The sequence below is a fragment of the Cibotium barometz genome, chromosome 2 (assembly GCF_041138505.1).
Source record: "Cibotium barometz isolate CiBa-2024 chromosome 2, ASM4113850v1, whole genome shotgun sequence".
Classification (NCBI taxonomy): domain Eukaryota; kingdom Viridiplantae; phylum Streptophyta; class Polypodiopsida; order Cyatheales; family Cibotiaceae; genus Cibotium; species Cibotium barometz.
This window is the reverse complement of record NC_141047.1, coordinates 779,533-851,621: the sequence shown is the minus strand read 5'-3', so window position 1 is coordinate 851,621 and position 72,089 is coordinate 779,533.

Sequence of the window (72,089 nt, the reverse complement as noted above, 5' to 3'; positions counted from 1 at the left end):
AATGGAGGTATCTCACTCGGTTGATATAGTCCCATACTGATTCACCACCTACTTGTTTTATGTTGTGTAATTGTTTGATTGGACTCCATCAAGTTCCTCATCTCCAATATCCTACTTTGAAAGCCTCAGGCATCAAAGGTAGTCTTATCTTTCATCTTCAATGATCGAAAGCACTTTCCTGCTTTTCCATCCAAGGTGAGGCCAAAGGAACTCACCCTAACTTGATCATCTACATGGCCAAATGCCTCACTAGTCTGGTTGAACATTTCCAGATGGGGTATGGTGTCTCCAGTCCCATCAAACTTAGTAATAAGCTTAGAAATATGGGTAGGTTTATTCCTTTCTTGCACCTATTAACACTCCAAAGCCTCATCCTCCACTTGCAAAACATCACCTGAGGTAACCCCTAGCACTCACTCCTCTTGCCTTGCAACATCAACCACCCTCAAACCATTATCTAAAACCATGTTGGAAATATTCACACACAACATGTGGCATGCCCATGAGGTCCTTGAGCTTTGAAATAGTGCGATCATCTAGGGTATAGCCAACAAGGCCCATACTGATGAATGGAAAATGCAAAGACAAAGACCACCCCCAAAACCTTAACCTCCACAACCCTTCAAGGGAGGCCAAAGGCACTCACCTTAACTTGATCATCTACATGGCCAAATGCCTCACAAATCTGGCTGAACATTTCCAGATGGGGTATGGGGTCTCGAATCCCATTAACTTAGTAATTAGTTTAGAAATATGGGTAGGTTTATTCCTTTCTTGCACCTATTAACATCCCAAGCCTCATCCTCCACTTGGCAAAATATCACTTGTTAGATTCCTCCCTCCGACTTTTGAGGTGTGCAGGTGTAAGAACCTCCCCTTCTGATCTTATAATTATTCCCCTCTCTGAAAGAAAAGAAAGATCCTGTTTTACCCTGTTTTAGTCTAGAGAGAGAAAATGTCTAGAGAGAGGTAATTCAAAATTGAGATATTTTTGGATATAAAAATCCTCCTAGTGTCTAAAATGGTTTCCCTTGAAACAAAAATTCAAAAAGAACTTTCTAGTGTGCAATTGGAATTAATTGAAAATAGGTAAAAAGGACGGCCTAAGGGTTCAGATTTTCAAAAAAATTTGGATTATGGTCCAATTAAGGTTCCTATGGACCAATAAGATTAATCCAAACGTAGGGAGGAAATAAATTGAAGAATAAAAGAAAATCTCCCAAAAATGAGTAAATACTCACATAAGATGAAGAGTTGACTAAGGACAAGGTTTATTAGTTAAAAAAGAAGAGATATTTAGAGGAAATAATGCATTTTTGACACCTCAGTGTGGGGATCTCCCCTCATGAAGGAGGTGCCTATTTCACATGTGTGGAGGAGTTTTAAACTCATAAATAATGAGATATTTTGATCTCTCCTCTCTCGTGTTTCAACTAGATCCAAAAAGTAAGCTAAACTGACCCAAAAATGATCCAAAATTGACCAAACTGATCTGGAAAATTTTAGAATTAGTTTGCTTGGTTAGAGACTCATTTTTTTCTATAAATAGAAGCCTCCCCCTTTGTAAAAGGTTAATAGTGTTTATGCATTGTTACTCTACTCCTACCTAGAGCGAATTACATTGAATTTTCTTAATAATTCAATTGTTTTTGGCTTAATCCTCTCCAAAGTAATTGGTGGCCACTCTTGATCCAAACAAGAGTAGAACCCTCAATCCCTTAAGCCAAAGGAAAGCTTACAAACTCTATGTAAGCTAAATTCTTCTTACTTTTAAATTTTAAATCTATGGTTTTCTTCATCTTCTTGTTTTTTATAGTTGATTAAATTAAATTTTGATGTTATGCCTTGGTGAAAAGGCCATCCCCTTCTCTTCCTTACAATTCAGCCTTTCTTTATCCTAGAATGATTAACAAACAAATTGATTAAACTTTTATTATTGTTTACTCTCTTGAAATTAAAAAATAAATTAAATTTTGATGCTATGCCTTGATGAAAAGGTCATCCCCTTCTCTTCCTTACAATTCAGCCTTTCTTTATCCTAGAATGATTAACAAACAAATTGAAAAATAAATTAAATTTTGATGCTATGCCTTGATGAAAAGATCATCCCCTTCTCTTCCTTACAATTCAGCCTTTCTTTATCCTAGAATGATTAACAAACAAATTGATTAAACTTTTCTTATTGTTTACTCTCTTGAAATTAAAAATTGTGTAGATTAGAGTCCTTTATATCTTATTGGGGTTAATTTAAATAGAAAATAGAATGTTAAAAATTGAGAAATGGTCAGCCATACAAAGAAGGTTATGGTAAAATTTTCTTGAATTTTGTGAAAAAGAAAGTTTATTTTTATGTTATTCTAAACGAGTAATTCCCACTGTTTGTGCATTCTAAAAGAAATATTCTAATTTACTCCATGTACATATTCACCTATGAATATGCATGGATATCATTGATATTAATTATAAAATTTAATTTCTATACATAGAAAGATGTACAATGGAAATTTTTAATGAAAATTTTTATTATAAAAGTGTTGTTTTCATTGAATTTAATTTCTATGCATAGAAAGATGCATAATGGAAATTTTTATTATAAAAGTGTTGTTTTCATTGAATTTAATTTCTATGCATAGAAAGTGCATAATGAAAATTTTAACTATGAAAGTGTTGTTTTCATTGAATTTAATGCATAGAATGATGCATAATGGAAATTTTTATTATAAAAGTGTTGTTTTCATTGAATTTAATTTCTATGCATAGAAAGATGCATAATGGAAATTTTATTATAAAAGTGTTGTTTTCATTGAATTTAATTTCTATGCATAGAAAGATGCATAATGGAAATTTTAATTATAAAAGTGTTGTTTTCATTGAATTTAATGCATAGAAAGATGCATAATGAAAATTTTTATTATAAAAGTGTTGTTTTCATTGAAATTAATTTCTATGCATAGAAAGATGCTTAATGGTAATTTTTATTATAAAAGTTTTTTTTCATTGAATTTAATGCATAGAAAGATGCATAATGAAAATTTTTATTATAAAAGTGTTGTTTTCATTGAATTTAATTTCTATGCATAGAAAGATGCATAATGGAAATTTTTATTATAAAAGTGTTGTTTTCATTGAATTTAATGCATAGAAAGATGCATAATGAAAATTTTTATTATAAAAGTGTTGTTTTCATTAAAATTGATTTTATGCATAGAAAGATGCATATAAGATTTATTTTTCTTTCAAAAGTGTTATTCTCATTAAAATTGATTTTATGCATAGAAAGATGCATAAAAGATTTATTTATCTTTCAAAAGTGTTATTCTCATTAAAATTGATTTTATGCATAAATGATTTATTTTTATTTCAAAAGTGTTATTCTCATTAAATTTGATTTTATGCATAGAAAGATGCATAAAGGATTTATTTCTATTTCAAAAGTGTTATTCTCATTAAAATTGATTTTATGCCTAGAAAGATGCATAAAGGATTTAATTTTATTTCAAAAGTGTTATTTTCCTTAAAATTGAATTTATGCATAAATAGATGCATAAAAGGATTTTTATAAAAGTGTTATTCCCACTGAAGTTGATTTTTATGCATAAATAGATGCGTAAAGAATCTTTATATCAAAAATTAGAATTCTCTTAAATTCTATGTTTAAATTCTATGAAGAGATGTGATGAGATGTGATGTGAATCAGATAGATGTGAATGGATGGATAGATGTGATGTGAATAGAGGTGATGAGATGTGAGGTGAATCAGATAGATGTGAATGGATGGATAGATGTGATGTGAATAGAGGTGATGAGATGTGAATGGATGGATAGATGTGATGTGAATAGATGTGATGAGATGTGATGTGAATCAGATAGATGTGAATGGATGAGATGTGATGTGAATGGATGGATGGATGTGATGTGAATAGAGGTGATGAGATGTGAGGTGAATAGATGTGATGAGATGTGATGTTAATGGATGGATGTGATGTGAATAGAGGTGATGAGATGTGAGGTGAATAGATGTAACGAGATGTGATGAGAATCAGATAAGTGTGAATGAATGGATGGGTGGTTGTGAATAGAGGTGATGAGATGTGAGGTGAATAGATGTGATGAGATGTGATGTGAATCAGATAGATGTGAATGGATGGATGGATGTGATGGATGAATGGATGGATGTGATGTGAATAGAGGTGAAGAGATGTGATGAGATATGATGTGAATCAGATAGATGTGAATGGATGGATGGATGTGATGTGAATAGAGGTGATGGATGTGATGTGAATAGAGGTGATGAGATGTGAGGTGAATAGATGAGATATGATGTGAATCAGATAGATGTGAATGGATGGATGTGATGTGAATAGAGGTGATGAGATGTGAGGTGAATAGATGTGATGAGATGTGATGTGAATGGATGGATGGATGTGATGTGAATAGAGGTAATGAGATGTGAGGTGGATAGATGTAACAAGATGTGATGAGAATTAGATAAGTGTGAATGAATGGATGGGTGGTTGTGATGTGAATAGAGGTGATGAGATGTGAGGTGAGTAGATGTGATAAGATGTGATGTGAATCAGATAGATGTGAATCGGATAGATGTGAATGAATGGATGAGATGTCATGTGAATTAGGATGTAAATGAATGATATGGGATATGAGTGGATGATATGTGATGAAAATGGATGTAAATGTATAAGTGAAGAATGGATGTGAATGTATATGTGAAAGAATTGATGTGGATATGTATGTGAAAGAATGGATGTGGATGTATATGTGAAAGAATGTGATGTGAATGTGTATGTGAAGAATGGATGTGAATGAGTATGTGAAAGAATGGATATAGATATGTATGTGAAAGAATGTGATGTGATGGAAAGCGATGTGATGTGTCATAAATATATGTGGATGTGAAGTGATGGATAAGTATAGATAGATGTGAGAAGTCGTACAGGTGAACGATTGGATGGATGTGGATGAATGAGATGAGATGTGTATGAATGAGATATGATGTGGATAGACGTGATGTGATATAATGGTGATGAGAATGAATGTGATGGATATGAATGAATGTGAATGTGATGGATATGAATGAGATGTGAATGTGATGGATATGAATGAGATGTGATGTGAGTGGATGTGATGTGGTCTGAATGGATGAGATATGAATGAATGAATGTGATGGATATGAATGAGATGTGATGTGAGTTCTGAATGGATGAGATGTGAGTGGATGAGATGTGAATGAATGTGATGTGATGAGATGTGGATATGGGTAGATGCGAGTGGATGAGATCTGATGCGGATAAATGAAAAAAGATGTGATGAAATGGAAAATGATGTGATGAGAATAGGAATACATATGAAATAAATGAAAATTGATGTGGAACAATGTGGAAAGACGAGAGCTTGTTATAGAAACTGTATTTATGACCTATTTTTAAATGATTGTTTTATGTCAAGAATGCTGGGGAAGCATTTTGACCATCTTGTGAATGAGGTCATGGAGACCTATTCTGATAAAGTTACAACAGCTGACGGAGAGTCAATGGAGGACGTCTCGCGTAGCAAGGTCGGCCGAGGTCTTGACCAGCCTCGGTTCGATTCAAATGGTAAGCTTTCGGTACGGTGGATGAGGGACCAAGGAAGCGGCCTATGAGTGAAGCGCTAGGTCACCTGCGAAGGATCCTAGAGGGTGCTGACTATACGGTGCTCGGGCTCTGGGTCGCCGACGATACCCATGCATGCATCGAGGAAGATAATGGAACAAGGAGTAAGAGTTGTTTTCTAAATTCGGGCATGGATCTGGTTGATTGACCTTATTGGTCCTCAACAGATGAGTCCATGGCTCTTTTATATGGATCCGTTGGTTGATCTTGATGATCTTCAATGGAGATTTGATTTTGATATGTGAATATATTGCCGATTACTATGAGCTAGGAACTATCGAAAAAGCCCCTGAGTGAACAAGTGGTGAGCGTTCTGGTTGCCAATGATGCCATAGGTACACCGATGAAGGAAAAATTAAAAATTAGGATTCAACCGGATATTTTGGAGGATTATGATCAATGACACTATGGTTTCATTAAATGATTGTTTTAAAGACAGTTGATTCTGTGAAAAAGACAATTTCATATTGGGTGTGTAAGTGGTGTGACTAATTTTAAGTTTACATGAATATCTGGCTAGGGGGCCTGGGAACTCATTTCCCTGGTACCTGGGATAAAACCTAACCAAATTCTTAATTGGATCCCATCACTACAGTGGTTGGGGCGGTTGGCTAACCCATGGGACTGATGGATCCCTAAAATTGAGACTCAATTCTATCATAGTACGATAGATGAAATAAATCCTGGATAAAAATTGGTCTATGGAAAAGAATCAATGGTTGTGCCTCTCAATAGGCTAGACTGATGGATCCCTAAAATTGAGACTCAATTCTATTATAGTACGATAGATGAAATAAATCCTGGATAAAAATTATTCTATGGAAAAGAATCAACGACTGTGCCTCTCAATGAGGAAAAAAGCATTGGTCTCTATGATCCAAGTGCAATCTTTTCCTTGATCTGACTATGGTGACTTACGGGGTCGGTCAGATCAGTTCAGTTAGTTAAGGCTTTGACCAGAGTAAATTTATCCTGGAGGAATCGCCCGTGCTTTCCAGGTGAGGGAAGTTTTTCCGAGCTCGGTTTTGGAAGAAATGATGGATTAGTCTCTTGTCCGGATATCCGTGGGCGAGGCCCTGAGTGAGGGACCCTTCCTCGCACAAGTAGTGCTACTTCCGCTACTAGCACCCTTGAATTTGTTACGTGGTGGGGACAGGGATCTCACATCACTTGAGGTAACCCCTAGTACTCACTCCTCTTGCCTTGCAACATCAACCACCCCTCAAACCATTATGGATATCTAAAAACTCATTTGGCAAAGACAAATACCACCCCCAAAACCTTAACCTCCACAACCCTTCAAGGGAGGTTAAAAATGAGGAGTGGTATCCAAGTACCGTGGCTAGCCAAGGAAAGTATGATGCCCAAGAAAAGACCTGGCATCTCATTTAGCCACTAGAAGCCTATTGATGAGTAGAGATCTACCATGTGTGTAAGATTCCTCACTCTAGATTTTAAGATGTAAAGGAGAAGCCTATTGATGAGCAGAGATCTACCAAGTGTGTAAGATTCCTCACTCTAAATTTTAAGATGTAAAGGTGTAAGATCCTCCCCTTCAGTCTCTGTAATCATCCCCTATTTCAGAATGCAAGAAAACATTATTTTTTCTTATTTTTGATTTAGAGAGAGAAAATATTCTAGAGAGAGATAATATAATTTTGAGATATTTTTGAATATAAAGTTATCCTTTTTATTTAAGATGAGTTCCCCTAAAACAGAAGTCAAAAAGAGTTTTCCAATGTGCATTAGAAATTAATTGATTATATGTATTGGACACCTTAGCCTAGGGGTACATAATTTCATAAATTTTTGATTACAATCTAAAGAGTGTTTTAAAGGGCCAATAGGATTAATCCAAGTGTTGGAATAACAAAAATGCAAGAATAAAAGAAAATACACAAAAAATGAGTCAATTCTCACATAAGATGAAGAGTTTAGTATTGAGATTTATTAGTAAAAAAATGAGACTTATTAGTAAAAATATAGGAATTTTGACACCTCAGGAGGGGGAGAGGGGCTCATGAAGGAGGCACCTAAAAGCTCATCATTATCCCAATTTTTTAATCAAAAAAATGAGATATTTTCTCTCTCCTCTCACCTCTTTTAAACTAGATCAGAAAAGTTAGCCTAACTGGTCCAAAACTTGTCCAAAATGGATCAAACTGCAACTAGAAGCCTCTAGATTCTAGTTGGACTTGGATGGTGGCTGTGCGCTTTTGTCACACAGGTCATAGCTGGGGACTTGTCGGACACCGTATGCGAGCCACGAATGGCTGCAAGCATATAACCAGGGAAGGAAGCTCAAACAGAATGCAAAGGGTGTGTCACTCACCGCTCAACCGCCGCCTTGAAGGATTCCCGCGTCGCAGTGAAGAAGGAGCCGCCGTCGCCGCTCTACCGCCTCTCCGCCGCCGTGCCGCTACACAGTGCTCGATCGCTCTCCCACTCTCTCTCTCTCTCTCTCACACACGCAGGAGAAGGAACCAAAGAGATAAGGCAAGAGCACTCTTGTATTCACAACACATGAGAATGAGGATTTTAGGGTTACATTTGACTCTTATAGGTGACTTGGCCGTTCACACTTGGGCGCCCATACATGGCCGGCCGATCCTAACCCTTATCCTACTGATATTCAAGGTGCGCCTCTCATCGGCGATCACCCAATCCCTTCATCCTTAACATATGGTGCCGACAAGCCCGGCCCATGACTCCGAATATTTAAATTAATGACGTAAAACATAGTACGTCTCAATGTCCGTCTCATAGGTTAACATGCCCCTCTTCCTGATGTAGATTCCGTCCTCGGAAGCTATGGTATGGTAAGCTCGAGAGGGTTGTTGTGGTAGACCGTCTGCAAAATAGGGAAGTAGAGTGAAAGTATGCTGGATTTTAAAAGATATAAAGTGTATAAATTCAAGCATGTTAGACCACAATGGATGCTGCTGTGAGAACTTAGTTTAAGGGTCACATGAATGAGCTAGTGTAGCAAATTAACAGGAGTTTAAAATTATTGAAAGTAAATCAAGAGTTAGCAAGGTGTCAAAGGTTAATCAAGGTTTATAACTGGCCTAAGTCAAGGAAAATAACCAAGCTTAATAAATAAACAGATGACCACACTGTGTCTACTCTAAGAACAAGTTAATACCACGAGCCTAGGGACACAAGAAACATCAGAGTTACAGGAGCCTTTTGCCTTTATTTTTTTTTATGCACGTGACAATTTTTACACACAATGGCGACCTTCCTAAAGCAAAACTAACATCGATCCTGGTACCATGTTTAACACAAGGCATTATCCAGGAATCTATTAGCTCACTTTAGGCAAGGCTACCCCCTACACCAACCAAGGCATCGGTCTGGAGTAGAATACTCCTCGCCTACCAAGTATCAATAAGGCGATAGGCCAACATTAAAGCACATCATAGACTTGTATTGCCATTTATTGTAGGCTTTTTTTTGTTAATCTATTTCTTTTGATCTTCGCTCTTGAACTATAATTTGTCTTGTATCCTTTCGACAAAGGGGTAAAAGCTATGTTCTAGAGGTCAACACACACATGGCCAGGTGTCAAACATTAAGATGGTTTGACCCTAGACCTAAGACAATCGTATTCCAAGGTTAACTAAAGACGTCATGCATTCTCAGGAATATATCCAATAAGGTTAAGCTTATTAACGATTTACACTAGCACGTCAAGCAACTTCAAAAACTAAGTAGTACATTGACAATTTCCATGTGGTCATGCATTATAGTTCATGCAATTAATTGAACAGAAAAAACGAAAGAGAGTGGGTATGGAAGAATTACACCTGTATTTTGGAGATCTCCTTGATTTGACGAGACAGCTTGCAATTTGATGTAGATATATTTTGATGAACGTTGCGGTAGTCTCAGGACTTGGAAGCGAACCCACCTCAAACTTTTCAACCTGTACAATCAACTAACAAGCACTATACCTCGAGAGGCACATCAGTGTGAAAATTTCAAGACTTGTTTAAGGAATCTAAACTAGAAAAAACTTGAAAACACTAACCTACCTACCAGTCACCACACTACTACTGAGGATACGGTAAGAGGATGTTGTAGAGTCCTGGCTCTAGCCCTAAGGCTAAGCCTCTATCCGCATCATCCAAATAAATAAAGTCAACCTCAGTAGTGCCATGAGTTTCATCCGTCCATTCATCATTGTCAGATATTTCCTTTTCATTTTCCCATCCACATAAACTCATCAAGAATGTAACCATGCGAGGATAGTCATCTTGTGGAAAAGGAAAGCATTGGGCTATCGGGGATATTTCCTCTACGGAGTAGGGGTCAGTCATGGTCAATAGGCGAATTAGCCATTCTAATTCCTCAACATTTTTCTCTCTGGCTAGTACATCTATATGATCCCATTCAGTTTCAATTATAGGATAGCACATGTGAAATATCTGAGAAAGGTACAGATGATACCTTTCACCAAAGGTGGAAGTGGATGAAGTGTATGATGATCGTGCATCTGCCATATCTGCAAACACAGATATAGCATCTGTAGGTTTATGACAGGTCAATCTAGTTCTTGATTGGATACGGATATTTCTCCTCTTTTTGTGCTCTTGCTCTTTTTACTATTTTTTGTTTTTGTTTTCTTTGTTTTTTTTTTAATGTATGAAGCTATATATATACATCCCCTTGAATTTGGCAATTACATGGTCAGGGGAGAAGGTTAGGGAGGAAGCAATAGAATGTCAAGCGTGAGTACATGCTCCCCCTTTCCTTGGGTAGATCATATTTTCTGCAATGATGTTGCAGCCTCTTGGAACCAATTTGTCCAGCGGGTCATAGGTTGTGATGTGGGCAGATAGCTTTTTATGACCCTTGTGGCCACATCCAATTGTAGAGATGGTAGTGTACGCTCCCATTGACGAATGGAGGAAATGGTTTCCGACGATACTATTACAAGGGGAGACGTAGACTCATCGATTTTTTGTTGGGTGTTGACACGAGTAGGTGTAGAGCATGTAGAAACTTCTATATGAGTGTGTGCCTGGCATGAGAAGCTAGAAGCTTCATGTGGCATGAGAAGATAGAAGCTTCATGTGGCTCCCCCCTTCCTGAGCTAGGTGGTAATGATCTATATCGTTTGGGAATCCAAACTAACTCTGGAAGAAGTGGTGCGGAGCACTCTGTTACCTTTCCCTTACCACGGTCTTGAATTGTCATTGGGGTGGCAACAATTGGTTTGCAAGGTTTTACAGGTGATGTAGAGGAATTCACCTTATATTTAGGGACCCAAATCTGGTCATTCCCCTCGTAGTACCCTTGGGCTACTAATAATTTTTTAGGGATCCATCGCGATGTTACATTACCCTTTCTCGGGTGGGTAGCTGCTTTCCTTTTACGAGGCTTCTTGGTGGCTGAACGAGATTGAGCAGGGGAAGTAGCTATTAACGAAGCTTTTGGGACCCACTTGTATGTGTTTTTTGGCATAGTAAGCGGAGCTTTAGAGACCACCCTGCATGTTTCCACTCTTGGCGTTGAAGCGTTAGAGGGGTGGCAAACAATCAAAGATGGTTTTGCCACTGGATTTTGTGATTTTTCATTATCTAACATTTTGTCCAGGGTTGATGGCTTAGGAGCGGGATTTTGAGCGGTCAGACCTAGTGTTGGTTCTTGCATTGTGACTTGTCTAGTTGCCCAATCGATATTGCACTTGGTGGCCATCATCCATTTGTGCCCTAAGTTTACAGTGCCTTCCATAGTACCAGCAGGCATAACTAAAAAGCTTTGAATTACGGTCCCCTTATCATAGGCAACCGGAGTGTGCAGAATTTCTGAGACAGGGGTTTTCTTCTTGTTGATACCTTAAACTTGGATAGCACTCTTGGATAAAGGTGGTTTTCCAAGTTGACACCACACGCCATATGATAGCAAATTGTGTTGAGCTCCTGTATCCAATAATGCATTATACAGCACCTCCCCGTAAGGACTCTGTAACTCAATTGGGTATCTTAGAGGTGGGTCAGATTCCAGTGAATCCTCGTCTGCCTCCTCGAAAAATGCTTGTGTAATCCCCAAGTTGGCTTCTCGTTGGCGCCTAGCACGCTGTTGACGTTCTTTGGCTTCAACTCTCGCTTGTATTTTCTTAAGCTCAGCTTGTTCTTTAGCTGCCTTCTTTTGATGGATTGCATATAACTCCTCTTGGCTTAGGGGATCATAGTATCTTTTGAATTTACTCCCATTAAGGAATCCAATGGTTTCAACTCCGTCGAGAGTCTCCACTCTGATGGTACCTTGCGGGGTAATTTCACATACTCTATACGGTCCCTTACCAGCATATTTGAGCTTCTTCTTTTCGTTTCGCACTCCATACATTAGGACTTTATCCCCAACCTTGATGTCCTTGTCCTTTAGGTGGCGATCAAACCATTTTTTCCTTCTATCCTTCTCCACAAGGGCATTGTACACAGCCAATTGTCTTTCTTCGTTTAGCCGCTCAAGGATATACAGACGCTCTGCTAAGGGATTACCATCCCAACCCTCTTGAGTAGCAACACGAAGACTAGGAATGACAAATTCCCACGGCATGACTGCTTCTTGGCCATATACCATTTTGAATGGTGTGCAATTAATAGCCACTTTGTATGCAGTACGATAGGCCCATAAAGCTGTTGTGAGCTTTAGATCCCAATCCGTGCGATGAGCTTCAACTGTCTTTGTCAAAACAGAGATTAAGGTCTTGTTGGTACTCTCGGCTTGGCCATTCGCTTGCGGATAGTAAGGAGTAGATTTATGATGGGATATCATGAAATTTGTTGTGAGCTCCTTAATCACGTCATTTATAAAATGCGTCCCATTGTCGCTCACAAGTTCAAAAGGACAACCGAAGCGTGTGATTATATTTTCAAAGAGGAACTTGGCTGTTGTCCTTGCATCTGCCTTACGTGTTGCTTTCGGTTCAACCCATTTGGTCATATAGTCAGTGGCCACAATAATATAGCGAGATTATGTGTTTCGGGCCGCTGGGCTAATTGGACCTACAAAGTCTAAACCCCACTTTTCAAATGGTTGGTTTACTTTGATTGGATGTAGGGGCATCTGATCTTTCCTCTGGGGTTTCTTGTATCGTTGGGCATTCATCGCAACCCTTCACAAAGAGTGATGCATCTTGGAATATAGTGGGCCACCAATACCCTGGTTGTAAGATCTTTCGCGCAGTTAAGTCTCCTGAGAAGTGACCACCGGCTACACCCATATGTGCCTCTTGCAAAATGTATAGATACTCATCCTCTCAGGCACAACGCCTAAGAACGTCATCCTTTCCTCTTTTATAAAGAGTCCCGGCTATCAGGCAATAGGGTTCGCATTCTTTGATTAGCTTTCGAGCTAGATCTTTACGAAGCTCCTTGGGTGGAAAGCCATTAACCAAAAAGTTAACAATCTTCTCACTCCATTCAGGCATTGTCTCCACCATGAATAAGGAAGTGTCCGATAAGTCATCATCAACCCCCGTAGGAGCCTCACCATTAGGTATGCGAGACAAATGATCAGCCCTAACATGTTTTTTGCCAGGTCTCACCACAACAGTGAAATCAAACTCAAGAAGAATCAATAGCCATCGTGTGATTCTTCCTGTGGAGCATGGTTTGTTTACCAAATACAACAATGCTTGATGATCCACATAGAAAACAAACTTGGTGGCAAGGAGGTAATAACGAAATTTCCTTACTGCATATATCATTGCCAACCCTTCTCGCTCCGTAGTGGTGTAGTTCATCTCAGCATCGTTCAACTGGCGAGCACTGGCAAAGCTGATGGGGTAGTCTAGCTTGTGTTCTCCAGGTTGAGTTAACACACACCCAATAGCAAAGTTTGATGCATCAATATGCACATGGAAGAGTAAATCCCAGTTAGGCATTCTCAAGATTGGAGCACTCGCCAAGGCCTTCTTTAATAGCTCATAGACACGGTCACATTCTTCGGTCCAAATAAACTCGATGAGAAGCTTATACAATGGTCGAGCTATCTTGGCGAAGAATAGAATAAATCTTCGATAATAACCAACGTGGCCCATAAAGCGTTGGACTCCCTTATAGTTGGTGGGTGGGGGTAATTCCAAAATGACCTTGATTTTACTCTCGTCAGTGGAAATCCCATTTTTGGACACTATATTCCCTAAGATAACTCCGTGTTTAACCCAGAATTAGCATTTGAAAGGATTCAATGAGATGCGATATAATCTACACCTTTCAAATATTTTTCGTAAACACATCAAGTGCTCATCCCAAGAGGAATGAACACAAAGATCATCTAAGAAAGCTTCACAGAAGTCCCTTAGATATTCCTTAAAGGCCGTGTTTATCAATCGTTGGAATGTTGCAAGTGCATTGGTCAAGCCAAAAGCCATGACGCGAAAGGCAAACACTCCAAACTCCGTGATAAATGCTGTTTTAGCTTGGTCCTCGACTGCAATTGTGATCTGATTGTAACCCGAGTACCCATCTAAAAAGCTATATGCCTCTTTGCCTGCCACTCTTTCAAGCACATGTTCAGAATATGGCAAGGGGTAATGATCCCTTCTGGTGGCTGCATTAACCTTTTTGAGATCAACGCACACTCTGAGTTTCCCATTTTTCTTTGGTACGATGACTATCGAAGAAACCCATTCTGAGTGCTCAATAGGGTATATGAATCCACATTTTACAAGCTTTTCAATTTTCTCTTGTACAATCTTTGCATACTTAGGATTCATTGGGTAGGGACGTTGCTGGACTGGTTTAGCAGTGCTAATCATTGGAATCGTGTGTTGCACCACTGAGGGTGGAACACCCTTCATATCATGATATGTCCAAGCAAATATGTCCTTGAATTCTTTAAGAAGCTTCGTAAGTGCAGCTTCTTCCGCCTTGGTGAGGTCTTGAGCAATAAAAACTGGTTTAGACTCCTCACCCGGATCTGCTAAGTCTATCTCCTTAACTACCGCAGGGCCATCGTAGACACCGCTACTCCCATTGGTAGGCGTTCGTTGGGCTTTTGTGTAGACCACTTTACGTTCCCCTATGGTAAATGATTTGAAATGCTCGGGTGCGGGGTGTAAGTCTACTGGTTCTTGTTGTGCCATGCTTTTTTCTTTCAATTCCGCTTCCTTTTGCTGCTGAGCCAACTCTTGGTTTTGCCGCCTCCTTGCAGTACGACTTAGTTTTGGCTGCTCATCAATTTCTAATTGGGTGACATCATGAGGTTGCGGAATACACCACATGACACTTTGGAGGTATTGTCCCCAATTATCCGCTAACTTCCGATGAGCATCAATGGCTCCTACATAACTGAGCCATTCTGCAGTGGATCTTTCCTTGTTTATTGCAGTGCGTACATTGGCTCGATAGCGTTGACGCTTATGTCTCGTTTTCTTCTTACCAAGTTTTTGATTTTTGTTTCTATCAGATTCGGACTCACTTGGTCGATCTTCACTTTCGGATGAACTGCAGGAGGTCACTGTCCTAGGCCTTGAGCACCCTGCTTCCACATTTGGGTGAATATTTGATTCATCCCCCCCATCAGGCTCAGAGTTAGTTTCTTCTTGAGATTCATACTCAGAGTTGCATTGGTCAGAGTCTTCGCTGCTTTCAGTGCCAGTGGAGTTTGCCCCTTTCTCGCCATCAGGAGTCAAGTGCATAACACCTATCATGTTTATTGGCACTAATGGTGGCATATCTTGCCCCTCAGGTGTTACCCAACTTGTGCCTCTATTTCCCCATGTGTCTATGGTTGCCGCTACCCAATCCACTTTATCCGACTCAGTCATACCCGGTAGGACATCCATATAAGGAGAATCTTTCCCATTATCAGTCTCTTTTTTGCATGTATAGCAATACCTTAATGGGGCGGAGTGAACAGTGGTATCCGATCGATTATCGATGATAACCTTGCTTCCTAAAGGATGCGCACAACCATTCTCAAGATCAACTCGAATGACAGAGTCTTGGAATTGTAGGTAGACATGGTTTTTCGACCAGTCATGCACCATTTGTGCCTCCCTCATGAAAGGACGTCCTAAGATCATTTGATATGACATAGGATGCTTGGAGAAATCCATTACAATGAAGGTATGTCTTACCTTGTACCCCAGAACCTTGATCTTAAGGTCTTTTAACATTCCAATAGGTTTAGCAATAGTTCCGTTTGCCATCTTAACCACTATGTTTGTGACTTCGAGGTGAGGTCTCCCCATAGATTCCCAACAGTTTTTAGTCACAATGCTCATGCCAGCACCACCATCAAGGATTCCCTTTAGAGTTAATCCCTTGGTAGTAATGGGGAGGGTTGCATTAGATTCGTCCCCTTCAAAGTACTGTGTTAATAGGTATTTCAATGACCGAATCTTCATCTAAGTTGGGTTGTAGATCCCAATGTCCCCCTTCATCTTGAAGCGTCGGGTCTATCCATATTTGCAAATTGTGGTAGCCCCGCCTTTAGTTCTCCATTGAGAAATGCCCGAAGAGCTAAGAATAGCTCAGGATCTCCATATAATTTGGATATGATCGTGGTTCTGATCTCAGAGGACATAAAATCCATTAGCTTGGACACATTCAATGGTATTTTTCGAGATATCGCCCCTTGACTAGGGACTGGTGAAGATGGAATCACTTCCTCTTCAATAGGGTCAGGCATTCCCTCACTAAACATTCTTTCCAACAGGAAGGGTGTTTGCCCACTTCCTGATGTCCTATCCTCACTTTCCTCCCGAATGATACTAGGTATAGCTAACGGTTTATGGTTCCTATGAGGCTGAACTTGCGTAGGAAACACGGTGTCTGGAATTTTGACTTTTCTCGGGTTTGGCTCCAGTTCTCTTTGTGTTTCTTCCACCAAACCCCTTAAGTGTTGCACTTGTTCAATCTCCTCAACTGGGTTTGGGTAAGTTCCAATCTTTTTCTTGAGAGTTTTTGGCCCACAAGGCTTGTCTTGGGGAGTCTCAGTCAGTTTGGGTGGTCGAGAGGGCATTAACTGACTTGGTTGTGGGGCCGAGGAAGTTTCCTTTTGTTTCCCCTTATTTATGTATTCGCTTGATTCTCCTTCGTTGAGCTCCCGACGAGTGGGTTCCTCCCTTAAGGTAGTGGCTTTGGTCCCCATGGTTTCTATTGAATCAGAATCATCTTCAGGATCATTCATATACACGGGGTCGTCTCCTGTCCCTATGTTGGTCTTTGAACTGGGCTTGGAGCTCGTGGCATTAAGCGATCTCTTCCGCCGTGTTTTCTTTTTCTTTGCCTGAGCGATTGATGCAGTATCCCTCTCTTCAAGAATGTAGTTTTGATTTTGAAGCATTGACCGTGTAACTACATTCGCGGGTACAACGGGTGTGGTTCCTCGTGCCTGGTTGGTGACCTCAACCAAATTCAATGGCGTAATCTTGGGTGCATTAGGATTATGTGGACATTGAGCAATCAAATGATCTATGCCACAACGATTACATGCAAGTACCGGCATTCCCGATGTGCTCCCTTGATTTGGTTGCATCTGAGTAGCGATCTTCTGTAGCCTATTAGGGCACTCCGCTACACGATGCGGTCCACCACAATCGTAGCATTGAAGAGGTGGTCTCCTCACCAAGGTATTAAGGTTTTGCCCTCTTGTGGCGAGAGTAGCCGCTTGATATACAGGCTTGACTTGCCCGAAATGATCCTCCATGTAGTACTGGGGAATCATTTCAAACGTATCAATCCCATATGGAGCAGTGGGGTCTATCTCCTCTTCATAATCCCCACATGCACTATGTGACTCACAACCCATCTGGTTTACAGGGGTAATCCTTGGATGTGGAGGTTGTGGTCCTAGCACTGGCGGTGGTAACGGCACCGACTGGACTACATTCGGATTCCTTGGAACTATGTGCTGTGACGGTTGCTCGACAGGTTGTGCAGGCATTAGCGCGGGTACTTGAGGTGTGTTTGACCAGGCTAGTGGTGCCTGATTTGCCAACATTCGCTTAAGTACTAGGCAATCCTTAGATTGATGGCCGTACTTACCACATGCATTGCAATTCCCATTGAATTTGACTTTGAATGTGGGACATTCACTCGTGCTATGTGGTCCTAAGCACACCAAACATGCATTGCAATTTCCATTGAATTTGACTTTGAATGTGGGACATTCACTCGTGCTATGTGGTCCTAAGCACACCAAACACCATTGTTGCTCTCTTCTTGGGTACATATGGCTATTCTGAGGAGCTCGATTACCCCTAAAGTATTCTTGGAGAGCCTTAGTAAGGTCGGTCACAGACATTTCGGATATCTTGGGCTCCTTGGCAATAGGTTTTACTGTCATTGGCTCGTGCCCAGATACTTGCGAACTAACGGATTTTGTTTCTGAAGACACCTTTTTACCTGCAATCATCAAGTTGTCTTCTAACTGGATTGCATTGGCACAGTGACTGCTTCCCACGTTGTAAGACCTCTAATGACTAGGCCATTGTAAATGTCCTCGTGGCGCAATCCTCGGATGAATCTATCGAGGAGTTGGTTGTTATTGAAGCGTTCATCGGGAGTGCAGCGAGAATTTAGATGCTTCAATCGACTTATAAAGTCTCTCACTGACTCCCCTTCCTCGCGTTCAGCTTTTTGGAGTTGAGATGCTACTCCCCAAAGCACACCCTCACGTATGTATTCTTTCAAGAACAATCTCTTGAGAGTGGGGTAGTGAGTGCGCTCTTCAACCCTTAAGGTTCGATACCAATCTCCGGCCTTCCCACTCAAGGTTAAGCCTAAGGCTTTACACTTATGCAGCTCATTGTGCTCTTCCAAGGAATCACACACGTGTTCAAAGACTTCAATGTGCTTCCTAACATCCTCGTTACCACTGAAGTTTTGAGTGAGCTTAGCCACTTGTACTGCCTTGCTTCTAGGTTCTCTCTCAGGCATACCCCGCATGTTTTCCGCAATAGATCGTCCGATCGTCTGAGCAAACGCTGCGAGATCACCTAGGTGAGCAGGCATAGTTGGTGGAGGCACTTCTGGGATAGCCTGGCTGATAGGAGTTGGCGTTGGTTTGAGTATGTTGGCAAATGACGTAGGATATGATATGTGACTAGGCCTAGCTCCTCTTGGATAAGGGTGGTGATAAGGCGGTCGTGGAGCATACGCCATTGGCATACTAAGAGGCGTAGCAGCTACATGAGCATGAGTAGCGATAGGTACATATGGTTGATAGGCACTTGCACGCACTGTTGTATGTACTGTTCCACTAGGTAGCGGCATCGTACTAACTACAGCGGTAACAGGTGCACTTTCCGTTATGCTCATCATTGGGGTAGGCATTGCGGATTCCCTAATGGAAAGTTGAGCGAAGGTTGGAAAGCTAAAGTTACTGCTCATGGGCTCAACCTGCATTGAGACTCCAGGCGAAACAACATATGAAGGGTCTATGGGACTCACCGAGGGAGTCTCCAATTGTGATAGGGTTGGTTGTTTGGCCTTGCCCGTATCCAAAAACCTCATAGGGCCAGTGGAAACTAGGTTCACTCCCCTATTTTGCCTCTCAATTTGGATAATTCTATGAATAACCTCACATATCATTTGCTGTTGCTCTTCTAGATTAGTGGCGCTAGATGTAGATCATAGGACTTCTAACCAACCCACATGGTATGTGTAACCCGTGTATAGGTCCGTTAGAGTCTCTGTGTGTAGATCATATTCCCAATTTTCATTGAGAAATATCCCATCCAGACTTGGTGTGCCAAACGGTTCTCTTGAAGTGGATGCAATGTCACTTCTTATGGATTGGCTTCTAGGGACCTCTACTTTAGGAAGAGCATCGGAATGTGGTAGCTCAGTAGGGCCCTCATTAAACGAAGTGGGTAGAATATCCACATGGACACTCTTTGGGAGGGTAGGGTCTACATGAGATGTGAATGGCGAATCCACTACCCCTCCTTCATTTACTTCGCTTGTCGCATGTTCAGAGCGCGTAGCTCTACTAAAGGTCTCTATTAGACGACTAAACATGCTAGATCCGGGTTGTGGGGCCCACACTGGCATGTTTTGGCTTGTCTCCTCAGGATTCTTGGTAGGGTGCCCTTCCATGGCTTCTGAGTCAGAGAACGAGTCACTATCCACTATTCGTGGATCTTGGGTTGCACTCCCTTAGGTTCCAGCCGAAGGCCAAGATGCCAACGTGGAGGGATGGTGTGAGCCTGCGTAAACTGAAACGCTTTCTAGTGGTTCATGCTAGCACCCGACCAGAACGTAGATGCATGTGACGTGGGTACCCTATGTGCGTTGGTAACTACCCTCGAAACTCACACAAGTGGCTTCTTAGGTGTTTTGCACCCCGTTTTTGCTTGTTTTTAGATTGTTTTTAACTTGTTTTTGACCCCCTTATTTACGGTCGAACTTGGACTAGGGCGTGTGATAGCTCAAAACGAGCGTATCGTTCAAAGGGTCCTAGCGTGCTTTACAGCACCGTGTTTGCCTATCCGGAACTCTCGTGGTCCTCAAAACAGTCCGTTTTTCTATGGGGGGGGAAGGGGCGAAAGCCTATTTGCTTATGGAGGAAAGGGTGGGGGCTTTATCCCACATGCTCACTTTACTCTTTGGGGAGTGGGCTACATATAGGGCACAACTTCCCATAAGCTCTCACTTGAAAGAAAGCTATGGAGGCTCACTCTCGTATATATATATATATCAAAAGACCGAGACCGAGACCGAGGCCGGGGCCATGGGTCAATTGGGGGTTTTTTCTTTTCAAAATTTTTTTCTCCAATTAAAAAATCTTTCCTCTCCACACGTTTGGTTCTTTCTTTAAAAATAATTTTTAATTTTTAATTTTTTATATTTTTTTTATTATTTTTATTTTTTATTTTTATTTAGATAAGTTTTCTAGGGTTTCTTTAGGGTTCAGCCTTGGCCGCGGCGTAGTTCGCACACAGCACAGATCTGGGGATTCAAAAATCTCCCTCGCACACAGAAAACCAGATAACAGAACGCACGCCCACACGCGGAGCGGAAAAATAACAAAAATGCAGAAGACAAATTGCAGAAACAGATTGCAAAACACGGAAACACCTCAACAACAAACACACAGTCGCTTTCCAACAGTGTAAATTAAACTTCACGCAGCAGCTCGAGCTGCAAACTGGAGCTTGGTGCAGGCCAGCAGCGGCGCCAAAAATGTGCGCTTTTGTCGCATAGGTCATAGCTGGGGACTCGGACACCATATGCGAGCCACGAATGGCTGCAAGCATACAACCAGGGAAGGAAGCTCAAACAGAATGCAAAGGGTGTGTCACTCGTCGCTCAACCGCCGCCTTGAAGGATTCCCGCATCACAGTGAAGAAGGAGCCGCCGTCGCCGCTCTACCGCCTCTCCGCCGCCGCCGTGCCGCTACACAGTGCTCGATCGCTCTCCCACTCTCTCTCTCTCTCTCTCTCTCTCTCTCTCTCTCTCTCTCTCTCTCTCTCTCTCTCTCTCACGCAGGAGAAGGAACCAAAGAGATAAGGCAAGAGCACTCTTGTATTCACAACACATGAGAATGAGGATTTTAGGGTTACATTTGACTCTTATAGGTGACTTGGCCGTTCACACTTGGGCGCCCATACATGGCCGGCCGATCCTAACCCTTATCCTACTGATATTCAAGGTGCGCCTCTCATCGGCGATCACCCAATCCCTTCATCCTTAACATATGGTGCCGACAAGCCCGGCCCATGACTCCGAATATTTAAATTAATGACGTAAAACATAGTACGTCTCAATGTCCGTCATAGGTTAACAGTGGCCTCCGTCACCTATAAATAGACCCCCAATCCTTTGTATTTTCATATTAGAGTAACTCTATGCTAGTGTAATTTTTATTTTAGCGTATTTTCATTATCTCTCTACCTTGCCTCTCCATTGTGAAGCTTTGGACCTTCACTAATCCTCTTCTTCTCTTGGAGATTACCCTCTTCTTCTTGGTGGCCAAGCTTCTTCTTGTGGGCCTCACTTCTCTCTAAAGAATCAAGCCAAAAACCAAGGGTAAGCCTAAAACAATGGTGTTTTACTCTCTTCTTCAATAGTAATCTTCTTCCCAACCCCTCTAATGCTTGGGAAGCATTTTAATCCATGGTTTTTTCTTAAAACCATGCTTTTATTGATTTATATTGTTTAAATGGATTAATGTTAATCTTTTATGCTTAAATGTAATGTTTTGGATTTGTAAATCTCTCTTTATGTAAGAATACTCATCTTTATGGATTAATCCTTCTTGGAAGGATAGATCTTAGTCCTAATCTCATTTTCTTACCCAAAAACTCTAGGCCTAACAAGCTAGAGATGGAGATTAAGATTTTTTATGATTTTTAATCTAATTAAAATGAGGATTAATTCATTTAAGCTTGTTTTATATTAAGAAAATTCATATTTATTCATTTTAAGTTAAAAGAGAGTTTATGAATAGAATAAATTTTATTCTAAAAGTGTAATTTTAAGCTTTCTCATTTCATAGAAAATGCGAGGAAACTATGGTAGAATTTTTATTATTAGAAAATAAATTTTATGTATAAATAATTTTTATATTAAAAGTGGAATTTTGGGTATTATCATTTCATAGAAAATGTGGGGAAGCTATGGAAAAAATTATATCATTAGAGAATGAATTTATGCATAATAAATTTTATGTTAAAAGTGGAGTTTTGAGCATTATTCATTTACTAGAAAAATAAAGAAGGTTATGCAAAAATTCTCTAGATTCATTTAATTTATGAGAATTAAGGAAATGATTAGGAATATAATTCATTTAGATAAAAATGGATTAGTAGGTGTGCATAAATATTTTATGCTAAAAGAGGGATTTCCATGATATCTTATTTTGGAAAAATAGAGAAAGGAAGGTGAAAATATTCATAGGGGTGCATTGAGAAAACATTGATTAATTTTTATTCAGAAAGAGGAAAAATGGGTATAATTGATTTTGTAAATCCCATGAGGTCGTATTCATAAATCTTTTATTAAAAAATAAGAATATTGAGAATATTTTATTTTAAGAAATTTGAGAAAAGAATGTGAAAATATTCATAGGAATGCATCGAGAAAACATGGATAATTCTTAATCAAAAAAAGGAATTTTGAACACATTTAATTTTTAGAATTTTGAAGTATACGTCTAGATTCTCAAAAAAATAGAATCTTGGGGTACATTCTGAACGGGAAAAGGATTTCCTAGAAAAAGATTAGAAGCATGCATAGGGAATGAATGAAATTACTTATGACCGAATTATTCCTAGATTCCCTGGGAAAGGAATCTAGAATCCTTGAGAGGATCGAGGATCCAAAAGTGAACGAAAATTTAGATTTAATTTAATTGAGTCGAAAAAAAGTTACCTTTAACTAGGCCTAGTAATTGGCGGAGACTTAGAAAGTTCTGTCAGTATAGAAAGTAGAGAAACTGTACTTTTAACTTGGTTAATTATGGAACAAGGATTCTAATAACTAGATCAAGGAAAGTTGATAATCGAACCTGATTCGCTCAAAGCAAAAAGAGACTATTCTGTTTGTGGAAATTGGATTGACGTGGGAGTAATGTGGAGTGATGTGGGGTGATGTGTAGCGATGTAAGGAATGAAGTGGAGTGATGTGTGGAAGGACCTGGAATGCGTGGATTGATGTAAGGAATGATGTGAAGTGATGCGCGGATTGATGGGAAATGATATGGGTTGATGTGGAAATGATGTGTGGATGATGTGAATAATTCCCATTGGCCGCATATCACCCATGATCTCACCAACCATGTCAGTGGTGTAAGTGTGGCCTATCCCCCAGGCGGGTCATCACCGCCTCACTAGATGAGCTCGATATCTTAACACTCTCCCTCGAGCTCAACTCCATCTCATGTACACCAAGCGAAGCCCTGAATCTGCGGAGCTTCTGTGTACCCAATGCTTTGGTGAAGATGTCAACGACCTGATCCTGTGTACTGACATAAACAAGGTCAATGTCACCTGCCAAAACCTTCTCTCTGACAAAATGGTAGTGGACCTCTATATGCTTCGTGCGAGCATGAAAAACTGGGTTCCTGGCCAACTGTATACTACTAATGTTGTCACAGAAAATGACAACTTGTCTCTCCACTAATAGACCCAAATCTGCAAGTAGCTTTCTCAACCAAGCTACCTCACATGCTGCCATAGCAGCATCTTTGTACTCGGCCTCTGTGTACTGAATAGAGTAACCATAGGCTTCTTCTTGCTGCTCCAAGTCACATCAACACTTCCCAAAGAAAACATGAAGCCACTAGTAGATCTTCTATCTAAGATACTACCAGCCCAATCAGCATCTGTGTACCCATGTACACATATCTCTGTCCCAGTTTCATAAAATAGTCCATAATGCAAAGTAGACCTCACATACCTCAGTATGTGTCTCAATGCATCCAAATGCGGCTTCCGAGGAACCTACATAAACTGACTCACCAACCCAACAGCATAGCTCAAATCTGGCCTGGTGATCATCATAGAGATCGAGCTTCCTACTATGCGCCTATACATAGTAGGATCCTCCAAAATCTCTCCTGAATCTGCACTCAACTTGCCATTCTAAACCAATGGCACTGAGATAGGCTTACAGCCTGTCATACCATACTTGGACAACATGTCCAAGCCATACTGTCTCTGTAGAGTAATCCAATACCATGTGGTGACCTAATCACCTCAATGCCCAAGAAATATCTGAGCTCCCCCAAATCCTTCATCTCAAACTTCTGTCTAAGCAAGATCTTTACATCAAAGATCTCTGCATCATGGTCCCCCGTAAAATGATCAGGTCATCTACATAGATGACAACAAGCACAACCCCTCTATCACTGTATCTCACATACAGCGAGAAATCTGCATTGGCTACATGAAAGCCAATAGTGACAAGATATTCAGAAATCTTGTCAGACCATGCTCTTGGTGCTTGTTTTAAGCCATACAAGGCTTTCTTCAACCTACAAACATGCTCGTGGTGACTCACATCCTTATAACGAGGTGGCTGCAACATATACACCTCTTCCTGCAAATCTCCATGCAAGAATGCATTCTTTACATCCATCTGATGTAAAGACCATTGCTTTGACGCAGCCACTACTATCACAACTCTCACTGTTGCCATCTTAGCACAACTAAGCTGAATGTTTCCTCATAATCAATGCCATATGTCTGTGCATATCCTTTGGCTACCAATCTAGCCTTGTACCTTCTTATGCTTCCATCACTGTTATGTTTTACTTTGTACACCCACTTGCATCCAATGGCTTTCTTGCCTTCAAGTAATTGCACTAAATCCCAAGTCTCATTTCCATATAGTGCATCCATCGCCTCATCCATAGCTTTCTCCCAACACACATTTCCAACAGCCTCATCAATGCATGTGGGCTCTACAACTTGTACAACTTTTGCCATGTATGCATCGTGATGTGCCACATAACCATCATAGGTAAACCTCTGCACAGGATTCTTCACTCTCCCAGATCTTCACAGCTTTGCATTCATGGCTTCCATAGCCTTTTTTACACCACGTGTTCTCATAGCTGGTATCCCAAGATCCTTATCAAGGCTCATCTTTGAGCCACTAGACTCTCCATCAACATGAGAATGCCCTGCAGAAATGTCAGGCATACTAAGGGGCTCAACCACTTTCTCTTTGGCTTTATGTGATGTACTAATCACATTTGCAGGACTGGTATTATGACGTAGCCTGCCACTCCATGGTCTATCAACTAAACCACTAGATGAGGACTCTCCTGGTCCACTCAAAGACTATGATTGCTAACTTGCATTCTGTGCAACCACATTTCCACTCACATCAGCCCTAACAGCTTCTTTTTCAGCAGCATACTGGCTGCTCATCTCATCACAAACAACATCCTTGCTTACCCTCAACTCACGTGTAGCAAGGTTATAACACCTGTATCTCTTTTGCTCAAGGAATACCCAATAAACACACATTTTTTTATCTTTTGGATCTAGCTTAGTTCTCAGCTCATCTGGCACATGCACATATGCAATGCATCCAAAGACTTTCAGATGAGACAAATCAGGTTTTCTGCCAGTAAACCTCTCCTCTGGAGTTACATCATGTATGGTTGCAGTTAGAGTCCTGTTCATGATGTAAACTGCTATAGAAATAGCCTCAGCCCAATAGCTGTGTGGCATATTCTTCTCTCCCATCAATGCTCTCGCAATCTCAGCAATGTGCTTGTTTTTTCGCTCAGCAACTCCATTTTGCTGCTGCGGAGTGTATCTGCATGTAAACTGTCTTCGAATACCATTCTTCTTCAAAAATTTAGAGAACTCAGTGGAGAAGTACTCTCCCCCTCAATCTGACCTTAGGCACTTTATATGTTTCCTTGTTTGCTTTTCAAACATTTACAAAGCCTCCCCCTTTGTAAATGGTTAATAGTGTTTTATGCACTGTTACTCTACTCCTCCCCAGAGCCAAAAACAGTGAATTTATTGATAATTCATTAGTTTTTGACCATTTTCTCTTCAAAAGAATTGGTGGCCACTCTTGTTGCAAACAAGAGTAGATCCCTCAAACCATCAAGCCAAAGGAAAGCTTACAAAAATTCACGTAAGCTAGAAATCCTACTTTTTCTTTATTCCATTTAATGGTTTTCTAATTTTTGTTTTCTTTAAAATGAAAAACGGTGCTATGCCTTGTTTTGAAAGGCTTTCCTCCTCTCTTCATTCTTGAATTCAGCCTTTCTTTATCCTAGATGTGTAATCAAATTGTTAGAATTAAACTTTTCATGTTGTTTCTCTTTAAAAAGTGGAATTTGATTAGTTTAGAATGCTTTAAACCATTTGGGATAATTTCTAAGTAACTTGAGAATGAAAAAATTTGAAAAATGGTTAGCCATACAAAGGAGGTTATGGCAAAATTTTCTTAAATTTTGTGAAATAAGTTTTATCTTTTATTATTCAAAAAGAGTAATCCCCACTGCTTGTGTATTCTAAAAGTGTTATTTTTATTCTATGCATAGAAAAATGCATATTAGAAATATTTTTATAATAAAAGTGTTATTTTCATTAGAATTAATTTCTATGCATAGAAAGATGCATATTGGGAATATTTTGATTATAAAAGTGTTACTTTCATCAAAATTGATCTTTATGCATAAATAGATGCATAAAATTTTTTTTTTATAAAGTTTTACTTTCATCAAAATTGATTTTTATGCATAAATAGATGCATAAAAGAATTTTTTATTATAAAAGTGTTACTTTCATTAAAATTGAATTTATGCATAAATAGATGCATAAAAGAAATTTTTTTATAAAAGCGTTACTTTCATTAAATTTTGATTTTATGCATAGAAAGATGCATAAAGAAGTTTATTTTTATTTCAAAAGAGTTATTCTCATCATCTTTGATTTTATGCATAGAAAGATGCATAAAGAAATTTATTTTTATTTCAAAAGAGTTATTCTCATCAATTTTGATTTTATGCATAGAAAGATGCATAAAGAAATTTATTTTTATTTCAAAAGAGTTGTTCTCATTAAAATTGAATTTATGCATAGAAAGATGCATAAAAGATTTTTTTTTCACAATTGTTATTCTCCTTAAAATTGAATTTATGCATAAATAGATGCATAAACAGATTTTTATAAAAGTGTTATTTCCCACTGAAGTTGTTCTTATGCATAAATAGATGCGTAAAGAATCTTTATATCAAAACTAAGAATTCTCTTACATTCTATAAATAGATGTGATAAGATGTGATATGAATCAGATAGATGAGAATGAATAGAGGATGGATGTGATGAGAATAGAAGTGATGAGAATGAAAGGTAAATAGATGTGATGATATGTGATGCAAATCAGATAGATGGGAATGGATGGATGGATGGAGGTGATGAGGATAGAAGTGATAAGAATGAGAGGTAAATAGATGGGATGAGATGGGATGCGAATCAGATAGATGGGAATGAATGGATGGATGGATGGGATGAGAATGAGAATGAGAGGTAAATAGATGTGATGAGATGGAATGCGAATCAGATAGATGGGAATGAATGGATGGATGGATGAGAATGAGAATGAGAGGTCAATAGATGTGATGATATGTGATGCGAATCAAATAGATGGGAATGGATGGATGGATGGATGTGATGAGAATGAGAGCTAAATAGATGTGATGAGATGGGATGCGAATCAGATAGATGGGAATGAATGGATGGATGAATGTGATGAGAATAGAAGTGATGAGGATGAGAGGTAAATAGATGTGATGAGATGTAATGCGAATCAGATAGATGGGAATGAATGGATGGATGCGATGAGAATAGGTAAATAGATGTGATGAGATGTAATGCGAATCAGATAGATGGGAATGAATGGATGGATTCTATGAGAATAGGAATGACGAGAATGTGAGGTGAATAGATGTGATGAGATGTAATGCGAATCAGATAGATGGGAAAGAATGGATGTGATGAGAATAGAAGTGATGAGAATGAAAGGTAAATAGATGTGATGATATGTGATGCGAATTAGATAAATGTGAATGAATAGATGAGATGTGATGTCATGTGAATCAGGATGTAAATGAATGATATAGGATGTGAATGAACATGATAACATGTGAATCGGGATGTGAATGAATAGATGAGAGATGTGACGTCATGTGAATCAGGATGTAAACGAATGATATAGGATGTGAATGAACGTGATAACATGTGAATCGGGATGTGAATGAACGATAAGGGACGTGAATGAATGTGTTAGCATGTGAATCAGATAACAATTCATTCAGATCATATCATTCATATCCTTAACATAATAATGGTCCATTAGACCAAAATTTCCATCTGAACATTCCTCCATGGGAATTTCAATTATACATGTTTTTAATTTGTTATCCCTTAACTTGATCCACTAGGTCAAGTGTTAACAGTAGCAATCTGTCAGCACAATCCACTAATCTCATAGTGATTTGCTGAATTCATTATCATCATTCTAGTTACGAACATCATCACAAGGACTCGTCCTATTCATCCTCATTGTGGTTTTGCTCAGCTTAGCACTTTTCAACCAAAATTCAAGAATCATCATTTTTCAATCAGAATCCAAATCAACTCATCAGTTCTCAACCAAAATTTTAAAATCATATTAACCACATTCGAATTCATCATCTGGATAGTATTTTTGCTTATAATTTCAAGGTCTTAGATTTACTCCTATATACTGTCAGTAAAGAGCTGTAGTTATACCCTCGGTATATACGTGTAGTCACGGTCCTTGGAATTTTAAGGTAAATATCATCATGTCGAGGCCTCAAGCAAGTCAGGGATTCCATACAATTGCGGTACTTCCATTTGAAGACCCAATTACCTATTTATGAATCTTCATTCTGAATATCAATTTGTATGAATTTCATTACACAATTACAACCTTTTACTGCTACTTCATAAATTTTTGACATTTCTGGTTTCTCGGTTGATCCACTTTAGCCAATTTGCTCTGATACTAGCTGAAAGATCCCTGTCCCCTCCACGCAACGAATTCAGGGGTGCTAGCAGTGGAAGTAGCACTTCTTGCGCGGGGCAGGGTCCCTCACTCGAGGCCTCACCCACGTATATCTGGACAAGATACTAATCCCTCAGTTCTTCCAAAACCGAACCCGAAAAAACTTCCCTCACGCGGAAAGCACGGGCGATTCCTTCAGGATATTTTTACTCTAACATAGTCAAGAGCCTTAACTAACTGAACTGATCTGACCGAACCTATAAGTCCCATAGTCAAGAGCCTTAACTGAACTGATCTGACCAAACTCGTAAGTCCCATAGTCAGATCAAGGAAAAGATTTGCACTTGGATCATAGAGACCAACACTTTTTTTCTCATTGAGAGGCACAGCCGTTGATTCTTTTCCATAGAACAATGTTTTTTCGGGATTTACTTCATCTGTCGTACCATAACAGAATTGAGTCTCATTTTAGGGATCCATTAGTCCAGCCTCAGTCTCGTGGGTTAGCCAACTGCCCAACCATTGTAGTGATGGGCTCCATTTAAGAATTTGGTTAGGTTTTGTCCCGAGTACCAAGGAAAAGAGTTCTCAGGCCCCCTAGCCAAGTATTCATGCAAACTTAAAACTAGTCACACAACTTACACACCCAATATGAAATTGCCTTTTTCACAGATTTAGCTATCTTTAAAATAATCTTTTAATGAAACTATAGTATCACTATAGCTTCACTACCGCTAAGAAAGCCCCTCAATCAGAGATCGTTTGCCAGTGCCTCCCGTAGAGCTCCCGAAGGGTGTAGTCGCCAACACAAATAGGGAAGAGTAGATGAAGCTCTTACCCTCGTACCGCTTCCTATGCTTCTCTTGCTTATAGCTCAGCCCCCCTTAGCATGAACCAAGCTCTAATACCATGAAAAGATGCAGGGGGGGGAGAAGAGAGCTTGAGCTCTTGCAACAAGCACACACACACTCACAAAACCCTAAAAGAGAACACACAAGTTGAGAGGCTGAAAATCTTCTTCTTCTTCACACAACACTCAACACACCATATACAACGATAAGAGTACACACAATATGAAAAGATACTCAACCAAATACATACTAGGGTTCTCTATAGTGTGAACCCAACTAAATGAGATGGCACTATAACTATGCCAGTTTCTAGAATGGCTGTCAACACAGCCTGTCATCCCACTGGCTGCATATCACCCATGATCTCACCAACCATGCCAGTGGTGTAAGTGTGGGGCCTATCCCCCAGGCGGGTCATCAGTATCCACCTCACTAGATGAGCTCGATATCTCAACAATATTCACATCCATTTTCACATACACATCCATATCCATTCTTCACATACACATTCACATCCATTTTCACATACACAATCACATCCATTTTCACATACACATTCACATCCATTTTCACATACACATCCACATCCATTTTCACATACACATTCACATCCATTCTTCACATACACATTCACATCCATTCTTCACATACACATCCATATCCATTCTTCACATACATATGTGAATCACATCCATTCTTCACATCTATCTGATTCATGTCATCACATCTCATTTTCATCACATCTATTCACATCACATTTCATCACATCTATTCACATCACATCCCATTTCTATGCAAGTTTTCAGTTTGATTTTCTTTTGAATACAAGGAGTATTTCTTGAATCAGTATCCCTAAAACTTCTTGATAGAAATTTTGAATTTCATACCGAAATTCCTCGAATTCTATAATGTTGATCCATAGATCAATTTGAAGGGTCTCAAACTTAGATTCAGATTTGGCGAGAGTTTTGAGGGTATTTTTCTAAACAGGTCACACCTTCTTTCCTCGAAATGGACGAAAGAGTTTGGTATTGGTCATAATCTAATTCAAGGTTCGAGTCAAATAAGATTTTTCCTGAACTATCTTTCTCGAAAAGGTTTGGTAATTCAGTTACTATTTTACTCAATTTCTTTCTTTGAATATTCTCTTAACTGATTTCTAAATTAGTTACGAATTTCAATGAGGAATAAATTAATCATTTATCTGAATATTTGGACCTCGATAGATTTCCTGAATTTTCTTTTTACAATCCATGTGAATATAAAACGATAGAAATTTCTCTCTTAGAGTATTTAATGATTCATTTATCAAATACTCATAGAATTTAAGAGAATTCTAATTTTGATATATTCTATGAATAGAAAGATGCATAATGGAATTTTTTATTACAAAAGTGTTATTCTTATTAAATTTGATTATATGCATAGAAAGATGCATAAAGGAAATTTTTTTAGTTATAAAAAGCGTTATTCTTATTAAATTTGATTTCTATGCTTAAAAAGATGCATAATGGAATGTTTTTTATTACAAAAGTGTTATTCTTATTAAATTTGATTTCTATGCATAAAAAGATGTATAAAGAAATTTGTTTTATTACAAAAGTGTTATTCTTATTAAATTTGATTTTTATGCATAGAAAGATGCATAAAGGAATTTTTTTGATTACAAAAGTGTTATTCTTATTAAAATTGATTTTTATGCATAAATAGATGCATAAAGAAATTCTTTTATTTTAAAAGTGTTACTCCTATTAAATTTGAATTTATGCATAAAAGGATTTTTTTTAAATGTTATTCCCATTGAAGTTGATTTTTATGCATAAATAGATGCATAACACTTTTGTAATAAAAAAGAATTCCATTATGCATCTTTCTATGCATAGAAATTAAATTTAATAAGAATAACACTTTTACAATAAAAAATTCCTTTATGCATTTTTCTATGCATAGAAATCAAATTCAATAAGAATATCAATGATATCCATGCATATTCATAGGTGAATATGTACATGGAGTAATTAGAATATTTCTTTTAGATGAAAAAATTATGGGAATTACTCTTTTGGAATAACATAAAAATAGATTTTCTTTTTCACAAAATTTTGCATAACCTCCTTTGTATGGCTGACCATTTCTCATTTTTATCTTTCTTTATTTAACCTAATTAACCTAATTTAAAATTATAAAACTCTAATCTACACAATTTTCTAAATTCAAGAGAGTAAATAATAAGAAGAGTTTAATTAATCACTTAATTAATCTTTCTAGGATTAAGAAAGGTTGGAATGTTAGGAAGAGAAGGGGGTGGCATTTCATCAAAGGCATAGCATTTGAATTTAATTCAATCATTTACAAAACCTAAAAATCAAGAAAACCATAGATTTTTCATTAAAATTTATAAACAAAGTAAGAGAAGGGAAGGTTCTTACACCTACACACCTCAAAAGCTGGAGGGAGGAATCTTACATTTACTAATAAGTCTCATTTTTTTAACTAATAAATCTCAGTACTAGTCAACTCTTCATCTTATGTGAGAATTGACTCATTTTTGGTGGATTTTCTTTTATTCTTGCATTTTTGTTATTCCAACACTTGGATTAATCCTATTGGCCCTTTAAAACACTCTTTGGACCTTAATCAAAAAAAATTAAAATTATGTACCCCTAGGCTAAGGTGTCCAATACACATAATCAATTAATTTCTAATGCACATTAGAAAACTCTTTTTGAACTTCTGTTTCAGGGGAATTCATCTTAAATAAAATGGATAACTTTATATCCAAAAATATCTTAAAACTGTATTACCTCTCTCTAAACTAAAACAAGGAAAAACAATGTTTTCTTGCATTCTGGAATAGGGGATGATTACAAAGATTGAAGGGGAGGTTCTTACACCTTTACATCTCAAAAGCTGGATGGCAGAATCTTACATCCTAGCCCACTGAAAAAACGCGAGATGTCCTCATCTCTCAACTGGAGTATAATCTCTTTCATTTCTTTCTTCTTCTATTACTTCTAGTGTTACTGCCTTGGAAGTAGATGGCTGGTTTGGGAACTTCTCTCTTTGATTTCCCCAATTCTTAGACTAAGGTCTTGCATTACTTTGCATCGAAGCTGAGGGTTGGTTAGGGAGTCTACCTCTGGGGCTTCCTTGATTTTGACGAGGACCTTGATTACATTGGAATCTGGAATCTTGGTCCTTGACTTACTTGTCCCGAAAACCTTGATCCAAAAGGAGTTGGGCATTCCATGCTATGATGACCATATTCTTGGTAGTTAAAGCATTTAATTCCTTTGTTAAAGGGTATAACTTTTGAAGTTGAGTTCTAGGGAATTGTGTTCCGAGGAAAAGGCCTTTCTTCCATTATGGAACTTCCCGTATCCTAGGTTTGACTAGGACCTTGTTGTTTCTTAGGAGGTGGAAAGTTAGAATCACCCTCCAGGGTTAGGAACCTTTTGAAAGACGATGATGGTGTTGGCTTTGGCGGGACCTTGACAACAAAGGCCTTGGCAAAATCTTTCGCCATTCACACTGCTTCAGCCATAGAAACTGGCTTAGCATTTTTCACCAAGGTATCCAAGGGTTCGTTCATTCCCCGAATGAACCTAGCCATCAACTGTTCTTCATCCAGCCGTGGGCGAGTTGTCAGGACTATGGTCCTACAGAAGTCGAACCCTAGCATAAGTTAATAGCTTTCAGAGTCTCGAGAGTATTATTAGTGCTAGCGGGGTTCAGGGGTTAATGGGCGTTAGGGTTTGGTCGATGTGTGTACACATCTAAGTTAGCACGGCTCTTAAGTAAGATGGGCGGCCGGGCTAGGAGGTGTGGACACAGGCCAGGGTTTTGGTATAAAACCCAACGAGAAACCCTAACTCGTCATTATATGGTTGGGAGGTGAACCGACTTCCATCCTCTCTTCTTCTCCACGCCTAGGCTATGGCGGCTTGAGGAAGACGCAGCCGTAGCGGAGGCGTTACACTGGTATCAGAGCCAGCGGCGGCACGCGTGACTTGCACGGGAAACAGCTCAACGCTGCAGCAAAAGAAACGAGCGCATCCGCCGCCCGTACGGTGGTCTGCACGTCCGCGCCTGCGTGAACAGCCGACAACAAGCGCCTAAGGCGGCGACCAAGGCAGTCTGGCAGTCCTAGAAGGCGATCGGTGATCGTTGGCGAGCGCGCGAGAATTCTCCCTTACTTGAGTGGCACAAGGGGGAGGCTTCACCATCCAAGGAGTGGGGTTTTGAACCCACCACCTCAAGCTCCAAGGCAAGTGTGCTAGCCACTTCACCTTTTCACTTGTGTTCTTCTTCTCTTCAAAAGAACTATACTTATTCTTTCAAGGGAGGACACACACTACAAGGAAAGTGACACAAACTACAAGGAAAGTGACCTTTTCACCTTCAACTTTCCTTCTTTCAATTTGTGAGAGGAGTTTTCTATGCTCCAAGTTTGGAAGTTTTTGGTGGACGGATCTTCAACGACATGCTACATGCAACACACTTTTTTGCATGCATGTGTTGATTGACGACTCAAGTGGTGATTTCTTCTCGATTTCCATGCATGCAAGAGGAATTCTTCTACGACGCTTCAATTGGAGTTCGCTTTTGAAGGTAATCCGTTCTCTATTTGTAAGCACGTGCATACCATGGCCTCAGCGGAACCGTCTCATGTTCACTTCGATTTTGAGAATGATATGCATGATGTTAGTGAGGCACACCCTTTGGGTGGTGGTGTGGGTGATTCGCGACAGGCCGTTGCGCCTAATCGAGATGACAACATGACCGATGCCGAAGGGGGTGCGAGTCCAATAGATGATTATGGTTTGGTAGACACGTTAGAGTTTGGGCGTCTCACTTCAAGGGTAGTTGCACTTGAGCGCACTATAACAAATGTCAATACCAATCTCACAAACATGAGCACGCTTTTTACTGAATTTATGGCACGTTTTGCAAGTGGATCGGCGGCAAGTGGAGGGCCTATTCCGATAGTTATGCCTCCTCTTGTTCCAAATCCTACAGTAGAATCTATTGCACCATCTGCAACGCAGGAAGGGGCTATGTTGAAAAACGTGAAGCCGCCTGTGTTTGGAGAGGAGCGCGATCGTAACAAGGATGCGGTCCATACATTTTACACAAGTGGACGGACTTGCATCGCTTACGCCGCACTCCCGCTGCTATTATGGTCACTGAGACGAGTGTCTACCTATTGAAACTCGCCCTAAGACTTGGGAGGAGTTTGCGGCAGCTTTTAAAAAGGAGTTCTTACCGCAAAATGAGAAAGATCGGAGTTGGACAGCCTGGGACAAGTGCAAGATGGAAGGTCTTACACTTAATCAATATGTGTCCAAATACCGTGAAGTCATTCTCAAGCTAGACGGTTTGGACGACTTTCAAAAGGTTCGTGGGTTTGTTAGAGGCCTTGATAAAGAATATCAGGCAAAGGTTAAAACCCAGTATCCTAAAACTTTGGAAGCGGCTATCCAAAGTGCCCTTATCTTTGATGACACCATGGATAAGAAGGGCATGGATAGACCGGCCAAATTCAATGGCTCGCAATTTAATGCTAATAAGCGTAAACTTGCCAGAATTCTACTGAAAACACAAAGAAGTCTAAAGGGTCAAGTGGTCCATTGTCTCCACAAAACTATGAACGGGCCAAGAAGGAGAAACTATGTTATCATTGCTTAGGTAGTGATCATGAGAAGAAAAATTGTCCACAGTTGCCTCGCAAGAATAAGGATAAGGTCAAGGAGAAGGCTGTACACATGGTGCAAACGCTTCCCTTGGATGCTGATCCTAAGTATTCTGCGGTAGAGGTTTCGCACACTGCCGAGATGCATGAGTGTAATCTCACTGCATCTATGTGGCAAGAGACAGTTGGACCACATGATTTGGTCCGTATGCATGGCTCCATTTATGGTCATCGAGTACGTATTCTCATTGATGATGGTGCCACGCACAATTTCTTGAACTATGCATTAGTTAAGAAATTAAAGTTGCCGGAGACAAAGAGTTCTCATCGTTATGTGGTGTCCACCATTCAGGGGGATGATCACGATGTGTGGGATACTCTAGTACGGCAAGTGCCTGTGTTTGTGCAAGAACACACTATGGTTCTTGACTTCCAAGTGATGAATATGTCTCGTGCGGATGTTATCTTAGGACGGGAGTGGTTGTATAGGTTAGGGTCATCACTCAAAAGGAGTTATGAACATAATACGTTTACGTTTGAGGCCAATGGTAAGCATGTTTTACTTATTGCGGAACGTGATGTACCCCCCCAACACCACTCATATGTAATGCCGAACTCTCTTTTTTGGAGCATAGTAATCAAATAGAAGAAGTCTATTTTTGTTATTGTGTGTCTCAAACTAGTGGGTTTGATGTGCATGATGTTTCTTCTTCAAATGAATCTTCCTCAACGATGCCTTCTTTCTCTTTACCTTCTTCTAAAATCTCTTTAAATAATCTTAAGCAACCAGTTAATGCTTTGTCTTTGCAACAACTGTTACAAGAATTTAAAGATATTTTTCCTAATGATTTACCAGAGGGTTTGCCACCCGAACGAGCTTTGCCTCATCACGTTGATGTCGTTTCGGGCACCAAACCAATTAGTAAGCCGTCGTACATGCTTAGTGTGACTGAAGCAGCTGAGGTGGAACGTCAGCTTGCTGATTACCTTAGTAAGGGCTTCATTCGCCATAGTGCTTCACCATGGGCATCGCCCATTCTTTTGGTGAAGAAAAAGGATGGATCCATGCGCATGTGTGTGGATTATCGCTCCTTGAATGCGGTAACCATTAAGAACAAATACCCGCTACCTAAGATAGATGAGTTGTTTGATCAACTCAAAGGTGCGAAGTATTTTTCTAAAATTGATTTACGTTCAGGATATCATCAAGTGCGTATTAACGCTGATGATATAACCAAGACTGCGTTCCGGACTCGCTTTGGACACTATGAGTTTTTGGTTATGCCGTTTGGGCTTGCTAATGCCCCGGCAACGTTTATGACGCTTATGGATAGCGTACTAAGGCCGTACTTAGGCAAATTTGTCATTGTCTTTCTTGATGACATTTTGGTCTATAGTTCGACTTTAGAAGAGCATTTGGAACACTTACGAAAAGTTTTTCAGTTACTACGCGAGAATGCACTTTACGCGAAAGAAAGTAAGTGCGAATTTCTCAAGGATAGCATACAATACCTAGGTCATGTAATTTCTGCAGATGGAATTGCTATGGATGCTAGTAAGGTTGATGCTATTATGCGATGGCCAACACCTCGAAGTAAGGAAGAACTTCAAATCTTCTTGGGAATGGCAGGATTTTATCGCAAATATGTGAATGGTTATGCAAAGATTGCTCTCCCATGACTGATCAATTGAAAGGTGCGGCAATTACCTTTCAATGGCGTGAGGAGCAACAACGTAGCTTTGATAAGCTTAAAGTTGCTTTGGCTACAGCTCCCATCTTGGCAATTGTGGATCCTCAAAAACCATTTGTGATTGAAACGGATGCCAGTGCTAAGGCAGTGGGTGCGGTTCTCATTCAAGATGGTCATCCTGTTGCCTATGAGAGCAAGAAGCTCAATCGTGCTCAACAAAACTACTCAGCTTACGAGCGTGAGCTCTTTGCCATCATATATGCCTTACGAAAATGGCGACATTACTTATATGGTGCACAATTCGAGCTTGTTTTTGATCACGAAAGCATAAAGTGGTTTATGAACCAAACAGATTTGCAGGGTCGAAAGGCCAGATGAGCTGAGATCCTTCAGGAGTATAATTGCAAGCTACGCTATCGCAAAGGACGTTACAATATTGTAGCTGATGCTTTGAGTCGTATGCCAGAGATTAATTCGCTGTTATTCACAGAGTTGAAAAGCGAATTGTTAGAATCTTTACGAGGCAAATGCAAGCAGGATTCAACATACTCAAAGGTGTGGAATCATGTTCAAATGAGGGGTCCCTCTCACTCAAACGGTAGTGTTCCCAATTCTTCCACACATGGTTCTTCTTTATCACAAGATGAACTACAGCGATGGAAAAACTTTTCCATCGATGATGGATACTTACTCCACAAGGGGAGAGTTTGTGTTCCATTGGACTTAGACACTAGGCGCCAAATTCTTTTTAGTGTCATGATAGTCCAAGTGCAGGTCATGCAGGCATTCGTAAAATGTATGCTCTCGTAAGCATTTCTATTGGCCTGGACTTCACAAGGATGTTACTGACTATGTTCTGCAGTGTCAGAAGTATCAAGTGAACAAAGCAGAACGTCTTAAAGCTGGCGGGTTACTGCATCCATTAGAGATTCCTAACGGAAAGTGGGAAAGTATCTCTATGGATTTTATAACGGGCTTGCCCACAACGAATCGTGGACATGATGCCATTTGGGTAATCGTGGATCGATTAACCAAGCTTTGTCGGTTTGTGCCTACTAAGGAAACAGTTACAACTCCAGAATTAGGACGCCTTTTCGTGGAGAATGTTTACCGACTTTATGGCTTACCGTCCAATATTGTCAGTGATCGCGATCGCAAGTTTAACAGCCATTTTTGGCGAGCAGTATTCAGTAAGCTGGGTACTATGTTGAACCTTAGTATAGCTGATCATCCGCAGACATATGGTCAGACTGAACGGGTTAATCAAGTGCTGGAAGATATGCTTAGGGCATATGTCAGCAAAAAACAATCTGATTGGGAGTCTTATTTGCCTATTCTTGAGTTTGCTTACAATAGTGCAAAGGATGTCTCGACAGGCTTTAGCCCTTTCATGTTGATGTATGGTTTTCAGCCATGTTCACCAGTGTCGGTGGGACTGGCGAATGAGAAAATCAGTCAGGTTAAGGATTTTATCCAAGACCATATGGATATGTTGCGCCTTGCACGATTAAATGTTCGTCAAGCAAGATCATTACAAGAAGTTTGTGGACCAGAAACGTAGGCCACTTCACTTTCAAGAAGGTGATTGGGTGTTTCTGAAGGTACCAGAAAACTATACCAGTTTAAAAACAGGTCCCGTACCAAAATTATCGCCCCGATTTTGTGGACCATTTAAGATACTCAAGAAGGTGGGCCCAGTAGCCTATAAACTTGAGTTACCAGCATATTCCAAGGTTCATCCCATCTTTCACGTAAGCCGTTTGAGGAAACGCCTTATGGGTCATGAAAGGCCGGTGGATGATTCTTTCTTGGTAGAATATATGGAACCCCCAATAGTGGCTCATGAACCAGAAAGAGTATTGGATTACCACATGTTACGTACTCACCACCAAGTTCGGAAACAAGCTCTTATCAAGTGGAAGGACCGTCCAGAGGAAGGCTCCACTTGGGAAAACATTAGTGTGATGAGGAAACGTTTCCCCACTTTTGTTTTCGAGGATGAAAACTCTTTTCGAAGGGGAGAGTAATGTCAGGACTATGGTCCTACGGAAGTCGAACCCTAGCATAAGTTAATAGCTTTCGGAGTCTCGAGAGTATTATTAGTGCTAGCGGGGTTCAGGGGTTAATGGGCGTTAGGGTTTGGTCAATGTGTGTACACATCTAAGTTAGCACGGCTCTTAAGTAAGATGGGCGGCCGGGCTAGGAGGTATGGACACAGGCCAAGGTTTTGGTATAAAACCCAACGAGAAACCCTAACTCGTCATTATATGGTTGGGAGGTGAACCGACTTCCATCCTCTCTTCTTCTCCACGCCTAGGCTATGGCGGCTTGAGGAAGACGCAGCCGTAGTAGCGGAGGCGTTACACGAGTATTTGAGGAGGAGAGCGAATGTTTAGTGATATTCCTCCATAGTTCGGCTTCCTTGGCTTATCTCCAGGAACTCGTTCATTTTTGTCTCCAAGAAGCATAGAGGACAGAATCTCTTTTTGAGGTATGCTCTGGGTGTTCTGATCCAAACGGTTTGTCTCACAGTGGTTCCTCCATGCTACTCTGGTTGTTTCTACGATCTTCAACCTGGCAAGAGCCACCTTACTCTTTTCGTTGTACCCTGTGACATCGAAGTACTCCTCCATAGCTTCGATCCACTTCTCTACTATTTCTCCCAAGTGCTCCTCATCACCTTTGAAAGGTCCAAGCTGACATCTATGAAGAACTTTGCAAACATCTGGGTCGATATCTTCCTCATCGAGTTGGGGGTTAACATTTCTACCACGACGACCTCGATCCATGATCCTATCAATAACAAAAATTCTTTGTCAAGTCCCTTTTTCCAACTTAACCAAGACACTCAAAGAATCTCAGGTGAAAATACCACTTTATTTATAATTTAAATCCAATAGGAGTTAAACTTTAGATCCAACTGATCATGGGGTTCCTTAAAGTTTGGTCAACCCTCTCAGAATCCTAGGATAAAGATCCCTTTTATAAGAAGAAACATACGGAACTCATTATCAGAAAATAGTTCATTCATATCCTTAACACAATAATGGTCCATCAAACCAGTAATTTCCAATTAACATCTGAACATTCCCCCATGGGAATTTCAATTATACAGGTTCTCAATTTGTTATTCCGTAATTGGGTCCACTGGGCCAAGGCAAGCTACAATTCTGTCAGCACGATCCACTAATCTTATAGTGATCTGCTATAAGTCTTGATTGTCTTCCAAGTTACTAACATCATCACTAGAATTTCTCTCCATTCATCCAAATCATGACTTTATTCAACTTATCTACTTTCAATCAAAATTCAGAAATCATCATCTTTCAATCAGAATCCAATTTAATTCATCAATTCTCAACCAGAATTCTAAAATCTAGTATCAACCAGCATTCGAAATCATCATCTAGGATAGCATTTTTGCTCATAACTACAAGGTCTTAGATTCACTCATATATACTGTCAGTAATAAAAGAGCTACAGTTATACCCACGATATATATGGGTTTTCACGGCCCTTGGTGTTATAAGGCAAATGCCATCATATCTAGGCCTCAAGTAAGTCGAGGATTTCACACAATTGCGGTACTTCCATCTAAAAACCCAATTTCCAATTTATGAATTTCCATTCTAAATATCAATTCATACGAGTTTTAACAGACAATTACAATCTTTTACTGGTAACTCATAAATTTTTGACATTTCTTGCTTCTTAGTTTATCATCTTCAACCAATTTGCTCTAATACCAGCTGTGAGATCCCTGCCCTCTCTATGCATTGAACTCTGGGGTGCTGACAGTGGAAGTAGAAACCTCTTGCACGCAGGGGCAGAGCTTTCCACTCGGGGCCTTGCCCACGAATGTCCAGACAAGAGACTAATCCCTCAGTTCTTCCAAAATTGAACCCGAAAAAACTTCCCTCGCCCAGAAAGCATAGGCGATTCCTTCATGAAAAATCTTCTAATGTAGTCAAGGGCATTAACTATCCTTTGTATTCCGACCGAACCCACGGGTCACATATCCGAATCAAAGGAGGAACTTGCACTTGGTTCATAGAGATTAACGCCTTGTTTTCCCATCAAAGAGGCACAGCCGTCGTTAATTCTTTTCCATAGAACAAGGATTATCCTGTGACTTACTTCAACTATCGTAACTTGAACAGAATTGAATTTTATTATAGGAATCCATCGATCCAGCCTAACCCAATCCCATAGGTTAGCCAACCACCCAACCACTGTATTGATAGGATCCATTATAAAACTTTGGTTATGTTTTGTCCCGGGTACCAAGAAAAAGAGTTCCCATGCCCCCTAGCCGGCTCTCATGCAAAAATTAAATAGACACACCACTTACGCACCCAATATGAAATTGCCTTTTCTTAGACTCTTGCAATAAAACCACAGTGTTCCCATCCTAATCCTCAGTATTCCATTTCCACATCCAATTTCTAACTTTTCCACTTTCCAACCAAAATTTCAGTCATTCCTTCCTTAGCATACCTATGGCATCATTGGCAACCAGAACGCTCACATCCTACTCACTCACGGGGCTTTTCAATAGTTCCTAGCCCATAGTACTTAGGAGTATAATCACATAAAATCCATATGGACTCTCTATTGAAGGTCAACTAGATTAATCAACAATATCCATGTAAAAAAGCCATGAACTCATACGTTGAAGACCAGCAAGGCCAATCAACCAGATCCATGCCCGTGTTCAAAAAACAGCTCCAACTCACTTTTCTTTGTCGTCGCACGCATAGGTATCCTAGATCCCGAGTGCCGTATGGTCAACACCCTCTAGGTTCCTTTGTAGGTCACCTAGCGCTTCACTCATAGGCCGCTTCCTTGGTCCCTCATCCACCGTACCGGAAGCTCACCATTTTAATCGAACCGAGGCTTGTCAAGATCTCGGTCAACCTTGCCACGTGAGACGTCCTTCTTTGACTCTCCGTCAACTGTTGCAACATTTCACTTAGGTCCATGACCTCATTCCACAAGATAGTCAAAATACTTTATCCAACATTCTTGACATAAAACAATCCTTAAAAAATAGGTTTCATGTGCAAATACAGTTTCCAACAAAATTCCCATCATTCCACGTCAATTCTCCTCATTCCACATTCTTCTACATCAATTCACATCGCATCATTCCACATCCATTCACATCACCCCCATCCATTCTCATCCATTTACATCATCCCACATCAATTCACATCCATTCACATCATTCCACATCCATTCACATCATCCCACATCAATTCACATCCATTGGGATGACAAGCTGTGTGACAGTCATTCTACAGACTGGCATAGTTATAGCACCAGCTCATTTAGTTGAGTTCACACTATAGAGAACCCTAGTATGTATTTGGTTAAGTACCTTGTCATATAGTGTGTAGTCTTATCTTTGTATATGGTGTGTTGAATGTTGTGTGAAGAAGAAGAAGATTTTCAGCCTCTCACCTTGTGTGTTCTTTTTTAGGGTTTTGTAAGTGTGTGTGTACTTACAAGAGCTCAAGCTCTCTTCTCCCCTGCATCTTTTCAGGGATCTCCCCTCATGAAGTAGGCACCTTTTTCTCATCATTACCCCAATTTTTAATCAATAAAATGAGATATTTTCATCTCTCCTATTTCAAAACTAGATCCAAAAAGTAAGCTGAACTGACCCAAAAATGGTTAAAATTTGATCAAATTAATCTGAAAATTTTTAGAATCAGTTTGCTTGGTTAGAGGCTCACTTTTTCCTATAAGTAGAAGCCTCCCCCTTTGTAAAAGCTTAATGGTGTTTATGTACTGTTACTCTATTCCTGTCCTGAGACATCTACGTTGAATTTTTTAATAATTCAATTGTTTTTGGCCTAATCCTCTCCAAAGTGAATTGGTGACCACTATTGCTTTAAACAATAGTAGAACCCTCAATCCCTCAAGCCAAAGGAGAGCTTACAAGCTCCATGTAAGCTAATTTTCTTACTTTGTTTACAAAGTTCAATGAAAAATCTATGGTTTTCTTGATTTTTAGGTTTTTCAAATGATTGAATTAAATTCAAATACTATGCCTTTGATGAAAGGCCACCCCCTTCTCTTCCTTACATTCCAACCTTTCTTAATCCTAGAAAGATTAATTAAGTGATTAATTAAACTCTTCTTATTGTTTACTCTCTTGAATTTAGAAAATTATGTAGATTAGAGTTCTATAATTCTAAAATTATGTAGATTAGAGTTCTATAATTCTAAATTGGGTTAATTAGGTTAAATAAAGAAAGATAAAAATGAGAAATGGTCAGCCATACAAAGGAGGTTATGGCAAAATTTTTTAAAATTTTGTGAAAAATAAAATTTATTTTTATGTTATTCCAATAGAGTAATTCTCACCATTTTTACATTTAAAAAAAATATTCTAATTACTCCATGTACGTATTCACCTATGAATATTCATGTATATCATTGATATTCTTATTAAATTTGATTTCTATGCATAGAAAGATGCATAAAGGAAATTTTTTATTGTGAAAGTGTTATTCTTATTAAATTTGATTTCTATGCATAGAAAGATGCATAATGGAATTTTCTTTTAATTACAAAAGTGTTATTCTTATTAAATTTTATTTTATGCATAGAAAGATGCATAAAGAAATTTTTTTTAATTACAAAAGTGTTATTCTTATTAAATTTGATTTCTATGCATAGAAAGATGCATAATATATATTTTTTATTACAAAAGTGTTATTCTTATTAAATTTGATTTCTATGCATAGAAAGATGCATAATAGAATTTTTTTTATTACAAAAGTGTTATTCTTATTAAATTTGATTTTATGCATAGAAAGATGCATAAAGGAAATTTTTTTATTATAAAAGCGTTATTCTTATTAAATTTGATTTCTATGCATAGAAAGATGCATAATGGAATTTTTTTAATTATAAAAGTGTTATTCTTATTAAATTTGATTTCTATGCATAGAAAGATGCATAATGGAATTTTTTTATTACAAAAGTGTTATTCATATTAAATTTGATTTTTATGCATAGAAAGATGCATAAAGGAATTTTTTTATTACAAAAGTGTTATTCTTATTAAAATTGATTTTTATGCATAAATAGATACATAAAGAAATTCTTTTTATTTTAAAGTGTTACTCGTATTAAATTTGAATTTATGCATAAATAGATGCATAAAAGGATTTTTTCTAAAGTGTTATTCCCATTGAAGTTGATTTTTATGCATAAATAAATAGATGCATAAAGAATTTTTATATCAAAATTAGAATTCTCTTAAATTTTATGTTTAAATTCTATGAGTATTTAATTAATGAATAATTAAATACTCTAAGAGAGAAATTTCTATCATTTTATATTCACACAGATTGTAAAAAGAAAATTTAAGAAATCTATCGAGATCGAAATGTTTAGATAAATGATTAATTTATTCCTCACTGGAATTCGTAACTAATTTAGAAATCAGTTAAGAGAATAAAGAAATTCAATAAAGTAGTAACTAAATTACTAAACCTTTTCGAGAAAGATAGTTCAGAAAAAATCTTATCTGACTCGAACCTTGAATCAAACTATGACCAATACCAAACTCTTTCATCATCAGTTTTTCGAGGAAAGAAGGTGTGACCACTTTAGAAAAATACCCTCAAAACTCCCACCAAATCTAAAACTAAGTATGAGACCCTTCAAATTGATCTATGGATCAAGGTTATAGAATTCGAGGAATTCTGGTATGAAATTCAGAATTTCGATCAAGAAGTTTTGGAGATACTGATTCAAGAAATACTCCTTGTATTCAAAAGAAAATCAAACTGAAAACTTGCATAGAAATGGGATGTGATGTGAATAGATGTGATGAGATGTGATGTGAATAGATGTGATGAGATGCGATGTGAATCAGATAGATGTGAATGAATGGATGAATGGGATATGATGAGAATCGGGATGTGAATGAATGAGATGTGATGACATGTAAATCAGATAGATGTGAAGAATGGATGTGAATGTGTATGTGAAGAATGGATGTGAATATGTATGTGAAGAATGGATATGGATGTGTATGTGAAGAATGGATGTGGATGTGTATGTGAAATGGATGTGAATGTGTATGTGAAAATGGATGTGAATGTGTATGTGAAGAATGGATGTGAATGTGTATGTAAAAATGGATATGAATGTGTATGTGGAGAATGGATATGAATGTGTATGTGGAAAATGGATGTGGATGTGTATGTGAAAATGGATGTGAATGTGTATGTGAAGAATAAATATGGATGTGTATGTGAAAATGGATGTGAATGTGTATGTGAAGAATGGATATAGATGTGTATGTGAAAATGGATGTGCATGTGTATGTGAAGAATGGATGTGGATGTGTATATAATGAAAATGGATGTGAATGTGTATGTGAAGAATGGATGTGAATGTGTATGTGAAAATGGATGTGTGAATATGTATGAGAAGAATGGATATGGATGTGTATGTGAATAATGGATGTGAATGTGTATGTGAAGAATGTGAAGAAAGGATGTGGATGAGTATGTAAAAGAATGGATGTGGATGTATGTAAAAGAATGGATGTGGATGTGTGTATGAAAGAATGTGATGTGATGTGACATGAATATATGTGGATGTGAAGTGATAGATATGAATGTATGGATAGATGTGGGTAGTTGTACATGTGAACGATTGGATGGATGTGGATGAATGAGATGAGATGTGTGTGAATGAGATATGATGTGGATAGAAGTGATGTGATATAATGTGGATAGAATGTATGTGATGGGATGGATATGAGAATGAATGTGATGGATATGAATGAATGAATGTGATGGATATGAATGAATGTGATGTGATGGATGTAAATGGATGTGATGTAAATGAATGTGATGGACGTGAATAGATGTGATGTGATGTGAATCGGGATGTGAGTGAATGAGATGTGATGTAAATTGGGATAGATGTGAATGGATGAGATATGTATGTGAATGTGAATAGATGTGATGTGATGTGATGTGAATTGGGATGTGAGTGAATAAGATGTGATGTAAATTGGGATAGATGTGAATGGATGATATGTGATGTGAATGAATATGATGTGATGAGATGTGGATATGGGTAGATGCAAGTGAATGAAGTGGATGAGATATGATGTGATGAGATGTGGATATGGGTAGATGCAAGTGGATGAGATATGATGCGGATAAATGAGTAAAGATGTGATGAGATGGAAAATGATGTGATGAGAATGGGAATACATATGAAATAAATGAGGATTGATGTGGAACAATGTGGAAAGACGAGAGTTTGTTATAGAAACTGTATTTATGACCTGTTTTTAAATGACTATTTTATGTCAAGAATGCTAGGGAAGCATTTTGATCATCTTGTGAATGAGGTCGTGGAGACCTAACTAATAAAGTTGCAACAGCTATGAGGGAGAGTCAATAGAGGACGTCTCGTATAGCAAGGTCGATCGAGGTCTTGACTAGCCTCGGTTGGATTTAAATGGTGAGCTTCTAGTACGGTGGATGAAGGACCAAGGAAGCGGCCTATGAGTGAAACGCTAGGTGACCTGCGAAGGATCCTAGAGGGAGCTGACCATACGGTGCTCGGGCTCTGGTCACCAAAGATATCCACACGTGCGTCATGGAAGATATTGGAAGAAGGAGTAAGAGTTGTTTTCTGAATTCGGGCATGAATCTAGTTGATTGACTTTGCTGGTCCTCAACGGATGAGTCCATGGCTCTTTTATATGGATCTGTTAGTTGATCTTGTTGATCTTCAATGGGGATTCCATTTTTATTTTTATAAGTGAATATATTACTGGGTACTATGAGCTAGGAACTATCGAAAAGGCCCCTGAGTGGACAGGTGGTGAGCGTTTTGGTTTTGCCAATGATGCCATAGGTACACGATGAAGGAAAAATTGGAAATTAGGATTCAATCGGATACTTTGGAGGATTATGATCAGTGATACTATAGTTTCATTAAAAGATTGTTTTAAAGACAACTGAATCTGTGAAAAAGGCAATTTCATATTGGGTGTGTAAGTGGTGTGACTAGTTTTAAGTTTGCATGAATATCTGGCTAGGGGGCCTGGGAACTCTTTTCCGTGGTACCCAGGACAAAACCTAACCAAATTCTTAAATGGATCCCATCACTACAGTGGTTGGCTAACCCATGGGACTTGATGGGGTTAGGGGCTGCTGGACTGATGGATCCCTAAAATGAGACTCAATTCTGTTATGGTACGATAGATAAAGTAAACCCCGGAAAAACATTGTTCTATGGAAAAGAATCAATGGCTATGCCTCTCAATGAGGAAAAAAGTGTTGGTCTCTATGATCCAAGTGCAAATCTTTTCCTTGATCTGACTATGGGACTTACGGGTTTAGTCAGATCAGTTCAGTTAGTTAAGGCTCTTGGCTACATTAGAGTAAAAATATCCTGGTGAGGGAAGTTTTTTCGAGTTTATGGAAGAATAGAGGGATTAGAATCTTGTCCGGATATACGTGGGCGAGGCCTCGAGTGAGGGACCCTGCCCCGTACAAGAAGTGCTACTTCCACTGCTAGCACCCCTAAATTCGTTGCACGGAGGGGACAGGGATCTTTCAGTAAAAATATAGGAATTTTGACACCTCAGGAGGGGGAGAGAGGCTCATGAAGGAGGCGCTAAAAGCTCATCATTACTCTAATTTTTTAATTTAAAAAATGAGATATTTCCTCTCTCCTCTCACCTCTTTCAAACTAGATCAGAAAAGTGGGCCTAACTGGTCCAAAACTTGTCCAAAATGGATCAAACTGAAGCTGGAAGCCTCTAGATTCTGGTTGGACTTAGTTGGTGGCCTCCCTCACCTATAAATAGATCACCAATCCTTTGTATTTTCATATTCGAGTAACTCTATGCTAGTGTAATTTTTAGTTTAGTGTATTTTCATTATCTCTCTACCTTGCCTCTCCATTGTGAAGCTTTGGAGCTTCACTAATCCTCTTCTTCTCTTGGAGATTACCCTCTTCTTCTTGGTGGCCAAGCTTCTTCTTGTGGGCTTCACTTCTCTCTGAAGAATCAAGCCAAAAACCAAGGGTAAGCCTAAAACAATGGTGTTTTACTCTCTTCTTCAATAGTAATCTTCTTCCCAACCCCTCTAATGCTTGGGAAGTATTTTAATCCATGGTTTTTTCTTAAAACCATGCTTTTATTGATTTATATTGTTTAAATGGATTAATGTTAATCTTTTATGCTTAAATGTAATATTTTTGATTTGTAAATCTCTCTTTATGTAAGAATACTCATCTTTATGGATTAATCCTTCTTGGAAGGATAGATCTTAGTCCTAGTCTCATTTTCTTACCCAAAAACTATAGGCCTAACAAGCTAGAGATGGAGATTAAACTTTTTTATGATTTTTAATCTAATTAAAATAAGGATTAATTCATTTAAGCTTGTTTTATGTTAAGAAAATTCATATTTATTCATTTTAAGTTGAAAGAGAGTTTATGCATAGAATAAATTTTATTCTAGAAGTGTAATTTTAAGCATTCTCATTTCATAGAAAATGCGGGGGAACTATGGTAGAATTTTTATCATCATTAGAAAATAAATTTTATGCATAAATAATTTTTATATTAAAAGTGGAATTTTGGGTATTATCATTTCATAGAAAATATGGGGAAGCTATGGAAAAAATTATATCATTACAGAATGAATTTATGCATAATAAATTTCATGTTAAAAGTGGAGTTTTGAGCATTATTCATTTACTAGAAAAAAAAAGAAGGTTATGCACAAGTTCTCTAGATTCATTTAATTTATGAGAATTAAGGAAATAATTAGGAATATAATTCATTTAGATAAAAATGGATTAGTAGATGTGCACAAATATTTTATGCTAAAAGAGGGATTTCCATGATATCTTATTTTGGAAAAATAGAGAAAGGAAGGTGAAAATATTCATAGGGGTGCATTGAGAAAACATAGATTAATTTTTAATCAGAAAGAGGAAAAATGGGTATAGTTGATTTTGTAAATCCCATGAGGTTGTATGCATAAATCTTTTATTCCAAAAGAAGAATATTGAGCATATTTTATTTTGAGAAATTTGAGAAAAGAATGTGAAAATATTCATAGGAATGTATCGAGAAAACAGGAGAACTAAGTGAAAATGTTGCAACAGCTGACGAAGAGTCAAAGAAGGACGTCTTGCATGGCAAGGTCGGCTGAGGTCTTGACTAACCTCGATTCGATTAAAATGGTGAGCTTCCGGTACGGTGGATGAGGGACCAAGGAAGCGGCCTATGAGTGAAGTGCTAGGTGACCTATGAAGGAGCCTAGAGTGTGCCAACCATACGGTGCTCAGGCTCTGGGTCACCTAGGATACCCACGTGTGCGACGAGGAAGAAAAATGAGTTGGAGCTGTTTTCTAAATACGGGCATGGATCTGGTTAATTGGCCTTGCTGGTCTTCAACGGATGAGTTCATGGCTCTTTTACATGGATATTGTTATTGATCTAGCTTATACGAAGAGTTCATATGGATTTTATGTGATTATACTCCTAAGTACTATGGGCTAGGAACTATTGAAAAGGCCCCTGAGTGAGCAGGTGGTGAGCGTTCTGGTTGCCGATGATGTCATAGAGGTACGTTGTGAAAGGAATGACTAAAATTGGATTTTTTGGTTGGAAAGTGAAAAAGTTGGAAATTGGATCTGGAAATGGAATACTGAGGATTAGGATGGAAACACTGGTTTTATTGCAATACTATTTTGGGAAGGCAATTTCATATTGGGTGCGTAAGTGGTGTGTCTATTTAATTTTTGCATGAGAGCCGGCTAGGGGGCCTAGGAACTCTTTTCCCTTGTACTTGGGACAAAACATAACAAAAGTTTTATAATGGATCCTATCAATACAGTGGTTGGGCGGTTGGCTAACCTATGGAATTAGGCTGGATCGATGGATTCCTATAGTAAAATTCAATTCTGTTCAAGTTACAATAGTTGAAGTAAGTCACAGGATAATCCTTGTTCTATGGAAAAGAATTAACAGCGGCTGTGCCTCTTTGATGGGAAAACAAGCATTGGTATCTAGCGCAAGTTCCTCCTTTGATTCGACCATGTGATCCATGGGTTCGGTCGAATACAAAGGATAGTTAATTCCCTTGACTACGTTAGAAGATTTTTCTTGGAGGAATCACCTATGCTTTCTGAGCAAGGAAAGTTTTTTCAGGTTGGAAGAACCAAGGGATTAGTCTCTTGTCCGAACATTTGTGGACGAGGCCCCGACGAGTGGGAAGCTCTGCCCTGCGCAAGAGGTTACTACTTCTGCTACTGCCAGCACCCCAGAGTTCGATGCGCAAAGAGGGCAGGGATCTCACAACTGGTATTAGAGAAAATTGGTTGAAGATGATAAACCAAGAAGCAAGAAATGTCAAAAATTTATGAGTTACCAGTAAAAGATTGTAATTGTGTGTTAAAACTTGTACAAATTCATATTCAGAATGGAAATTCATAAATTGGGAATTGGGTTTTTAGATGGAAGTACCGCAATTGTATGAAATCCCCGACTTACTTGAGGCCTAGATATGATGGCATTTGCGTTATAACACCAAGGGCCGTGAAAACCCGTATATACCATGGGTATAACTATAGCTCTTTACTGACAATATATACAAGTGAATCTAAGACCTTGTAGTTATGAGCAAAAATAATATCCTAGATGATGATTTCGAATGCTGGTTGATACTAGATTTTAGAATTCTAGTTAAAAATTGATGAATTAAATTGGATTCTGATTGAAAGATGAATTTTGGTTGAGAATTGATGAATTGAATTGGATTCTAATTGAAAGATGATGATTTTTAAATTTTGGTTGAAAGTAGATAAGTTGAATAAAGTCATGATGACGATGAATGGAGAGAAATTTCAGTGATGATGTTAGTAACTTGGAAGATGATCAAGACTTTCAGCAGATCACTATAAGATTAGTGGATCGTGCTGACAGAATTGTTCGCAGGTTGCAATAGTGAACCTAGTTATGGAATAGCAAATTGAGAACCTGTATAATTGAAATTCCCATGGGGGAATGTTTAGATGTTAATTGGAAATTACTGGTCTAATGGACCATTATTATGCTAGTGTAATTTTCAGTTTAGTGTATTTCCATTATCTCTCTACCTTGCCTCTCCATTGTGAAGCTTTGGAGCTTTACTAATCCTCTTCTTCTCTTGGAGATTACCCTCTTCTTATTGGTGGCCAAGCTTCTTCTTGTGGACTTCACTTCTATCAAGCCAAAAACCAAGGGTAAGCCTGAAACAATGGTGTTTTACTCTCTTCTTCAATAGTAATCTTCTTCCCAACCCCTCTAATGCTTGGGAAGCATTTTAATCCATGGTTTTTTCTTAAAACCATGCTTTTATTGATTTATATTGTTTAAATGGATTAATGTTAATCTTCTATGCTTAAATGTAATGTTTTTGATTTGTAAATCTCTCTTTATGTAAGAATACTCATCTTTATGGATTATTCTTTCTTGGAAGGATAGATCTTAGTCCTAATCTCATTTTTTAACCCAAAAACTCTAGGCCTAACAAGCTAGAGATGGAGATTAAGCTTTTTTATGATTTTTAATCTAATTAAAGTGAGGATTAATTCATTTAAGCTTGTTTTATATTAAGAAAATTCATATTTATTCATTTTAATTTGAAAGAGAGTTTATGCATAGAATAAATTTTATTCTAAAAGTGTAATTTTAAGCATTCTCATTTCATAGAAAATGCGGGGAAACTATGGTAGAATTTTTATCATTAGAAAATAAATTTTATGCATAAATAATTTTTATATTAAAAGTGGAATTTTGGGTATTATCATTTCATAGAAAATGTGGGGAAGCTATGGAGAAAATTATATCATTAGAGAATGAATTTATGCATAATAAATTTTATGTTAAAAGTGGAGTTTTGAGCATTATTCATTTACTAGAAAAATAAAGAAGGTTATGCACAAATTCTCTAGAATCATTTAATTTATGAGAATTAAGAAAATAATTAGAAATTTAATTCATTTAGATAAAAATGGATTAGTAGGTGTGAACAAATATTTTATGCTAAAAGAGGGATTTCCATGATATTTTATTTTGGGAAAATAGAGAAAGGAAGGTGAAAATATTCATAGGGGTGTATTGAGAAAACATAGATTAATGTTTAATCAGAAAGAGGAAAAATGGGTATAATTGATTTTGTAAATCCCATGAGGCCGTATGCATAAATCTTTTATTCAAAAAGAAGAATATTGAGCATATTTTATTTTGAGAAATTTGAGAAAAGAATGTGAAAATATACATAGGAATGCATCGAGAAAACATGGATAATTCTTAATTAGAAAAAGGAATTTTGAACACATTTGATTTTTAGAATTTTGAAGTATACATCTAGATTCTCAAAAAAATAGAATCTTGGGGTACATTCTGAATGAAAAAAGGATTTCCCAGAAAAAGATCAGAAACATGCTTAGGGAATGAATAAAATTACTTAGCTAAATTATTCCTAGATTCCCTGGGAAAGGAATCTAGAATCATTGAGAGGATCGAGGATCCAAAAGTGAACAAAAATTTAGATTTAATGGAATTGAGTCGAGAAAAAGTTGCCTTTAACTAAGCCTAGTATTTGGCGGAGACTTAGAAAGTTCTGTCAGTATAGAAAGTAGAGTAACTATACTTTTAACCTGGTTAATTATGGAACAAGGATTCTGATAAGTAGATCAAGGAAAGTTGATAATCGAACGTGATTCGCTCAAAGCAAAAAGAGACTATCCTATTTGTGGAAATTGGATTGATGTGGGAGTAATGTGGAGTTTTGTGGGGTGATGTGTAGCGATGTAAGGAATGAAGTGGAGTGATGTGTGGAAGGATGTGGAATGTGTAGATTGATGTGGGTTGATGTGGATTGATGTAAGGAATGATGTGAAGTGATGTGGATTGATGGAAAATGATGTGGAGCGATGTGGAGTGATGTGGTGCAATGTGGAAATGATGTGTGGATGATGTGAATAAATGTGGAAACGATGTGGGATGATGTGAATGAATGTGGAAATGATGTGGGATGATATGAATGGATGTGAATTGATGTGGGATGATGTGAATAGATGTGAATTGATGTGGGATGATGTGAATGTATGTGGAATGATGTGAATGGATGTGAATTGATGTGGGATGATGTGAATGGATGAGAATGGATATGGGATGATATGAATGGATGTGGGATGGTGTGAATGGATGTGAAATAATGCGATGTGAATTGATGTAGAAGAATGTGGAATGATGAGAATTGACGTGGAATGATGTGGAAAGATGGGAATTTTGTTGAAAACTATATTTGCTTGAAACCTATTTTTTAAGGATTGTTTTACGTCAAGAATGCTGGGGAAAGCATTTTGACTATCTTGTGGAATGAGGTCGTGGAGACCTAAGTGAAAATGTTGCACAGCTGACAGAGAGTCAAAGAAGGACGTCTCACGTGGCAAGGTTGGCTAAGGTATTGACCAACCTCGGTTTGATGAAAATGGTGAGCTTCCGGTACAGTGGATGAGGGACCAAGGAAGTGGCCTATGAGTGAAGCGCTATGTGACCTGTGAAGGAGCCTAGAAGGTGCTAACCATACAATGCTCGGGCTCTGGGTCACCCAGGATACCCACGCATGCGATGAGGAAGAAAAATGAGTTGGAGCTGTTTTCTGAACACGGGCATGGATCTGGTTGATTGGCCTTGCTGGTCTTCAACGGATGAGTTCATGGCTCTTTAACATGGATGTTGTTGATTAATCTAGCTGCTGATATACAGAGAGTCCATATGGATTTTATGTGATTATACTCCTAGGTACTATGGGCTAAGAAATTTTGAAAAGGCCCCTGAGTGAGCAGGTGGTGAGCGTTCTAGTTGCCGATGATGCCATAGGTACGCTAAGGAAGGAATGACTGAAATTGGATTTTTTGGTTGGAAAGTGGAAAAGTTGGAAATTGGATCTGGAAATGGAATACTGAGGATTAGGATGGAAACACTATGGTTCATTGCAATACTATTTTGGGAAATAGTTGAGTCTAAGAAAAGGCAATTTAATATTGGGTGCGTAAGTGGTGTGTCTATTTAATTTTTGCATGAGAACCAGCTAGGGGGCCTGGGAACTCTTTTCCCTGGTACCCGGGACAAAACATAACCAAATTTTTATAATGGATCCTATCAATACAGTGGTTGGGCGGTTGGCTAGCCCATGGGATTGGATGGGCTGGATCAATGGATTCCTATAATAAAATTCAATTCTGTTCAAGTTACGATAGTTAAAGTAAGTCACAGGATAATTCTTGTTCTATGGAAAAGAATCAACGGCTGTGCCTCTTTGAAGGGGAAAAAAGCGTTGGTCTCTATGAACCAAGTGCAAGTTCATCCTTTGATTCGACCATGTGACCCGTGGGTTCGGTCAGAATACAAAGGTTAGTTAATGCCCTTGACTACGTTAGAAGAGTTTTCCTGGAGGAATCACCTATGCTTTCTGGTCGAGGGAAGTTTTTTCGGGATTTCTTTTGGAAGAACCGAGGGATTAGTCTCTTGTCCGAACACTCATGGGCGAGGCCCCGAGTGGGAAGCTCTGCCTTACGCAAGAGGTTGCTACTTCCGCTACCAGCACCCCATAGTTTGATGCGCAGAGAGGGCAGGGATCTCACAAAGTGGGAGCCCCATGCAAAATAGTTTTACCCAAACCTGAGTCCCATTGACCCCCCACATCAAGATGTTAGAAGCTCAAAGATTCTACGAAGGAAACCCTTCTATTTGGGATCCAAACAAGAAATACCCTTGTAGTGCAATGTTTGTCTAATTGCTGTCTTAGTAGTTTCTATCCCTTAGGTTAATTTTGTTAGGGGAACGGAAACTTCATGTGCACATGGAGTTTGTTTAACTTAGCCTTACGGAATCGTGTCATTGGGTATTTCCTTTGAGTCATAATGCAACTCCCCGATATGAGTACACTAGCTCATCCATCACATCATCACTCCATTGTGACAGAAGAATGCTCCTTTGCTTAGGGAGTTAAGGAAGAGTTTCCCTTAGAGGAGGCAAGAAGGAGGAGGTAGCCTTTGTAGTGGTTCTTCCTCACAAAGGGTGGATAGGGAAGAAGCTAATGAAAGAGGAAAACCTACAATCAAACCTATCTAGCATGCATCCATCAACAAGTAAGAAAGTAATCCATCAACAAGCATGCATCCATCAACAAGAAAAAGTAGAGAAGTTAAGAGATCATACGTATGCTATTATGCAAGGGAATGAATGTGCATTTATTATTACTAAAATTGACTTATATACAACTGACTAGTGTTCATCACACTATGCCTACCGAACCTTAAAAATGGTTTGACCACTATTACTAGTCTTAAGCAAGTATAACATACAACCCTTTCTAATGGTGATCCGACTCGCGTCCTCACCTCACCCTGGTCAATGGTGAAGCTACTACCAAGTTAAAGAGGTGTGATGGTCCAAGATATGCCGTGAAGTTGGCATGCATGTTTAAGTACTAGATTTGTGATCAATCTGTAAATCAAGATGAAGGGTATATTGATGATAGACTTTGGGTAGCCTTGGTGGCAGTAGGCAGCTTGTTAAGGTGACATGAAAGGTATAAGCAATGTAGAAGCTCTTCTCATGTGAGGCCTTCTTCTGTTATAATAGAAGTGGCCCGTGCATAGAAACAGCCCATGCCTTCTTTTTGTGAGTGGTAGAATGGGTGCCATGATCACCACCATTGAATGATTTATGTAGGTAGATGATGGTTTGGAACTTCAAGGTTGAAATGCTTTAGGATGTGATCAAAAGGATTCCACATTGTGTCTCTAGCCTTGAAGTTTAGCCTTGAAGTTCATCACATCCCTTGATCTTTTGCACATACATTTGGTGGAATCTTGACCCTCTACGGAATTTTCTGATTCCTTGTGACCCATGAAAATACTACTGAGTCCACAAGTTCCCAACAACGAGCAGGATCTTTCTTGTTGCACATCCAATATTTATTCCAACAATCGGTGTAAACTTCGACATCACTTGCATTCTACCTTTTACACACCAGTGCCCAATATTGTATTAAGACTTTCTTGTAGTTCTCAGACTCACCTATTCACATCAATATTTCTTTGAGCTACACCTAGCCAAATTGGATAGATTGGCTCTACCGACCAGACAAGGACAAAGTCCCCCTTTTTAACATCAATCATAGGTTGAAATGCTTCCTTAGGTCTCTTGCTTAGAGGACCACAATAGTGACCATCAAATTCTTCTAGACCTAAGAAGTGATCATCATCATTTTCATTGACATCAATTATGTCCTCTCCACGTGTTTGTGGCCAGAACCTTTCATATTGACCACCATCCTAGACATTTGGTTTGCCTAGCTCCTCAATCATGTTTTTCCAGCACTCAATCACCGGATTGATATACTTACTGAAAGGTGCATCTAGTCCTTGCACTTCGGTCCACCTTTGCCAATATTTTATTTAATCTTTGATGCCCTTTATCACTTCCAAGGGATCTTTGATGTACTCAAACATTGAAACCATACATGGATCTTTAATGTACTCAAACATTGAAACCATACATGGATCTCCAATTGGCAATATTAGGTTCCCCTCATTATCCTTCTTCCATAGTTCAATGCCACCTTCTTTTGGCAACCATTCAATGGATTTTGGATGTACCTTATACTGCATCACTGGTACTTTATCTTGCATATAGAATCTAAATTGAAGTGGCCTTGAGTGTCCCACTAATCCATCCTGGCCATCCAATAAGTATCCATCAATGTATCCCTTGACGTCTGGAACTTGTGTCATCATCAGGAATGGTGTTGGAGCTGAGATTTGGCATTGCTTAAAAATATTCATCAAATGTGGGAATGTGAATGTTTGACTGATCCTCAACTTCTCAGAAAACCTACTGAACATTGCATCAATATCTTCATTTGTATGGCCAACCATTAAAAAGCCCAATTGGACCATCTTGAATACCCCTCTAGAAACCAACAATGAAAGATATGCAAACAAATACCAATTCTTGTTCTCTGATGCACAATTATCTAACTGCAACATCAAGTTTTTTGGCAACCTCCTGAAATCATTTCCTGGTTCAGCAAACCACCATTGTGATGCAGAAACCACTTCCAAATCATGTAGAGACACCACATTGCTGGAGGCTTCATGGTGATCGAGTGCCTTTCTAGAATTCAATGCATTCAATAATGTGCTATTGGACCTTGGCATTCCATCATATGCAAGGTCTCTATATTCATGCTTTTCATATCTTTCCAAGTTTCTAAAACACAAGGAAAGTGACCTAATTGTGAAATTAGGGTCTGATGGCCATAGGCAAATAGCAAAGTGTCCATAACTTCCCTATCCATGCTCATGAGTTATCATGCCTGTCACAATGACACAAGTAATTGTGTTGCCTTATCTGTCTCCTTGGAGTGCGCCTTCAATCTTGGAATGGCTATCTTCTTTTGATCCATCTTGTCATGAATTATGCACAAATATTTCTGAGGATTTAATTGTGAGCTCAAGCACCATGCATGATACAAATTTCTACAACTTAGTTGTTGTAACATGTGGGGCTTTTGTTGTTGCATTAGCCTATTTCGTTCTTCTTGGCACTTAGTGGCACCCAATCGATCTTTGATGCCACTACATATAGTGCATTTTGAGAACTCACTTGTCTTGTATAGGCTTACATGTTTGAACTCTGTATTCCAAATCCTACCAAATGTGGACGTCTACATCTCTTTTTGATTTAGTTGCTTCAATGTCATATTTACTTCATTCAAAATGGCCACTTACTTATAAACATTAGGTATCACAAGTTGCATCTCCCTTGAGCCATCTGTTAATGTCCTGCTCTTGTGGGGCATCTGCTCAGCATTGTTTTGCACAAAATCTCGTATTATTGCCTTACCTAACTCAGTATGATCCCATGCTTTTATCATAATTCCTTTGTTTCCATGCATAGATCTATGCATGCCATTCTCAAATTGACCCTTGTATCAATAATATGATGTAGTTGGAATTCTGTGCATCTCATACCATGCCCTGCTACATATCTCGACACCATTAAATGTGAAGATGTATGGCCTTGTTCCCACCACTGCATCCACACGACATGCTATGTCCATGGATTCATACACATAATCTATGCGAGCCTGCAAGCTACGCCCCCAATAATCTCTTCGCAAGGCCAACAATGCATTGCGATTTGCTAATTGGCAGCATTTGTTTCCACAGCAGTCAATGGTAGACACTTGCGCCACTGCCTCTAGCGTTGTTCTTTTAGGAGCTCCTGTAGTTGTGTACTCCTTGGCTTGCCTCTTCACCATACAATACCTTCTCTTTTTAGCTAGGAACTTATCACCATTGCATGCAAATTGGCTATCCATTCCTTGCTCATCTTGCATAACAACATGTACGAGTGGTGATCTATCTTCGAAAGTTAGTCGTTTTATAGGCCACCTCACGAGATTAACACTATCCACTGATTGGAGCACTGCGGAATTGTCCTGGCTTGCTTGGTCAACTACCACATAGCAGTACCATTTTCTCTGGCAAACTATCACGGGATGAAATTTCATCTCGTGGCACTAATTTCATCTGGTTATTTTCATCCACGCTTTCTTGAAGTTCATCTTGGGCATGCCCCTAAGCTTTCCAAGCAATTTTTATGCCACTTGACAATACTGCCAATTGCCTCACCTATGGTGCATGCATCCAATGTAGGAAATGGTAGTCTGATGCCATAATTGATGCAATTTTCTATAGAGACCAACACATTGCCATCCCCAAATACCTCACCATGACATACATCGTTTACATCAATTGCATGTACCCTCCCCAGTAGCCACCATGTCACCATTTATGACGATCATCTTTACCCACTCACCCCACGATAGAATTGAAGGGCCATGTCTCCTGTCAACAAACATGCATATGTTAACATACTTATGGATTGGAGTCCCTTTTCTCATTTAAATGATGATTCAAACATATGATTAGTGGCCAACGTATGTCATAAAACCAATATTTAGAGAGAAGAAGACTCGGTCACATGCCAAAAACTTGGAGATTCTAAAATTTTGAGGGACAGACACATCACTCCTCCTTCCAAGCAACTTTACTTTTAGTCTCATGACCTATACTTGTACTCGTCACTTTGTCATAGGCACACTTTTAGTGAAGACCTCCTCTAACCAAAGTTTGGAAATACTAGTAAGATTTGGTCACATGACCAAATCATAGAGAGGATATGGCATCAGTCTCATTCCACTAATGCTTGTAAATAACGATAAGTTTTGGTCACAAAACCAAATATCCAAGACCACATTGAAATGGTGACTTCATAAGATGTTTGCACGAGTATTTTTTACTCTCTAAGTAAACACATACACTCTATATCATCCCGTATAAACCTCCTCTTTAAAGCAGTGTAATCTAACCAAAATTTGGAGATACTAGTAAGATTTGGTCACATGACCAAATCATAGAGAGGATATGGCATCAGTCTCATTCCACTAATGCTTGTAAATAACGATAAGTTTTGGTCACAAAACCAAATATCCAAGACCACAGTGAAATGGTGACTTCATAAGATTTTGCACGAGTATTTTTTACTCTCTAAGTAAACACACACACTCTATATCATCCCATATTAACCTCCTCTTTAAAGCAGTGTAATCTAACCAAAGTTTGAAAATACTAGGAAGATTTGGTCACATGACCAAATCATAGAGAGGATATGGCATCAGTCTCATTCCACTAATGCTTATAAATAACGATAAGTTTTGGTCACAAAACCAAATATCCAAGACCACAATGAAATGGTGACTTCATAAGATGTTTGCACGAGTATTTTTTACTCTCTAAGTAAACACATACACTCTATATCATCCCATATTAACCTCCTCTTTAAAGCAGTGTAATCTAACCAAAGTTTGGAAATACTAGTAAGATTTGGTCACATGACCAAATCATAGAGAGGGTATGGCATCAATCTCATACCACTAATGCTTGTAAATAACGATAAGTTTTGGTCACAAAACCAAATATCTAAGACCACAGTGAAATGGTGACTTCATAAGATGTTTGCACGAGTATTTTTTACTCTCTAAGTAAACACATACACTCTATATCATACCATATTAACCTCCTCTTTAAAGCAGTGTGATCTAACCAAAGTTTGGAAATACTAGTAAGATTTCGTCACATAACCAAATCATAGAGAGGATATGGAATCAGTCTCGTTATTGAGCCTTGCAGGCTAGCCGCAATGTAGCCTTCATAAGATTTTGTCACAAGACAAAATGTTGGATACTTTGAACAAATATTTTGGAGATAGCCTCTCAATTATATGGGACTTATAGATTTGGTCACGTGACCAAATCTGCAAGAAATTTGAGATCAAATATACGAGGGATGAAAATTTTTAGAAAATTACCAAATCTTTGGAGCCAAGCCATTAAGACTATGTAGACCTATGTAAATATATTTATATTATGTGGGTGTTTGTAGGTATACACACGTGTGTGTGTGTGTGTATACCTACAAACACACGTGTGTGTGTGTGTGTGTGTGTGTGTGTGTGTGTGTGTGTGTGTGATAGAGACACATATACATAAGCACATACATACGTATATACTTACATACACACATAATATATGTAGCTAATTGATACAAGATTTGGTCATGCGACCAATTCTTGTCAATCTAATGGAACTTACCACATGTACACATCAGATAGCTACATGATAACATAAGAATACTCAAGAAATCTTCACGAGGTTGCCACTAACATCTTATGGGACTTATAGATTTGATCATGCAACCAAAACATTGGAGAAGAATGATCCCAAATGTAGGGGATCTAAAGATTTCATCAAGTGACCAATATTTATATATTTATATAACAATTTGGATGAGACAAATACATAATATAAATGTGTGTGGGATATATATATATATATATATATATATATATATATATATATATATATATATATATATATATATATATATATATATATATATATCGACGAGACCGATATATATGTGTGTGTGTGTGTGTGTGTGTAAGATGGATGATAACAATACTTAAATCATTTAAATTTTGAACGAGTCGAATATAAATTTGAATTGGATAGGCCATCTTGTGTTCATTATTGTGCTTTAAAATTAAATAATTAATTAGTGTGATTTTATTATCTCTTAATCATGGAATTAATAATAAGCTTTGAGCCTCCATAGATCCTCAAAATTATAAGCCACATTTTCAATGGCACACTCAACTCGTTAGTGTATGTGGAATGGCTGAGATGAGCTTCATAGACATGATCGAGATCATGGTGGAATTATATGTGGATTAATCTGGTAGGGGGGGTGTAGGAGGTTGTAATGGAAAGGGTCCAAAAGCATAAAAGCTTAAGCTTTAGTAATACGACCGTGTGGCATAATCCCATTATTTCAACATCAAGTTTACTAACCCATTATTTTAGCACCCAAAAAGTGTTTTTTTAAGCATGACTACATGGTTCTATAACCATATCCTTATCAGTGTGTGAACACCCTCTAGAAAATCAAACCTTTTTATTCCTCTTAATTGAAATGACAAAGCCTGTGTTTGTAGCTTTAGTAATACTAATAAGCTATAAGCTTTAGTAATACTAAAGCTTAGTATTACTAAAGAAAGCCAAAGCTTTGGCTCTTTTAACCCTACCCACAAACGACGAAACGCAATGGGGCATGAAACGCGAGTACATAGCTGGGCAAGAAGCACACCGCAGCCAGCAAGAAGTAGCCTAGGATAGGAGCACGCACGTTCAGGGACCACGAGACTGGAAGGAGCGGGCTGAGGCGACCTGTGGAGTCGATTTGAAGACTAGTGGGAGGCGATTTAAGGAAGCAAATCAAGATCCAATTTATCTCTCTCTCTCAAAGAGGCAAAGAAAGTTGGATTTGGGCAAGGCTAGCCACTTTTCTTTCTCTGTATCTCTGTTTAATTAATTTTTAATTAATCTCAAGAGCAAAAATTAATCTCTCTCTCTCCCAAACATAAGCTCTCAATTAATTAATTGATTTAATCATCTAATCTTTCTCAATCACTCCTTTCTTTCTCTCTCTCACACACACACACCCACACACATCTTTCTTTATCTATCTCACACACACTTATTATTAATTACACTAAATAATATCATTAATCAAATAAGAAAGTATTTACTGAATGAGTTGAATTGCTTTACACTGCCTTCGAAACTTGATTATGGTACAAATTGCATGAAACAAGCAACTCAAGGGAGCCAATTTTCAAAATTTAAATTTGAGCAGGAACAATTTAAATTTGGGCGGGAAATATGAAAATTGATGTGAACTATATTTAGCGAGAAAATTTAATATTTGAAATTGTGTTTAGTGCTTATGTCCCAAGATTTGGTCACGTGACCAAACCTTGGACAATTCAAACTATATATATTTATATTTATATTTATATATGCATTCATATTTATAATTAAATATGTATATATTTATATATAATTATAATTATATAATTATATATATCTATAATTTAAAAAAATATTTTTTAATTATGAATATATATAATTATGAATATATTTATAATTTTATATAACTATAATTATATTTAATTATATTTAAATTTTTAATTATAAATATGAATGCATATATATATATATTCATATTTTTATTTATATGTACATATATATGACCAAACTATTTGTCCATATGACTATGCTATCCCCAAATATTTAGTCATCTGACCTAACCTTGGATAATTCAAAATATATTCATATATATAAATATAAATATAAACCTTGGACAATATATTCATATATACAAACCTTGGACAATTATTCTCATTAGCACACTTGTAAGATTCAGTCACCTGACCAAATGTTTTAAAGCACATAGAATTGGTTTCATTACTGGCCCTAGAAGTCTCAAGACTAATTATAGGAGAGCTATGAGATTACTAGGAATTCCTAAACCTTGGAGTCTTGAAATCCTATTTGGACATATACATGCGGCTATTATGTGGAACACCAAGTTTTGGTCACATGACCATATCTAAGTGCTCTACAAGATTTGATCATGTGACCTAAACATATTTGGACATATATAAGAGCTCTCCTAGTTTTGATCAAATGACCAAATGTTTGAGAGCACTTAAAATAAGACCAAATTAGTAGATGAGGCTATTATGTGAAACACCATGTTTTGGTCACATGACCATAACTATGAGGGTATTACGTGGAACACCAAGTTTTGTCACAAGACTATATCTATGTGCTCTACAATATTTGGTCATGTGAACAAAACATATATGGACATATACATGAGCTATACTATTATAGAGCACTGAGAAGAAGATTTGGTCATGTGACGTAAACAAATTTTGACATATACATGAGCACTTCTATTAGAGAGCACTAAGAAGAAGATTCGGTCATGATTTTGTAGCTCCCCCAAGTACTTCTGAAGTTGAAACTATAGGTGGATCGAGCTTATCAGCCATGTCATCCAAACCTTCAAGCACCACATCCTCTAGTAACAACATGAGCTTATTGGCCATGTCACCAAAACCTCCAAGCGTCACATCCTCTAGTAACAATAAGAGCTTCAGAGCCAGGTTTCCTACATCCTAAAAGAGGGCTAGAAACTTGGCCATACCCAACAAACTGCTTTAAGCTACCCATGAGAAGAGTTCCATGGTCAAGCCAAACTCAAGAAAGCCACACATGAAATCCATCGATTTCAACATGAGCTTCTAGTAGCCAAAGCCATCCAAGAGGAGCTCACCAACACACATAAGCAGGAACACACATGAGCATGCCCTCTACCTTTAATACCAAGCCCTTGAGACCGCCTAAGATTGCAGCAGGGCACATCAAGCCAAAAAGACAAACTCCTAGACGAAGAGCTCAAGCAAGTGAAAGCCAAAAAGGGCCAAGCGGTCTGTGGAGCTTACCAATTTGACAAGGAGTGTGATGTTGCCCTTCCCACAACACATGAAACCACCAAAACCTTCATAGATTTTTGGGAGGAGTACAACCTCATAGTGAGCAAAGCAGCCACTAGGGAAGTAGCCTACTAAGATCTCCTTCTCTATAAAGAAACCCTAATAGTCGAGGCACATGTGGAAATTCATCACATGCAGACCCTTGGCTTGGATGATACGCCATTGGAAGCACATGACCAAAGGAAGATAGACATGCTTTTTTGATGGGGCTATATACCTTAACACATTGCAAACCAAGTGTGCATGTGTGCGAATGTGTAAATGTATGTACGCTTTCATGGGCTGATGTTGTGAACGAGTGTATGTGCATGGTACAAATAGGGATGCGTATGCAGGTGTGCGAGTGTATATGCATACACATGAATGTGTAAATGCACGAGTGCACGTGCGAGTGTATATGGTGTGCACAGAATGTACGTGTAAAAAATGTGTGGGGAGGGTTTTCAGAGAAGAGGTTCATACATGATCCTCATAGGGCCTTACATGAGAGACACAAGGCTCGTTCACTATTGGGAAACTAATTATATTTTTATATGCAAAGGTACCCAGTCCCCTTAAAGATAAAATTGAAAATAGGGAAGACTCGTCCCATGGGTCGAAGAATTCTTGCCAATGAGTTTGACACAACCGTTGAGATCGCTTCAATCATTATTTGATATTTGTATAGCTTATAAAACAAGATGTTGGATAGTGAAGATGAGAGGACCAAGAATGGAGCTGTATAGCTTATAACAACTGTTGAGACCCTCTTGGAGCCTGTTGACTATGAGGATCGAGTTCATGTTCTTGCTACCATGGACACTCTTCCACAGAAGCTTGGGACAAGGTTTGCATGATTGGATAGTGTCAAAATTACATCCATGTTCGTGCTCGATGCATTCAAGATAGAACTAGCAGCAAAATACACTCGCCTTGAGTTTAATCTGCCCCAAAAGACTAGGGAGCTACATGGCCCACCTTGGTTGACACTGGAGCTAGCGACAACATGTTGTCGTGGAGACGTGTACTCCTTATTCCACCCAATCCTTGCACAATCTACAGTAACCATTATTGGCAAAAAAGGACCATGCCACTCAAGCTTCCCTTTGAAATGGTTACCGTACCATTGGTGGATGAGGGTACCTCGATCTTATCAACATCCCAAGCCTCATTCTCCACTTTCAAAGAATGAGCTACCACCTTAAGTCGTGCTCCATGCATTCAAGATAGAACTAGCAGCAAAATCCACTCGCCTTGAGCTTAATTTGCCCCAAAATACCAGGTAGCTACGTGGCCCACCTTGGTTCACACCGGAGCTAATGACGTGTTGTCTTGGGAGACGTGTATCTCCTTATTCCACCCAATCCTCGCACAATTTGTAGCAAAATCATTATTGGCAAAAAAGGACCATGTCACTTGTGCTTCCCTTTGAAATGGTTACCGTACCATTGGTGGATGAGGGTACCTCGAACTTATCAACATCCCAAGCCTCGTTCTCCACTTTCAAAGAATGAGCTACCACCTTAGGTCACCCCTAACCCTCAACACTCCTCTCACCTTGCCATATCGACTAACCCGCTACTTACGAGCTACCACCTCAGGTCACCCCTAACCCTCCACTTATGAGCTACAACCTCGAGTCACCCCTTACCCTCAACACTCCTCTCACCTTGCCATGTCAACTAGCCCTTTACTTAATGAGCTACCACCTCAGGTCACCCTCTAATTATGAGCTACCTTCTTAAGTCACTCCTCTTACCTTGCCATGTCAACTAGCCCTTTACACCTTGCCATGTCAACTAGCCCTTTACTTAATGAGCTACCACCTCAGGTCACCCTCCAATTATGAGCTACCTTCTTAAGTCACTCCTCTTACCTCACCGCATCAACTACTCTACCCCCTCAAACCATTATGAAGTCCTAAAACCTCTCCAGTGAAGATAAACACCACCTCCCAAACCTCAACCTCAACAACCCTTCAAGGAGGTCACCAAAAAAGAATGCGTACCCAAGCATACCCTGGCTAGCCAAGGAAAGTATGATGCCCGTGATGCGAGGACCTAGTAGCTAAAGCATACCTTGCCTAGCCAAGGAAGTATGATGTCCATTATGCGAGGACCAGACAACTACTATTTGGCTCAAAGCCTATCCACCATGAGTGGAGATTTGCTAAGCAAAAACCCTAAGTAGCAGAGTTTTACCCGAACCCTGAGCCCGATTAGCTCCCCATTAACAAACTGCTAGAAGTACGAAGGGAACCCATCTATGTGGGTCCCAAAAACGTTATCGTTCGTGCGACCTAGAAAGCCAAAAAGATCCAGATTTTGGTCTTAGTACCGAGTACCACATAAAAAATCTACGCTCTATTGGATCCTGATAAAATTGCTAGAAGCACAAAGATTTTACAAAGGAAACCTCCATATTTGGGTGCTAAAATCAAAGAAACCCATGCTCCAGACCCTCATAATGCACCCTCTTGAATATCAAATCTAAATGGGTGTGGAGACCCAAAACCATGCCTCTGTGATGCCAACTCCAAAGCTTAAGCAGGAATGGAGAGTAGTGGCTTCCACCTTGACTCTTGTGTTGACACCACCTTTAAAAAAGTAGAAAGGGCCCGTGGACTCTAAGCAACAAGAGGCGACACCTTGCTTATGAGCGGTGGCCATACCCATCCTTGTTTCAATCAAAGAAGAGCTCTTGTGGATGCCAAACCTCAAAGATAACCATGCACACACTTATGTGGCACCACCTACCAACCCCTGGGCTTAAAAAGATCACCAACGATCCCACAACAACTATGTGCGCCATGCTGCCCGCAACACCAACTCACAAGCTCGAACTGGAAAGACAACTCAATTAAGCATAAGCCAGCCATGTTTGCATTCAAGATTTTGTTGTGGATGGGAAAATGATTCCCCCACCCTTGCTTGCTTAGAGCGCATGTATTTTAAGCCTTGAAGCTTCGCCCATGTGTACATATGTAACATAACCCCATACTTAAGTGTATAGTTATGACCTTCACACTGGGAATGATTAAGAAACAACTAAAAAACATGCATGTGCATCTAGTGACATGTACATGCACATAAATAAAAAACCAAAAGCATATTAAGAATCATTAAGAAACAACTAAAAAACATGCATGTACACCCACTGCACATGTACTTGCACACATATATTCACACATTGGTGCGTGCACACACCCTATGCATGCACCCATACTTACACCTACACATGCACCCCACACTCAAATGCGTGTGCATATAACCTTACATTTGTATGTGCACACCCCTTGCTTGCACCCATATTTACACTTGCACGTGCACCCCACACCCAAGTACACATCTATTCACCCGTCGCACATGCATAATCACCTACATGTGCACATGCTACATCCATCAACATGCTTGCAAATGCATCTGCAAAATAACACACGCACTTGTGCACACACATTTTTGCACCACAAATGTATGTGAGAAGCTTAGCCCGAATGTCTTAATCTTAGCATATAAAAATATAATTAGTTTCCCAATAGTGAACGAGCCTTGTGTCTCTCATGTAAGGCCCTATGAGGATCATGTATGAACCTCTTCTCTGAAAATCCATCACCACAAATGTACGTTAGAAGCTTAGCCCGAATGTCTTAATCTTAGCATCTTGCAAAGGTTTAATTGTGTTCCTATCGGCAAGCTTGACCACGAAGCTTATGCCTATGAGTGGCAAACTTGGTGATTATGTTGACACCAACACCACCATCCAGGATTATAGAGACCATCATTCCTTTATAAACAATAGGTAACATGGTGTTCATTTCATCATTTTCAAAGTAGTGTCCCAGCTTGTTCATGGGCACTTTTGGCTATCCTTTTATCTTGGGAATAAAAGGAGAGTACTCTCATTGTGAAGGAGAGCACTCACTATGGTACATCTTATCCTTCTCCTCTTTAGGTTCAGGTTCAAATGTTTCAAATAAGTCCTTCCAAAGTTGAGAGTTTCCTTGAAAGAACATATCAAGACTTCTTGTCCTTGGACTTCCAAGGAGAAGAAGGCTACGAGGCCTACTATGTCCCTCATGCAATATTTTTGCTCACTTAGCTCGTATACTCACTCAATGGTGGGCTTGGACCTGTTAATGTGTAGGGGATATATACTGATCCTTCCCAAAGGAGGTTGTGCCTCTAATGGGGTCAAAATTAAATCATCACCTATCACATCAAAGAAAATATTATGGTGACTATGATGACCCATGTAAGGTAAACTTTCACCTCCCCCCACTGAGTCCTCCCTCACTGTGTCTTGCAATGTGGAACCCTCTAGAATTGGCTCTTTTAACGGCCTCTTAAGAATGATTACACTTTCAGTCAAGGCCTTTAGCATGCTCTGAGGTTCCATGATTGGCTCTATGATTAGATCTAAGATGGGGTCATGGATCAAATGAGGTAGGGTTAGGGGTTTACACTTAACCACGTGCTCGAGTACTAGCTCTAGTACAGCATGCACCTTCCTTACATGACCCCATCTTTGATCCATGATTAGATCTAAGATGGGGTCATGGATCAAATGAGGTAGGGTTAGGGGTTTACACTTAACCACGTGCTCGAGTACTAGCTCTAGTACAGCATGCACCTTCCTTACATGACCTTCCTTACATGTTGTAGTAGTTCACCACTTGCTTAAGTTGGCTGTAGTTCAGGCTACACCTTCCTTACAAGCTCTTGATCTTTTTTCATTCACTCTTTCTTTAACATGGGGTTGGGATACTCTTTGAGTTTCTTTAGAAGGGTTTTATAATTAATGGGTTTCTTCTCTTTGGGAAGAGTTGGTTTAAACATGAGACCACTTGTTGCCTCTGTGAGGAAGCAGCATCAAAGCTATCATCCAAACCAGTTTCGATGCTCGTGATGTCATTGCCCTCGTTGATAAATCGATGATGTGTTGCATTTTTGCATGCTCTTCAAGGTCTTCTTCTTCTTCTAGACCTCTAGTTCTGGTTCACCAGCCTTTTAAGGGGCTTGCACCACTTGCTCTTGGGCTGCTAGCTTCAAGGTTGAAGCTTAAGTTTTCTACTTCTTTGTTGCCTTGGATATTTTCTTGGCAATTACCTTGACATGGTTTGGAGCCTTGCAATAGCATTAAGGAGGACTATATGAGTAAGTCCACCTTGTACATTAGCAAGTTAAGTCGTTGATCTGGCTGTGACACTCCTATCATTGGGGTAATCATCACCATGCTGGGACAACCCTTCTCGCACTTTGTTGCACCATAGCTTTGAACAAGGAGGCATAGTCAATGTGAGTGGGGACTATTTTGATATCTGTATAAATCATATTACTCATATGACTCATATCTCTCCTATTTTAGACTCTTTTAATCTACTATGGTAGTCACCGAGATTGTTATAATGGTGCGGTTTAAGAAGGAATCGATTGAGGTGGTAACATTGAAGGTGGGTATGGTGTTGGTGTGGCCTCATACACACCTCTTGATAAGGGGTTTTTGATAACATGCACTAGATTATGTGTCAATTGAGGAGCATTTGGGGCTATGGTATCGAGAGCATGGGTTGTGGTACCAAAGTCCACCCTACCAAATTTTTTGTACCAACAATGAGATGTATCATGGTTCTCATGGCATTGCCAATGAGCATATATTATTGATGTCACCATAATTATCTAGGTCTTAGCAATGGACACTCCATGCTTGTATGGTTTTGGTGGCAAATTACACACCGGTAAATTACACAAACAAACCATATTTCTTTGTGGAAATAAGTGTGGATATCTATCTTAATAAGGAACTGGCTAGTCTATTTGGTTGTGAGGTAAGCTTCTGCCAACTTTTCCATGTACATATCCTTGATTAGGACTCTTGCTCATGCTAGTTGACAAATTTTGCCAATTCACCCATTCTCATATCCTTGACTAGGACTCTTTGGTCTTGGTTGGGCTTCTCTTGGTTTAGGCGGATGGCTTCTACATCCATGTCTTGCAAATTTCCTGCTAGGTTTATTGTTGCACATGATAACACTCAGATGTAGATGTAGCGTGTCTACACATGTAGATGTAGTGTCTAGACATGTAGAGACAATCATAAAGCTTCTTTCTCTTAAAACCAACCCTGAAGAAATGATCAATGTGAATGATAAGTCATCTAGGCTTTACCAAGGACTACATCTCATATGGAAATACTTGGTTCTAGCAATTTAATCCTGCATTGTCTCTCCTTCCTCTTGTTTGAGGTTGTAAATTTGTGCAATGGTGGGGCTCCACAATCACACAATAATTGTGTCTCAAGACCTCATAGCTTCAAGTGGGTTTAGAGGCCTAAACCACTGGCATGCTTCGCCTTCAAGACCTCATAGCTTCAAGTGGGTTTAGAGGCCTAAACCACTGGCATGCTTCGCTTTCAAGACCTTATAGCTTCAAGTGGGTTCAGAGCCCTAAACCATTGACATGCTTTGCCTTCAAGGTAAAGTCCAAATGAGTAGATCTTAGTGGGATCATTAATCCTTCCCATGGCTTTGTAAACTTGATCGAACTTCTCTAGGTCCTAAATAGAATCTCCAGTTCCATCAAATCCCATCATCATTCTTGAGATATAGATTCGATTTGTTTTGACCAACTATTAGTCTTTAGGAATGATGTTCATTGGTTGTGCAAACACTATGCTTGTCCCTGATGGTATATCAAAAGAGACATATCCCAATTGCCATAGCTGTGGTTATTAGGCTACTTCGCTATGATCAACTTGGGACAAACCCCAACTCAAGATTGACACCAAACATTGACGCAAACACTATGCTTGTCCCTGATGGTATATCAAAAGAGACATATCCCAATTGCCATAGCTCTGGTTATTGGGCTACTTCGCTATGATCAACTTGGGACAAACCCCAACTCAAGATTGACACCAAACATTGACGCATTTGACATGGTTTGACCACTTCTTATGGGAGAGAACCTTGATGTTCATGTCCCTGCTCCCCCATTTCTCCATTGGAGCTTCGTCCAAAGGTAGGGCAGTTTAATTGTTGTATGCACATATAATGTGTTATGTGCACATTATATGTGCATATAACATTAATGTCCTTTTTCACAAAATTTATGGCGTTGTTTATTAAGCTAATTGGGGCTCAAAGGACTGGGGCAAATCTTGTTTCAAGGGGTTTTATTGTTTCTCACGTCTCATGATTTTGTGGACTCACATCTCACATCTCATGTTTAGTGGGACGACTTGCGATTTTTTATATATGAAATAGGTCCACCAATTTTTATTATTTTTTTCGAATAGGCATGCTTGGGCACACTTTCTAAGTAGTGAGTGTCTCAGTCAAGCAATAAGTATACTTAATGCTTTAAGGATAGTTATGAGAGCATTAAGATACTTAATATTATAATTATTACGAAGGATAATAAATTTTATTGGCCACAGTTTCCAAGTAGTGAGTGTCTTAGTCAAGATTGAGCAATAAGTATACTTAATTCTCTAAGGATAGTTATAATAGCATTAAGATACTTAACATTATAATTGTTATGAAGAACAATAATTTTTCTTGGGAATTTATGGTGGTGTTATAGATTGTATGACAAGAAAATCTTATTAAGACATGGGTAGGTGTGTCCCTACGAGTCTTAAGGTAG